Source organism: Malus domestica, chromosome 10, assembly GCF_042453785.1.
Source record: "Malus domestica chromosome 10, GDT2T_hap1".
Lineage (NCBI taxonomy): Eukaryota > Viridiplantae > Streptophyta > Magnoliopsida > Rosales > Rosaceae > Malus > Malus domestica.
In genome coordinates, this window is record NC_091670.1 from 11,037,740 (window position 1) to 11,109,828 (window position 72,089).

At 35.6% G+C, this 72,089-nt stretch overlaps 2 protein-coding genes and 1 pseudogene across 2 annotated transcripts; all 3 read right to left on the reverse strand.

Moving 5' to 3' along the window:
* Positions 1–3,300: 3,300 nt before the first annotated feature.
* On the reverse strand, positions 3,301–5,942 carry LOC114827267 (polyol transporter 5-like). The gene is made up of 3 exons (XM_029108920.2): positions 5,798–5,942; positions 5,256–5,602; positions 3,301–4,386 (listed from the first exon to the last, which is right to left on the reverse strand). Exons 1-3 carry the CDS (start codon positions 5,940–5,942, stop codon positions 3,301–3,303), a joined length of 1,578 nt encoding a protein of 525 aa, XP_028964753.1.
* Positions 5,943–11,514: 5,572 nt separating this feature from the next.
* Positions 11,515–22,267, reverse strand: LOC103413628 (polyol transporter 5-like; annotated as a pseudogene).
* A 25,010-nt stretch (positions 22,268–47,277) lies between these two features.
* LOC103408056 (polyol transporter 5-like) lies at positions 47,278–50,051 on the reverse strand. The gene is made up of 3 exons (XM_008346921.3): positions 49,901–50,051; positions 49,359–49,705; positions 47,278–48,530 (listed from the first exon to the last, which is right to left on the reverse strand). The coding sequence occupies exons 1-3, from the start codon at positions 50,049–50,051 to the stop codon at positions 47,445–47,447; spliced, it is 1,584 nt and encodes a 527-aa protein (XP_008345143.1). The 3' UTR covers positions 47,278–47,444.
* Positions 50,052–72,089: the final 22,038 nt, after the last annotated feature.

Here is a 72,089-nt window from a genome sequence, read left to right on the forward strand (position 1 = left end):
GTGAAATGTTTTTCCCACCAGAAATGAAGCATTCCTGTGAATCCAGTGACCAAAAGGTACACAACTTGGGTTTGGCTGAGATTATGATTGGTAATATAACTATTAGCAACCATAGAGATGTGCTGTAATTTATGTAAAAGTTATTGTTCTGATAACCCATCTATATTTCATTCATAGAGTCTATTAGCGAAAACTAAGAATTGATTTTGGATGTTTCGTTCCTCAAATTGAATATCTGGAGGTGTTGGTCTCGGATACCAAATTTTGGTAAGAGTATTTGGGTTGACTCGTTTATTTGTGATCCTTTTGACTTCAAGGTTTTGAAAAGCTTGTTTTACTTTCCTAATAGAGTCTGTTTCGATTTCGTTTTCTGAATCCCATATTGTAGAAATTGTTTCTATACGAGACTGTTCTAGATATTGTAAAACACTGACTGTTTTTTCTTGCTTTTATTCTTGTAACATTTGGTTTATTTTTTGACTTGTGGAAATGGTTTTCAAAGCAATTGTGTTAGAAGAAGACTTTGGAAAGTTGACTAAAGGTTTTTCCCTATGTGTTGGTTTTGGTTGGGAAAGCTTGTCTATTTTTGTTTCAATTTTGTCTAATTGTTTTCCTATGGTGTGTAAACTCTGGTTTGTGAAATTGTTTTGTTCGATGACTGGCTTGACTCTTGCATCTTCTTTAGGAAGTTTGAAAGGAGTAGCTGGTATTTGGGTGTTTGGAGTGGAAATTAAAATAGTTTCTTGTGGGGGATGACTAGAGGAAACTAAGGTTTTATCTTCTTTGACCCAATTTTCTTTGGTGATGACCTCTAATTTGTTTTCAAATTCATAATACTTTTCAACAAAGTCAAAGAAAAATACTTCAAATTTGTGCTTTTCCATGAAATTGGTCCACTTATTGTAAATGTCCAATTTTTGTTCTTTTCTATACTTATTACAGAAAATGTCCTTGCTGGGAATATTTTCTATAGCTTTGATGTCATCATTGAGTTTCTTCCATCGAATCTTGAACGGTTTATTTAAGACTAGTAATTGATGGTTGACTAGACTTGCTTTAAAGTCTGAAACTGTTGAAGAAGTTTGTTCTCCTTAATTTTGGGTATTGGGTTGATAAACGGGATGAGTAGCTTGAGAGGTTGTTTCTATTGATTTTAGCTTGATATTAATCAAGTCATTGATTAATTCTTGCTGAGTGACAGTCGAACATGTTTCAACTGCCTTTAATTTTTTGTTAATTAATGAATTGATTAAATCTTGGTCTTGACCCATCATACTGGCAGATGTGGATCCAAAAAAAAAATTCCTACTGGGTATTAAAGATTTGTGTGACTGGCGAAATTCTTGTAGATGAGCATTTGATTTTCTGGCTGGTCGGTCAAAGTTGATTTTAACTATTACATCAAAATATTGTTCTATGTTGTCTATGTTGACTAGACTATTTTGAATATTAACTGGTTTGCTTTCGTTAATCAAACACCAATATGAAGGAAGATTGATATCTAACCATCTAATGGTTTTGGGTATTTTGATGTTAGCATATTCTTGGTTTGTTTGGATTAAGAGTGTATGGTTTCTAGGACTTTTGACTAAGGCTTGGAAATTTATGTTTGTTCCTGTAGCCTTGTAATAGACTCTAAAAATTAGAGCTAATGGTTGGATCCCTTCAAGGACTTGGTACCCTAAAGTTTTTATGTTTAACGTGAGTGCTTTCAGCATGTGAGGGTCTGAAAGGCTTATTGTGAGATCTAGAAAACAATCAAAATGAATTGGTCCGTTATAAAAACTTGGCTCAATCATCCCAAGAATACTATCACTAAAATTAGTGAATCTAGCATCTCGGAGACATAGCAAGATAGAGGTATTGAGACATCTCCTTGTTAATGGTTTAACTTCGATTTGGACTAGGTCTATGTGAATGTAATTGTAACCATCTTTTCTATGGGTTCTGATTTGTTCCGGCTTGAATAATTGACAAGTTTCATGTTCTTTGCTAAGAGCATATGCGTTTTCAACTATTTTGACATGGTGTTTAATTCTAAAAGAGGCTACTGACCATTTCTTTTTATAAATGTTTTCACTAGAAACCTTGGGAATATTCCAATCTCCAAAGTCGACAGTGTCATCTGTCTGAAATTCTAGTTTTTGTTCTTCATTTACTACATCTAGAATTGTTCCTATAATGGACTTAGAGCTAGTGCTGGCGATTGAATTAGATCTAAATAATCTACTCATATTGCTCAAAATACAGACTTACAAAACAGAAATGCTATCGGCTTACATTCCTTGAGTATTTGCTACACTCCCTCTCCGCTCAAGCCAATCCTATGGACTTATTGTTTCTAACACGCCTTACTGTTTGGGTTGAGAGTTAAACAAGACAACTTAGAAGGTGAATCAAACAAGATAAAATGAATTGAAAGCTGGAAAATGAACAATAAAGATGATTAAATAAATGAACAATAAAGACGATTATATATATATATATATATGGTTTGACAAAACCCATATGAGACGAATTCCTAAAATAATTACTATAAAAATTTACTTTCTTGCAATTACAGAGAAGATTCTAAATTAACTAAATGTTCTAACAAGAACAAACAATTATATATTAAACACATCTACCAAACATATCGATAGAACATCTTCTTACTTAACAAAGAAAATAAGATGTCTAAGACTCTGAACCTTCCCAAAAGATGAGAGTGAGCACAGAACTTGTGTGCTCGATCGATCTTGATGATGAAGATTTTGTGTCCACTAGAAAATGTTAGAAATGACGCTAGGATCAGAGAGAAGAATAAACGGAGAGTCGATAAGCGAGGGTGAGGGTTTACGGGTAAGTCAATGGATGTCTAGGTAGACTGGGGTTTTCATGTGCTATGTTTAGTGATTTTTTTAGAAGGATAATACTAGGTAGCAACCTTTTAAACCAAATTTTGCAAACCAAATGATGTATCATCAATAGGAGTTAAGCATATTAATCAACACTTAAGTAATAATCCAACCATAAACAACCGTATTATTTGGTTTACAAAATTTGGTTCCTTGTCATTATTCATCTTAAAAGTTCAGAATTTCATATAATGGATGGAGAAATTGCTCGAGATCTATATGTCTCACTAAAGATGAAAACCAAAAGTTTTCAAAATTTTCAACTTCACTAGTTTTTGGGTTTTAATGAAAATTATTCTTATAGATGTAAGTACAGTTGCATATAACTGAAATATATGAGATAAAGGAATTGATCATCATCATAAAGTGCATTAAACATTGATTAAGCTTGGACCTTCTATTCCTAATGGATTTGAGCCTTGTTGTCGTCACCAAAAGCATGATCAGCTTGCTTAGTCTTTTTAAGCATGACATTGGCTTCTCTCCACTTGTGGTATTTACCAAACAAGACCTCCATATCTTCAAGGGATCGACCCTGCGTCTCTGGATACAATGTATAAAAGAAGACCCAACTAAGCGCAGCAATTCCCGCGTAAAGAAAGAAGGCCCCACCAATCGTGATGGCCTTATACAATGAAATAAAAGTCATCGAGATGACCCCGCTCGTCACCCTGTTTACGGCCACCCCCATACTGCACCCTTGCGCGCGCAACTGCAATGGAAAGATCTCAGAGCTGTAAACCCACGTGATGGGTCCCAACCCGATGGAGAAAAAAGCGACGATGAATAGTACCATGGCGATGCACAACCCGACAGCCCACGGAACCTTGCTATGGGATTGATCAACGACCGTAAGACCCACACCGAGCAGCGTAAAAGAAACTACCATTCCACCCACGCTGCTCAAAAGCAAAATACGACGTCCGAACCGATCAACTTGAAATGTTGCCACCAAGATTGCAATGGTCTTGACAAATCCAACAGCCACGGTTGCAAGTAGCTTGTCATTGTAAGAAGTGATTCCCGCCTTCTCGAAGATCCTGGGGCTATACAAAACCACAGAGTCTGTGCCCGACACTTGTTGAAAGAAGTGGATACCAAGGGCTGCTATTAAAATGTGGCGAACGGCCGGCGTGGGGCGGAGGAGCAATTCCTTCCATATACCTTCACCTTGGCTGCGTTTAGAAACCTGAACGACCTCATCCATTGAGTCTTTGGGGATTCCTGCAGCTTCTTTAATCTCGTCTAGTCTGAGCTGCGATTCCTCTTCAGAAGATGATGTTTTATTTAGTACTCGCTTGGCCTCTCCGAGTCTCCCTTGCATGACAAGCCAACGTGGTGACTCGGGCATGGCTAAAACACCGAGGGCAAGAAAAATTGAGGGAATTGCGCCGATGCCGAGCATGATCCTCCAGTTCAAGTGGATTGGGAGCTTGGCTAAGGCAAAGTTGGATACGTACCCCAGCAATATACCAACGTTAACAAACACCTACATATTTTCAAAATGATCAATTCTATTAATATATATACTCCACGTGCATGCATGTGAGAGGTTTACGAAACAATAAATAGGGTGGTGCTATCTACACATCCATTAGTATTTTTCACACACCTCTTGTTAATTTCCGTCATTTGATATTCTTTAGTTCATTTGATCTTGCGGTCGAAAATTAAGAGGGTATATGGAAAGTAAAACATGGTGTGCATAACGCCACCCAGTAGATATTTCAGGAAAATTCTAGTGACCACATTTTTATAAGACATTTGTGCACTATCTAATGTGGCAAGTGATGTGTACATGTCACATTAATTAATGAATTTATCTCATTGAATGTTGGTTGTCTACGTCACTTGCCACATGAGATTATACACTAATATGCTATGAATATTTGGTCTCCCTAGCATTATTTTTTGGGTGGTGCTATTCACACTCTTTTTTACCATCTCACACATTCTCTCAAATTTTGGCCGTCGGATCGAATGAATTGAAGAAGACTAGTGGACAGAAATTAACAAGAGTGTGTGAGAGGTAAAAAGGGGTGTGTGAATAGCACTCCCTTACTTTTTACGAGGAAATTGTTAGAATATCACATTTTTTTACCCATTTTTTATACCATCGGATGTGGCAAGTGATGGTTTAAATGCCACATCAATTAATGAATTTATCTTATTAAATGTTCATTGTATGCACCACGTGTCACATGAGATGATACAGAAATGTGATATAAATATATGGTCTCGAAAGCATAACTTTTTTCAAATACTTAGATGCTTATATTTATGTAAACATATTACCTTGGCTAATAACAAAAATAGTTACTATATTATATGATAATATAACGTGGTAATGAAACAAACCTCGGGGAAAGATGTGAGGAAGCCACGAAACGAGGCCGGAGAGATCTCGGCCGTGTAGACAGGAGCTATCATAAGAGCATAGCCAACTCCAACTCCGGCAATGAATCTACCGAACATGAGGAAGGCGTAGTTCGGGGCAAAACCCATGAGGAGAGCTCCAATAAAGAAGATTGTTCCGGCAAGTACTATGGTGTACCGGCGTCCAATCCAGTCAGAGGTTTTACCGGCCAAGGCGGAGCCAATGAGAGAGTATATGTTCAAGGTACCGTTAAGAACTTCGACTTGAACGTCGCTAATATTGAGGTTTTCTTTGATGAAGAGAGACGCTCCACTCATTACACCAATATCTGTAAATAAATTTGAAATAAGCATGCGTCGCAGGTGGAGAAGTTTCTTCCAAAACAAAAAGAATAGGACGGAGAATGGCGGATTGCAATAGTAAGATAATATTTTTAATCAAATAAGAACAGGAGTGGAGAATGAGTGTATCATTAGAGAACCACAACCACTAACAACATGCATCAGTTTTAAGGAACAATCACCATAACCAAGTAAGATAGACGTCATTGAAGCCAAAACGGCACAGGCAACAGCGAACTTCTTTGTCTTGGGTTTCTTTGGGGGATCAAAGTCTGCAATACTGCCGGAGACGACGTTCTTTTCTGCCCTCTGGTCAGCCATCTCCATCTCTATAGAGCTAGATAAATGAATAGAGAGAGAGAGAGAGAGAGAGAGAGAGAGAGAGAGAGAGAGAGAGAGAGAGAAATAGATAACTTATCAGAGAGAAATGAAGAGATCACTTAACACAGAGAGAGAGAATTAGATATGAGGAATGAGCTATTAATCAAGTACCATTTATACAAATTATATCCATTTGTCCGAAATGTTGTTGTACACGGAAACAAACACCGTCATCCAGTACTGTCATCAATCAATGAACAGATTTGAATTATCTTAATTCTAGAACACAATTTAGTTAATTAGTTCTTATATAACAAAGCAACAAAATAAAAAAACTGAAATATGGTTCCATATTTAGTGTCATTTCAGGCACGCAACTATATATGCGCAAAAACTGTGTGATATTGTTCCATATATGTTACAAGCTCACCCGCCATCAGAAAATTGGGGTTGCCCTACGAAACCTTGCCCTTAGAAAATAACTAGTTCGTAGGGTGAATTTCGTCAAAATTCACTTCTACATTTTACAGTTTTCGCAACGAAGGACAGTTGGTCTCAGAAAGTAATATTTTGTCTCATAAGATATTAGGCGAAGAAATCTTCGTTGCACAAAGGTCCTGAAAAAAAAAAATTGCGAGAGAAAATAATGAAATTTGTCGCACAACAAATGACTGTGTGTTGAAAAAATGATTTGTCGCATTAAATGTAACATAACAAAGAGCTTAATTTTTCGTGTGAAATACAACGAGGCAAAAGTTTGTTGTCATATTCTACTCATGGGGACGAAAAAGCTGCATTAGTAAACAATCGCACGACGAAGCGTTTCGTCTAGTAAACATTCATGCAACAAAATTGGAGTATTTTTAACATTATTTAATTGTCACAAGTTTGTCGTATGCATATTACTGTTACCTGACGAATATGGTTGTGGCATTTACTGTTACGCGACGAAAGGTTTCGTTGCGTAAAGTTTAATATACATATTTTTTTCTTTTGGGTTATGAAAACATTTTTTAAATTAAAACAACAATTTATTTTTTTTTAAATTAAATTGTAACAATAATTTATAAAAAAGTTAATTACATTTTTTTTATAATTAAATTGTAACAATAATTAATAAATTTGTTTTATTTATAATATAATGAAAAATGTACGTACAATTTTAGAAGCTTTAAAAGTAAGGGAAACAAAAAATCTACAATAAAAAGGTTTGACAAGTCTACTGCGTCGATGGTGGCAGGCTGCTGGAAAGGCTTAGAGGTCGACTGATTGAGGTGCTAGCTCTGTTCCTGGTAGAGGGGCTCGAGAGGGACAAGCTTAGGGCTTGTACGATCAGCGACATCTAACTCTAGGTGTACATGAGTTCACTCCTTAGGTTGCCCACTTCTTACTCAATGTTGTGAGTTCGCCCTTTAAACGTGTCGATGAAGAGGCCCAGTGTCTCGCTCTTGGGCATTCCCCATCTCCCGGCTAAACTTCCTCGGTCTTCGATCAAGGGTGTGATCCAAGGTCTCTGTCAGGATTCGAAACCCTGCATCCTCGAGCAGATCCACACCCTCAATCCTGGTGTCCAAGGGAAGTTGGGAGGTTGTCTCCTAAAGAACAGACTAGCTCTTCTCTACCATCGTTGCATGTGACAAAAAGAAAGGAAATATTAAAAATATTAATATTTAATATTTAATTTAGTTTTTAGAATAAACTGTCATTTAACCCCCTAAACTATCACGTGAGTTTCAATTTCCCCCCTGAACTATTTTTTCAGCCAATTGACCCCCTAAACTATGTTAAAGTGGCCAATTAACCCCCTACCGTTAAGTATCTTTAACTCCATCCAATTTTCTGTTAGAAAGTGTCATGTGCTTGGAACATGACCACTTTTTTACATTTTATGTCTAAATCTTTACAAAGAAAACATATAAAACAATATTAAAAAAAAAACATACAAACCCTAAACTTAATCATTCAAAATAATAGAAAAGGTAAGGCTTTTTATATTAACATCCCACAAAATGTTGAATGCACACCATATTAAAATTTAATATTAAATGACTTATTTACTCCACTATGCAATGACAATTTTGACCTTATTAGGTTTTAAAAAAAAAAAATTATAAATACACCCCAAATCACTTTTAGCATATTATTTATCTTCTCAACTATCAAAACCCTCTCATCCTTCATTGTTGAACAAAATCCTAACCAATGAAACTACAAACATGTTGATTGAGAAAAATTGTTTTTGACGAATGAAACACGAAATCGATGTTTCTGAAGCTTTACATGAGGTAAGACTTCACATTTTTCATTGTTTTAGTGATTTCGATGACATCGATAATTATTTAATCTTGCGTTTGCTGCATTATTTAAACTTATATATTCATATTCATATTCATATTCATCTTTTAGGGTTCATATTGAAAAATAATGCAGCAAACGCAAGATTAAATAATTATCGATGTCATCGAAATCACTAAAACAATGAAAAATGTGAAGTCTTACCTCATGTGAAGCTTCAAAAACATCGATTTCGTGTTTCATTCGTCAAAAACAATTTTTCTCAATCAACATGTTTGTAGTTTCATTGGTTAGAGTTTTGTTCAACAATGGAGGATGAGAGGGTTTTGATAGTTGAGAAGATAAATAATACGCTAAAAGTGATTTGGGGTGTATTTATAATTTTTTTTTAAACCTAATATGGTCAAAATTGTCATTGCATAGTGGAGTAAATAAGTCATTTAATATTAAATTTTAATATGGGGTGCATTCAACATTTTATGGGGTGTTAATATAAAAAGCCTTACCTTTTCTATTATTTTGAATGATTAAACCTTTTCTATTATTTTGAATGATTAAGTTTAGGGTTTGTATGTTTTTTTTTTTTAATATTTGTTTTATATGTTTTCTTTGTAAAGATTTAGACATAAAATGTAAAAAGGTGGCCATGTGCCAAGCACATGACACTTTCTAACAGAAAATTGGATGGAGTTAAAGATACTTAACGGTAGGGGGTTAATTGGCCACTTTAACATAGTTTAGGGAGTCAATTGGCTGAAAAAATAGTTCAGGGGGGAAATTGAAACTCACGTGATAGTTTAGGGGGTTAAATGACAGTTTACTCTTAGTTTTTTAAATAGTTGGAAGTGTAAGAGAGTAACAAGAATTTAGCTATACTGACATGTAGTTGCTCGGTTAACTTATCCCCGGGTTGAACATAAATGTCCTTGAAGAGGTTGATCTCGGGGAGTTTTGAATCGTCCTGGAACATAAAAAGTTAAGAAAAATGTTAGTGCGCAAAAAAGAAATAAATATTTGTCACATATAAAAATTGGAATATGAAAAGCTTTATTACTTGCCGTCGAGCCTCCATCCTATTTGAGAAGGGCCTCGATCCCGACTGGTCGAGTCTTCTTGTCTCAGTTGATCTTGTTGGCCTTCGCCTTCTTTTTTTACACACAAAATGAACGTATTAGTTGTAATATTTGAAGAAAATATTAAAAAAAATTAATTAACATAAGAATTTAAAAAAAAACAATTGTTAATTAAGGCGTAATAACAGACGTACCATAGAGGACTCATCCTGAAAATGGTAGCAGTGCCACACCCAGTCCTCTAGGCGTTCCTCCAACTCCAACGGGACACCCTTTAAGGGAGCAACCCCCGGATCATTAAACAGCTTAACTCATTTGTGGAGTTCACTCTTACACTGCTTGTAGAGGTCAGTGAAGAGCTTTTTTAAGTGGCGGCCATGGACTCGTTAATGTTGTCGAAATTGTAGTATGTCTATAATTTAACAAATATAAACATAGTATCAAATATTGCGTAATTTATTAGTATAATATATATATATATATATATATAATATAAAATAGTTGGATACTTACCGATAAACAATCGTGAATCTCTAGCTTTTGACACTTCGGCATGACCCACCAAGATTTCCACCGTATAGGGCAAAAGCTTCAAATGACGTGCCCAATGTCGTGGACCAAAGTGCTATGCCACTAGTCATATCTGATCGTGATACAATCGTTGGTCACCTGGGTGACCTTCGCTGTCTTCAACTATTGGCAAAGACATTAGGTGTTTTTCTTAGCTAGAAAAAAAAAATTTTAACTGTTGTGTGAGGGTACTATCAACTTTGGTGTAATGTGATAAAGATGAGATTACATCCTCGAACATGTGTCCCCAAGTGGGGAGGTTGATGAGGTTTGCTTGGTAGACTGTTTTGATTATTAATAAAGAATAGTTTGGTTCAGATTCATTCACATCATAATTATCTTACGATGACTTTCATCACAAAGTCGTCTTGTGACGTCATCTTATGATCGGTTCATGTGGTCAATTTAGTGGCGGCCAGCATATTACGGCCTTGTAACTTATGTTATTGGGATCAGAGTGTGTCACTGAATTTTCATGTCTAGCACGTGGACAACCCAAAGGGTAATGCTAGGGAGACCAAATTTGGAGACTAATTTTATCAACTAAATGATGTGTCACCAATAAGAATAAGCACGTTTAGCAATGTGTAAGTAATAAACCAATCATCAACTTTCATGTCCTTTAGTTTTCAAAACTCTGTCCATAAATTTAGTTTTCCTGGCCTTACTCCAACACAAATAAGGTGACGTAGAGCACGTCTGGCCATCGAGCTTCATACATGGAGCAACCTGCTTTGATACCTTATAGAAATATGATTCCCTGATTTGTGTGATACAATGTGTATAATATATATATATATATATAGGGTTTGACAAAACCCATATGAGACGAATTCCTTAAATAATTACTATAAAAATTTACCTTCTTGCAATTACGGAAAAGATTCTAAATTAACTAAATGTTCTAACAAGAACAAACAATTATATATTAAACACATCTACCAAACATATCAATAGAACATCTTGTTACTTAACAAAGAAAATAAAATGTCTGAGACTCTGAACCTTCCCAAAAGGTGAGAGTGAGCACAGAACTTGTGTGCTCGATCAATCTTGATGATGAAGATTTTGTGTCCACTAGAAAATGTTAGAAATGACGCTAGGATCAGAGAGAAGAATAAAGGGAGAGTCGATAAGCGAGGGTGAGGGTTTACGGGTAAGTCAATGGATGTCTAGGTAGACTGGGGTTTTCATGAGTTGTGTTTAGTGATTTTTTTAGAAGGATAATGCCAGGTAGCAAACTTTTAGACCAAATTTTGCAAACCAAATGATGTATCATCAATAGGAGTTAAGCATGTTAATCAACACTTAAGTAATAATCCAACCATAAACAACTGTATCATTTGGTTTACAAAATTTGGTTTGAAAATTTGGTTCCTTGGCATTATTCTTCTTAAAAGTTCAGAATTTAATATAATGGCTGGAGCGATTGCTCGAGATCTTTATGTCTCACTAAAGATGAAAGCCAAAAGTTTTCAAAATTTTCAACTTCACTATGAACCAAACAAGTTTTTGGGTTTTAATGAAAATTATTCTTATAGATGTAAGTACAGTTGCATATAACTGAAATATATGAAATAAAGGAATTGATCATCATCATAAAGTGCATGAAACATTGATTAAGCTTGGGCTTTCTATTCCTAATGGATTTGAGCCTAGTTGTCGTCACCAAAACCACGATCAGCTTGCTTAGTCTTGTTAAGCATGGCATTGGCTTCTCTCCACTTGTGGTATTTACTAAACAAGACCTCCATATCTTCAAGGGATCGACCCTACGTTTCTGGATACAACGTATAAAAGAAGACCCAACTAAGCGCAGCAATTCCCGCATAAAGAAAGAAGGCCCCACCAATCGTGATGGCTTCATACAATGAAATAAAAGTCATAGAGATGACCCCGCTCGTCACCCTGTTTACGGCCACCCCTATACTGCACCCTTGCGTGCGCAACTGTAACAGAAAGATCTCAGAGCTGTAAACCCACGTGATGGGTCCCAACGCAATGGAGAAAAAAGCGACGATGAATAGTACCATGATGATGCACAACCCGACGGCCCACAGGACCTTGCTGTGGGATTGATCAACGACCGTAAGACCCACACCGAGCAGCGTAAAAGAAACTACCATTCCACCCACGCTGCTCAAAAGCAAAATACAACGTCCGAACCAATCAACTTGAAATGTTGCCACCAAAATTGCAATGGTTTTAACAAATCCAACAGCCACGGTTGCAAGTAGCTTGTCATTGTAAGAAGTGATTCCTGCCTTCTCGAAGATCCTAGGGCTGTACAAAACCACAGAGTCTGTGCCCGACAATTGTTGAAAGAAGTGGATATCAAAGGCTGCTATTAAAATGTGGCGAACGGCCGGCGTGGGGCGAAGGAGCAATTCCTTCCATATACCTTCACCATGGCTGCGTTTAGAAACCTTAACAACCTCATCCTTTGAGTTTATGGGTATTCCTGCAGCTTCTTTAATCTCGTCTAGTCTGAGCTACGATTCCTCTTCAGAATATGATGTTTTATTTAGTACTCACTTGGCGTCTCCGTGCCTCCCTTGCATGACGAGCTAGCGTGGTGACTCGGGCATGGCTAAAACGCCGAGGGCTAGAAAAGCTGAGGGAATTGCGCCGATGCCGATCATGATCCTCTAGTTCAAGTGGATTGGGAGCTTGGCAAAGGCAAAGTTGGATATGTACCCAGTAATATACCAACGTTAACAAACCCCTACATATTTTCAAAATGATCAATTAATTAATGAATTTATCTCATTGAATGTTGGTTGTACACGTCACTATCTAATGTGGCAAGTGATGTGTACATGTCATATTAATTAATGAATTTCTCTCATTGAATGTTGGTGCTATGAATATCTAGTTTCCCTAGCATTATTTTTTGGGTGGTGCTATTCACACACTTTTTTTACCATCTCATACATTCTCTCAATTTTTGGCCGTCGGATCAAATGAATTGAAGAAGATCAGTAGACAAAAATTAACTAGAGTCTATGGGAGGTAAAAAGGCGTGTGTGAATAGCACTCCCCTACTTTGTACGAGGAAATTGTTAGTATGTCACATTTTTTTTACCATATTTTTATACCTTCGGATGTGGCAAGTGATGGTTTAAATGCCACATCAATTAATGAATTTATCTTATTGAATGTTCATTGTATGCATCACGTGTCACATGAGATGATGCAGAAATGTGATATAAATATATGGTCTCGCAAACATAACTTTTTTCAAATACTTAGATGCTTATATTTACGTAAACATATTGTTGGAAATTTAAGTAGTTTGAGTAGAAATTTCTTTGTCCCACATTGACTATTCCCAAAAGATTTCATCACTTTATATGGCTTTATCCTTTATAGAAAGTGATTGGAGTAATAGGCCTTGGAGAATAAAATTGGGCTTACCCTTGGAGTTGGGCTTTGTTGTGCACTAATTAATTGATAATTAATATATATAATATATATATTATTAAATTATTTAATTAATTATTTTTAATTAATTTTTATTTGAACTGACTTATCTTTTCAGATGAAGTCTGAAGTCAATAAAAATGCAGAGAGCACTGCACCCCATGTGAGGAGATATCTCCCAACAGTCACATCCAATTCTTATACCAGTTGCGAATAGGCATAATCCCTCTATATATACATCCGTCTTCATGGCATTTAGAACACAGAAAACATAAATCTCCTTTTATAATCCATAGCATTCTTACTGAAAGTACCACAAAAAAATTCGCTAGAAGTTAAGTTTTCTGGTGCTGGAATCCTAACTTGATCGTTGAATCCTGGTGAAACAGACGTCTGAAGAACTATAACCATTGAGTAGGGGTGAAATTTTCGTTTCAATGACATTGCGGTACGCAAGCCTCGATCTTCAATATTTCTGTTTAAATTATTTTATTATTCATACATTATTTATTTGTTAGCATATATAAATTTATCATAGATTGTTGACACATATCCAACAATCTTGAAACAGAAAATTTATGGATCAACAATATGTAAATGTGAATGGCGCTGTGCCAAAATACTCTGAAAAGCCTGAGAAGTTCAAAGGGCTGGACTTCAAGAGATGGCAACAGAAGATGTTGTTCTTCCTGACAACAATGAATCTCACTTATGTTGTCAAGGAAGAAGCTCCGAAGTCTAATGAGAATCCAATGACGAAAGAAACTGTCATGGCAATTGAAGCTTGGAATCATTCTGAGTTTTGTTGCATGAATTATATTCTTAATAGTTTGGATGACAATCTCTACGACATTTATTCTCTATGCAAGACAGCAAAGGAGTTGTGGGAATCCTTGGAGAAAAAGTATAAGATTGATGATGCCGGTTCAAAGAAATTTGTTATCGATAAGTTTCTCAAATATACAATGGTGGATTCAAAATCTGTTGTCTCTCAGGTCGAAGAAATCCAGAAATTTATCTATGAACTGCACTCCGAGGGATGTGAGATCAATGAGCATTTCCAAGTTGGGGCGATAATTGAAAAATTGCCAACTTCGTGGACTGACTTCAAAATTTATCTCAAGCACAAGCGTCGTGAGATGAATATGGAGGATTTGATCCTAAGGCTATGAGTGGAAGAATACCACAGAAAGGCAGACCGTTTTGGAGGGTTTTCTGCCATTGAAGCCATGCAAATTATGTTGAGGGAGGAAACTCCAAGGCCAAGCCGAAGAAGAATAAGGCTCCAAAAACCAAGCAGTTTGTACAATCTGCCCTTGCTCCCAAAGGCAAGAATCTGAAGAAGATTAAGGGTGCATGCTATGTGTGTGGCAAATCTGGTCACAAAGCACAAGATTGTTATCATCACAAGGATGGAAATCATGCCAACGGAAACAACAACAACCATGCTAACATGGCAACCACCAATGAAGAATTAGCTGCTATTGTGTCCGAGGTCAACATGGTCTCAAATATGAGTGAATGGCTGTTGGATACTGGTGCTACTAAGCACATCTGTGCTGACAGAAATCTATTCACTGAATACCATTCTGCTGCCCATGGAGAAAAGCTGTATATGGGCAATTCTGCCTCATCTGTGATGGAGGGCAAAGGCAAAGTGGTACTCAAATTCACATTTGGAAAGAGTCTCACCTTGTTGAATGTGATGCATGATCGTGAAATAAGGAGGAACTTGGTTTCTGGACCTATTCTGATTGCTAAAGGCCTTAAACTTGTAATGGAATCCAGCAAATTTGTACTTACCAAGGGTAGGATGTTTGTTGGAAAGGGTTATGTGGCTGATGGCCTTGTAAAACTCAATGTAATTGCCATTGATGATGCTAATAAAATAAATGATTCTACTTATATTATTGAATCTTCTAATATTTGGCATGCTAGATTAGGACATGTTAATTTTTGTTCCATGCAAAGAATGGTTAAATTAGAATTATTACCTAAATTCAAAATTAATTTTAATCATAAGTGTGAAACATTTACTAAATCGAAAGTTGCCAGGCAAACGAGAAAGTCAATTCTGGAAAGATCAAATGAATGACTTGGACGAAGCTTTGAATATGTTTATTTGATGATTGCAGTAAGTATTGCTATGTTTATTTGATTCATAGCAAGGACGAAGCTTTGAATAAGTTTAAGACATATAAAGCCGAAGTAGAAAATCAACTTGAGAGAAAAATCAAAGCACTTAGATCCGATAGAGGAGGAGAGTATGAGTCTACTGCCTTCTTAGATTTTTATGCACAACATGGAATTATACATCAAACAACGGCTCCATACATACCACAACAAAATGGTGTTGCTGAAAGAAAAAAAATAAAACATTCAAAGATATGATTAATTCCATGTTAAATAGTTTAGGGCTTCCACACAGTTTGTGGGGTGAAGCTTTACTTACTGCAAATACCATATTGAATAAGGTTCCTCTAAAGAAGATTGACAAGTCACCTTATGAACTATGGAAAGGACATAAACCCACTTATAAAACCCTCAAAGTGTGGGGTTGCTTAGCAAAGGTGCAAGTTCCATTACCAAAAAGAACGAAACTAGGACCTAAAACTATTGATTGCGTATTCATTGGATATGCAAATAATAGTGCTGCTTATAGGTTCCTTGTTGTAAAATCTTTGATTTCTGACATACAACACTATATTAGAATCAGCGGATGCATAATTCTTTGAGGATATATTTCCTTACAAAGAAAAGGAATCTAGTTCTAATACAAAGAGGGTTCATGATCATAGTCATGATGAAACCTCTTCTTCTGGTGTCCAAGGAAATGATGTGGAACCAAGAAGAGGAAAAAGAATCAAAGTTTCTAAAAACTTTGGACCATATTTCATTGCTTTCTTATCTGACAATGAACCTAGAACTTTTAAAGAAGCAATGTCTTGTTCCGAGGCTCCTTTATGGAAGGAAGCAATTAAAAGTGAAATGGAATCCATTATGAAAAATAACACATGGGAATTGGTTGATTTACCTCCCGGTAGTAAACCAATTGGTCATACATGGATTTTCAAGAAGAAACTTAAGGCGGATGGAACCATTGATAAGTTCAAGAAACGTTTAGTAGCCAAAGGTTATCACCAAAAAGAAGGGTTGGATTATTTCGACACCTATTCTCTAGTTTCTCGCATAACATCAATTAGGACGTTAATAGTAATTGCGGCTGTATACAACTTTGATACACATCAAATGGAAGTAAAAACATCATTTTTTAAATGGAGAACTAGATGAAGAAATATACATGGAACAACCTGAAGGGTTCATGCTTAAAGGACAAGAAAGCAAAGTGTGCAAATTAGTTAAGTCATTATATGGACTTAAACAAGCACCAAAACAATGGCACGAGAAATTTGATCATACTTTGTTGACACATGGGTTCAAAATAAATGAATTTGATAAATGTGTCTACATTAAGAGTAATGATGAAACTTGCGTCATTGTTTGCTTGTATGTGGATGATATGCTCATAATGGGAAGTGATAAAGATGTAATAAACAAAACAAAGAAAATGTTGAATTCAAGTTTTGACATGAAAGACTTAGGTCAAGCCAATGTTATTTTAGGAATTCAAATTAAGAGAAATTGTGAAGGGTATGTCCTTACACAATCCCATTATGCAGAAAAAAATATTGCGAAGGGCTTTTGGGCTTGATCTTGAAGAATGATTGTGCGGATTTGTTGATGTTGTTGATCCAAAGGGCCGTTGAGGCTTGATCTTAGGATGAATGGTTAATGAACAATGAACACTTTCTTTAAGGGCCGTCGAGGCTTGATCTTGAATTGGTGGAAGTTCTTCAAGGGTCGTTGGGGCTTGATCTTAAAGGAGGATTTGACGAAGAATGAAGAGGGCTTTCTTGATCCTTCGGGATTTGTTTGAGAGCTTTAGGGTTTCAAAGCTTCAAGGATTTTGGATGTGTGAGGAGTATTCTCTTCCATTTTTTTTGGGAGTAGAGAAATATATTTGTGAATTTTAGGATGATTGATACCTTGATGGAGAAACCTATTTATAGGCTTTGAGAATGAATTACCACCACAAACTTTTCCCACTTAAACACCATTACCTAATTTTCCCACTTAATGCAATATTCAAAATTGAAATGGTCTAACATATGGCCTAATTTCCCACTTAATACCATTATAAACTTGAAGTGGTCTAACTTATGGCCTACTTTTGCCACATGATACAATTTTAAACTTGAAATGTGCTTGCTTTGTCATTGCCCAAATGAGAAAAACTTGTTTTGATCCGTAATGGATTGAAATGTGCTTACCTTGTCATTGCCCAAAATGAGAAGAAAAACTTGTTTTTATCCATAATGGATTGAAGTGTGCTTGCCTTGTCATTGCCCAAAAATGAGAAGAAAAACTTGTTTAATCCTCTAAGGGTATTTCTTCCAATTTGTTGAGTCACATGCCATGTGTACAATTGTGTGACATGTGGCATATCTCATGTATGCCGTGACACATCAAAACTTTAATGTGTTGGTAAGATTTATTTACTGAAATTTTGTTGTCTACAGTCACCTATATAGGAGTAAATAGGGCCTCATTTATGGGAATTGACATGGCTAAATTCTCTAAAGTTCCTACGAAATCTGGGATCTGTTCAGGGCCGAAATGAACACAAGCGTATGAATTGATGTGTGGCAGACATGATATGTGTGTAGCATATTGTTTTAGTTTACTACTGCGATGAACAGTTCAAGATCTTCTACATCTATTGCGGTACCAAGTGAACCTGATATGTTTTCACTAAGGTAAGTTCAAGTCCAAAAGACACTTCATCCGTTGGTTTGTTACTTTTATTGATGATTGTACTCGGTTAACTTAGGTGTTCTTGATGAAGAATAAGAGTGATGTTCCGTTACTTCTTCAAGAATTTTGTACAATGGTGTCTACTCAGTTTCAGTCCAAAGTTAAGGTCTTCAGGTCTAATAACGGAGGAGAATATGTGAATCACATTTTGGCATGTTTTTTTCGTGATCATGGTATTATTCACAAGACGACTACTCTGTTTACACCACAACAAAATGGTGTGTCTAAACAGAAGAATTGTCAAATAATGGAGGTTCCTCGCTCCTTAATGTTGGATAAATGTGTTCCTAATCATTTGTGGGGTCATGCTATTTTGGTTGCTATGTATTTGATTAATCGTGTTCCAAGTAGGGTTCTTGATTTTCAGACACCGTTTGATGTGCTACAAAAAAAATGTTTCTTTTGTTTTTGTATCAAAGCTTCCTCCGAAAGTGTTTGGGTGTATTGCGTATGTGCACGTTTACTCTCATCAGCGGAGTAAACTTCATGTTTGTGGTCTCGAGTGTGTCTTTATTAGGTATGCTAACAATCAAAAAGGCTATAAGTCCTCCGACTCAAAAAACTTATATTACCATGGATGTCAACTTCCATGAGGAAGCTTCGTATTTTGTGAAGCCTTCTTCCGACTTTCCACTTTAGGGGGAGAAGGGGAGTGAAGTGCAGATTCGAATATATGGTATTGATGATGTGTTACAGGCAGAGTTGGGAACATAACCTATTATGTTGTGTGATACTAATCAGTCGGCTACAGATAGTGATCGGTCACTTGTCATTCCCGGAACTATTTCTACTGACGACAGATCAAATGTGCCCAGTGAGTTGCCTGTTAGTATGTCTGACGAATTACCTTCTGATGATCGGTTATCTACTGCTGATAACGAGTTGCCTCATGATGGGTCGTCTAGTGATGATTCTTCTAACAGTTTGGTACAAGATGGTGGCATACATGAGGTAAATTCTGACCATTCTTCTACTTATCAGTTGCCTCCACGAGCTAATCGTGGAAAACCTAAAGTACAATATGAGCCTAATATGCATGCCAAAGTCAAATATCCTATCAACAATTATGTGTCTACTCATCGTTTGTCCAAACCATATGCATCTTATATATGTCAGCTATCTAGTGTATCAATTCCAACAAAATTGCAGGATGCTTTGTCTGACCCTAAGTGGGTTAATGCCATGAAAGTTGAGATGGAAGCTTTGGAAAAGAATTCTACTTGGGATTTGGTTCTTTTACCAAACGGGAAGAAAACTGTTGGATGTAGATAGGTGTTTACTATTAAGCACAAAGCAGATGGTTCTATTGATTGGTATAAAGCCATATTAGTTGTTAAGGGTTATACTCAAACCTATGGGGTGGACTATCAGGAGACCTTTGCTCCTGTTGCCAAACTTAATACTATGCGTGTTCTTCTGTCCTTAGCAGCAAACCAGGATTGGCCTCTGTTGCAGTTTGATGTCAAGAATGCTTTCCTTCATGGTGATCTTAATGAGGAAGTGTATATGGATCTCCCACCTGGTATTGGAACATCTCCTGGAAAAGGTGTTGTATGTAGGTTATGAAAGGCCTTGTATGGTTTGAAACAATCTCCTAGAGCGTGATTTGGGAGGTTTACAAGTTCAATGAAGAAGTTTGGGTATATCCAGAGTCATTCAGATTATACTTTGTTTTTAAAATGACAAAATGGTAAGCTAACTGCATTGATTACTTATGTTGATGACATGATAGTGACTAGTGATGATTATAAGGAGATACAACACCTTCAAAAGTACCTAGCTACTGAGTTTGAGATGAAAGAATTGGGTGAATTGAAGTATTTTCTTGGAATCGAGGTTGCATGATCCAAGCATGGTATTTTTCAGTCTCAACGGAAGTATGTTCTTGATTTGTTAGCTGAAATAGGTATGTTAGATTGCAAACTTGTTGATACTTCGATTGAGCAGAATCATCGTCTAGGCTTATTTCCAGATCAAGCTCCTACTCATAAGGAACGGTATCAGAGGATTGTGGGGAGATTAATTTATTTGTCTCACACTCGCCCTAACATTGCTTATGCAGTTAGTGTAGTAAGTCAGTTTATTCACTTACCTAGTGAAGCTCATATGGATGCAGTAACCCGTATTTTGAGGTACTTGAAGATGGCTCCTAGCAGAGGCTTGGTTTTATCTAAGAATGGTCATTTGAATGTCGAAGGGTATACAGATGCAGATTGGGCAAGTTCTATCACTGATCGGCGATCTACATCTGGATACTTTACGTTTGTGGATGGTAATTTAGTTACTTGGAGAAGCAAGAAACAAAAAGTGGTGGCTAGGTCAAGTGCAGAAGCTGAGTTTTGTGGTATGTCTCATGGTGTATATGAGTTGTTGTGGTTGAAAAAATAGTTGAGAGATCTTGGGTTTAAACCCAAAGGTGCTATAAAACTTCATTATGATAACAAGGCTGCTATTGAGATTGCTCATAATCCAGTGCAACATGATCGAACAAAACATGTGGAGATTGATCGACATTTCATTAAGGAAAAATTGGATGCTGGAATTATTATGTTTCCGTTTGTGGGATTTGAAGATCAACTTGCTGATGCTCTTACTAAGGCTGTGTCTAATAGTGTGTTTTCCAACTCCCTTGACAAGTTTGGCATGCATGACATCTATGCGCTAACTTGAGGGGGAGTGTTGCGAGTTATATATTTGTTAAAGTGTAAATAGTAGTTTATTGTCCCACATTGGTGAAGTACATATGTAATACCAATTGTAACTCCTATATATACTCCACTTTGGAGATTAATGAATACATAAGAAATTCCCAAATATTGTCATATATATTTTTGGTATTTACCATATTTAGTTTAATATCGGTATTTATCATGCTTAGTTTAATATATCATGCCTATTCTCTCTCAGTTTTAGGCAGCCTAGTCATACATTTGCATTCAAATGTGGGGTCATTGTTGGAAGTTTGCATGAAATTTCAACTCAAATGTGGGGTATTGTTGGAAATTTAAGTAGTTTGAGTAGAAATTTCTTTGTCTCACATTGGCCATTCCCAAAATATTTCATCACTTTATAAGGCTTTGTCCTTTATAGAAAGTGATTGGAGTAAGAGGCATTGGAGAATAAAATTGGGCTCACCCTTGGGGTTGGGCTTTGGGGTACACTAATTAATTGATAATTAATATATATATATATATATATATATATATATAATTATCAAAAGATGGGCCTTGGGCTTTGAAAATTAAATTTTTTAATTAATTATTTTTAATTAATTTTGAATTTAATTAAATTAATTTCTATGTCAGCAGACCCATTTTTTCAGATGAAGTATGAAGTCAATAAAAATGCAGAGAGCACTGCACCCCATCTAAAGAGATGTCTCCCAACAGCCACATCCCATTCTTATACCTGTTGCGAACAGGCATAATCCCTCTATATATACATCATTCTGCATGGCATTTAGAACACAGAAAACATAAATCTCCTTCTATAATCCATAGCATTATTACTGGGGGCGAAATTTCTGTTTCAAGGACATTGCGGTACGCAAGCCTCGATCTTCAATATTTCTGTTTAAATTAGTTTATTGTTCATACACTGTTTACTTGTTAGCATATATAAATTTATCATAGATTGTTGACATATAACCAACACATATTACCTTGGCTAATAACAAAAATAGTTACTGTATTATTGATAATATAATGTGGTAATGAAACAAACCTCGGGGAAAGATGTGAGGAAGCCACGAAACGAGGCCGGAGAGATCTCGACAATGTAGATAGGAGCTATCATAAGAGCATAGCCAACTCCAACTCCGGCAATGAATCTACCGAACATGAGGAAGGTGTAGTTCAGGGCAAAACCCATGAGGAGAGCTCCAATAAAGAAGATTGTTCCGGCAAGTACTATGGTGTACCGGCGTCCAATCCAGTCAGAGGTTTTACCGGCCAAGGTGGAACCAATGAGAGAGTATATGTTGAAGGTACCACTAATAACTTTGACTTGAACATCGCTGATATTGAAGTTTTCTTTGATGAAGAGAGACGCTCCGCTCATTACACCAATATCTGTAAATAAATTTGAAATAAGCATGTGTCGCAGGAGTGGAGAATATTTTTAATCAAATAAGAACAGGAGTGGAGAATGAGTGTATCATTAGAGAACCACAACCACTTAAAACAGAGAGAGAGAATTAGATATGAGGAATGAGCTATTAATCAAGTATCATTTATACAAATTATATCCATTTGTCCGTAATGTTGTTGTTCATGGAAACAAACACCGGCATCTAGTACTGTCATCAATCAATGAACAGATTTGAATTATCTTAATTCTAGAACACAATTTAGTTAATTATCTTAATGTTGTTGTTCCATATATGTTACAAGCTCACCCGCCATCAGAAAATTGGGGTTGCCCTACGAAACCTTGCCCTCCGGAAATTACTAGTTTGTAGCACGAATTTGGTCAACATTCACTTCTACATTTTACAGCTTTCGCGATGAAGGACAGTTGGTCTCAAAAAGTAATATTTTGTCGCATAAGATATTAGGCGAAGAAATCTTCGTCGCACAAAGGTGATGAAAAAAAAAATTACGAGACAAAATGATGAAATTTGTCTCGCAACAAATGACTGTGCGTTGAAAAAATGATTTGTCGCATTAAATGTAACATAGCAAAGAGCTTAATTTGTCGTGTGAAATACGACGAGGCAAAAGTCTGTTGTCATATTGTACTCATGGGGATGAAAAAGTTGCATTAGTAAACAATCGCACGACGAAACGTTTCGTCTAGTAAACATTCATATGCATATTACTGTTACGAAAGGTTTCGTTGCGTAAAGTTTAATATAAATATTTTTTTCTTTTGGGTTATGAAAACATTTTTTAAATTAAAACAACAATTTCACTTTTTTTTAAATTAAATTGTAACAATAATTAATAAAAAAAAATTATTTATAATATAAAGAAAAATGTATGTACAATTTCAAAAGTTTTAAAAGTAAGGGAAACAGAAATTCTATAATAAAAAGGTTTGACAAGTCTACTGCGTTGATGGTGGCAGGCTGCTGAAAAGGCTTAAAGGTCAATTGATCGAGGTGTTAGCTATGTTCCTGGTAGAGGGGCTCGGAGGTGGACGGGGCAACACCTAGTGGGACAAGTTGAGGGCTTGTACGATTAGCGACATCTAACTCTAGGTGTACATGAGTTCACTCCTTAGGTTGCCCACTTCTTAGGTCAATGTTGGGACTTCGACCTTTAAACGTGTCGATGAGAAGGCCCAGTGTCTTGCTTCCGGGCATTCTCCATCTCCCGGCTAAACTTCCTCGATCTCCAATCAAGTGTTTGATCCAAGGTCTTTGTCAGGATCTGAAACCTTGCATCCTCGGGCAGATCTACGCCCTCAATCCTGGTGTCCAGGGGAAGCTGGGGGGCAGTCTCCTGAAGAACAGACTAGCTTTTCTCTACCATCGCTGCCTGTGTCAAAAAGAAAGGAAATATTAAAAATATTTAATTTAGTTTTTAAAATAGTTGGAAGTGTAAGAGAGTAACAAGAATTTAGCTATACTGACATGTAGCTGCTCGGTCAACTCATCCCCAGGTTGAACATAGATGTCCTTGAAGACGTCGATCTCAGGGAGTTTTGAATCATCCTGGAACATAAAAAGTTAAGAAAAATGTTAGTGCGCAAAAAAGAAATAAATATTAGCCACATATAAAAATTGGAATATGAAAAGCTTTATCACCTGCCGTCAAGCTTCCATCCTAGTTAAGAAGGGCCTTGATCTCGACTGGTCGAGTCTTATTGTCTCGGTTGATCCTGTTGGCCTTCGCCTCTTCCTTTCACACACAAAATGAACATATTAGTTGTAATATTTGAAGAGAATATAAAAAAAAATAATTAACATAAGAATTTAGAAAAATAATAGTTAATTAAGAAATAAAAGTTAATTAAGACATAATAAAAGACGTATCATAGAGGACTCATCCTAAAAATGGTAACAGAGTCACGCCCAGTCCTCTAGGCGTTCCTTCAACTCCAACGGGACACCCTTTAGGGGATCGACCTCCGGATCATTAAACAGCTCAAATCATTTCTGGAGTTCACTCTTACACTGCTTGTAGCAGTCAGTGAGGAGCCTCTTTAGGTGGGCGGCCATAGACTCGTTAATGTTGTCGAAATTGTAGTATATCTATAATTTAAGAAATATAAACATAGTATTAAATATTACATAATTTATTAGTATAGTATATGTATATATATAACAAATATAAAATAGTTGGATACTTACCGACAAACAATCTTTAACCCCTACCTTTTGACGCTCCGACATGACCTGCCAAGATTTCCACTATATAGGGCAAAAGGTTCAAACGACGTTACCAATGTCGTGTACCAAAGTGCTATGCCACTAGTTTTATTTGATCATGATACAATCGTTGATTACCTAGGAGACATTCTCTGTCTTCAACTATTGGCAAGGACATTACGTATCTTTCTTAGCTGGAAAAAAAAATGAAAGTTAGTCAAACATACTCCAAAATTTTACCAAAATTTCGGCAAAACCTCCCCTATAATTATAGTGTGTCCTAAACCCTACAAACAATAATAACCAATAGTTCATATCCACATTCCTAAATACACAATAACGTGACATTGTTTACTGCTCCATCATATCCACATTCCTAAATACACAGTAACGTGACATCTTTCTATAGTTCTTCAAGTGCACGACGTAGATATAAAATACATATCAAGCACTCGAAGAATGTAAAAAACTATGATTGAAATTCCCATGACCAAAACTTAATCCGTGAACCGTAAACTACGCCCCATAACTGTGCATTCCAAACTGTCCAAATAATGGGACAATTCAAGAATCAATTGGACCACAGTCATATGCTTTCATAGCCATGTGCGAAATCCAACTAATCCTTGAACGATAAACTAAGTTTATTCTTAAAAAACGCACACGAAGTTAATTACTATTAACTTTGTACAAAACAAAACAATTTTGTTCGTGACGTACACAATAGTTTATATACAAACAATTTAACACACAATAATTTAAAAATAAATTACATAATTTAAAATTTAAAAACCAAAGAACATGCCTCTAATTTCGTTTTTCACCAATTGATAATCGTATACAACAACTCTATAGAAAACAAATTTAATCGCGTTAGTACAAATTCACAATGAAATTTTCAAATACAAAACAAAAACGCATACCTAATAGAGTAGGATAGATCGATTTAGGGAGAGATGATGAAGATTGAGTTGATGGAAGTATTAGAGGATGGATTTGGTAGTAATGGAAGGAGAAAGGCTGAATTTTTGCTGTGGCAGAGGCAGTTGTTGCATAATTTGCAGTTTCTACCTTTACAGCTAAGCAATCTAATTATAAACACGAACTATTTGTGCGACGAAACCTCTGTCGCGCAAAACATATACCATCGAAAATTGCCATGAAATCTACCTGCATTTTTTTGCCACTTTGCACAACAAATATTTCTGTGCAATGATAGGTTCGTTGCCTAAATGCTGAAGTGACAAAGGACATTGAATTTAAATATTTATTTCAAAATTTGAAGCTTATGTAAACAAAGAGTTTATTGTCTAATTGATTTAGTAATAAAAAACTTAAATCAAATTAACCAACTAATCAGTTAAACTGAAAATTTAATTCAAATTCATATTAAATAAATAATTAAAAACATTGTCCTCAAATACATAAATATAAACATATGTTATTCGTCCACAACACTTAATTAACACTTCTACTCCACTAGTCCGTCAGGATTTCACTGTAATTCTACGTGTCACTAGACGTTAGGCCACCACTGCCGGTAATGCATCCTGAACATCTCCTCGATCAACTTCATCAATAGTTGGTCCGTAACATAAATAATATATTTACATTGTGACACAAAAAATAATTACAAACTAATCGTTATAATATACTATTTAACAAAAATAATTATTATTTTACAGATTTACACTTATTGATAATTCATCCAACATAGACTTCTTCAGGTCCTCAGGCAAATTGTTCCAAGATGGCCGCTCTGTAAATCAGTTGATCTGCACTAGTACCGAATGTCGTGCATAAGCTATGCATTCGTCGTCGTATTCAATCCCCTCATAACATCATAAATGATTCGCTTACATTGCGCACTTTCCTCCTTTTGACTCCGCATCGATCTCTGGGTTTGTTTTATCTATAGAATCTGCATAAACAAAACATAAATTTCAAAATCAAAGTAAGTGATTCACCCAAAATTGTTTTTCCAAAAATATAAATATTACATCTACAAAAACTTAATTATTACCTTTCCCTAATCCTTCTCCCTTACATTGCTTAGTTGTGATAGCAGCGGAATTGGCCATCTCTCACCAAAATAAAAACAAGACCTTAGGATATTTTTTTTTGGGGGGGGGGGGGGGGGGGGAGGGGGGGTTGGGGATAAAGAAAATGGGAGGAAATTTAGGGTTGTGGGAAAACCATTGTGAGAAAAAAGTTAAAGTGAAACTGTGCTTTTAAATAACTTGTATGACCTTGCGCGACGAAAATTTGACCTCGCAACACGGTCCTAAAAACCATGCGCGACGAAACCTTTGTCTCATAAATTACATAGTAAATACGACGAGTTCAATGTGCACTGACCATTTTAGAGCCCTTTACCTGATAAAATATCTCACGTAATGTTTACGCGGTAAATTCTTCGTCATACGACTATTTGGTGCTAAGAAACTTCTTCCCGCATTTACTCGAAGGCCTTTGCATGATGAAGGTTTTTATTCGTTGAGAAAAGGTACCTCGTGCGGCAAAATCCTTCGTCGTGTATTTTTTTCCACATTTGACTAATAGATTACTGTTTTCGTCACTCAAATGTACTTTAGGAGACGAAAGTTTCCCACATTTGACTGTCATAGGGCAAGATTTTGGCGCCAACAAAAAATTTGGCGCGCAAGTCATTGTGGCTTGTGGGATGAAACATTGATTAATGGTTTTAGTTAGTTTTAAGAAAGGACCACGCCGATGTGTTAAAAAATGAGCAGAAACACGTTTGCTTGGCGATTGAGTGAAGGTGCCCGTCGAGGATTTTCGTCGGGCAAACACTACTTCACCAATTAGGTTTGTGCATTCTTCTTTATTCCCATTTCCTTTCCCTGCTCCCCTCGGCGGCTGCTATTTCTCCTTGCATCTCTCTCTCTCTCTTATACACAAACACCCTACACTCTCCTCCATCTCTTCCTCTCCCAATTGATTGAAGATTAGTTTATTTCTATTCGTTGATTAATTTTTTTCTTCAAATGTATGATTAATTAATTTAGTAGCTATTAAAAAGGAATCATGCAAGGAGCCTAACGAGGAAGGACGCTCTACTTACCATTTGATGTATATTATAATATAATATAATATAATATTATATTATATTTTGTTCTTGAGTAGTCTTTGAGGAGACTTAAATCTAGTCAAACTTGAATGATATCTTAAGACTATTGGTGATTCATTTTCACCAAATGGTCATCATACATATTGTATTGCTAGCTACAACCGTTGGTTTATTGCAGGTACTGATATTTCCAGTAAAATCTAGATTCATTAATAAATGCTAGTCATCAATCAAGTAAATGCCATTTCACCTGCTTGTTATACACTTGAATTTCTTTGATAGTGTGAATGGAATTTACATTCTTTGATAAGACGAGTGATGTGATATAAACTTGATTAATGTTATGGTAGTGTTATATGTATATAGTTTTTTACTATATATATGATTTCAAAACAAGGGTTATAATATTCAAATGATTTTAACTAGATAAACTTGATCCACTCACACTTTAATTTGTCGACCCCTCAGGACATAGTGAGAACCAGGATGACCCAGGAAGTGAAGAGTAGGATTGGTGGTGAGACCTTCACCTTCATATATTGGTGATGAGTCCCTTACTGCGGTTTATTCTAGTATATAATAATTGCATGATTGTACTCTTGATTATGTATGACACTACATTGTTTGGTATTAACTGTTGTGTGAGGCTACTATCAGCTTTGGTGTAATGCGGCAAGGATGAGATTTCATCCTCGAACATGTGTCCCCAAGTGGGGAGGTTAATGAGGTTTGCTTGGTAGACTGTTTTGATTATTAATAAAGAACAGTTTGGTTCAAATTCATTCACATCATAATTATCTTACGATGGTTTTCTTCACTAAGTCGGCTTGTGATGTCATCTTATGATGGGTTCATGTGGTCAATTTAGTGGCGGTCAGCAGATTACGGCCTTGTAACTTGTGTTATTGGGGTCAAAGTGTGTCACTGAATATTCATGCCTAGCACGTGTCAACACAAGGGTAATGCTAGGGAGACCAAATTTGGAGGCTAAATTTATAAACTAAATGATGTGTCACTAATAAGAATAAGCACGTTTATCAATGTGTAAGTAATAAACCAATCATCAACTTTCATGTCCTTTAATTTTCAAAACTTTGTTCATAAATTTAGTATTCCTGGCCTTACTCCAACACAAATAAGGTGACGTAGAGCAAGTGTGGCTGTCGAGCTTCATACATGGAGCAACCTGCTATGATACCTTATAGAAATATGATTCCCTGATTTGTGTGATATATATATATCCAAATGGGGCGGAAACTAGTGATAATAATAACGATGTGGACAATTATACCAACGGCAATGATGCTTAGGGTTGAATGAACTGTTGAATGAATTGTTAATTGAATTATGTGGAACTTGATGTGGTGAATAACCAGGATTAAAAATGCCATGAAACCAACTGTTATAAACAAATAGAAAGAATTGAATAAATGATTGATCGGTGTTTGCCTTAAACTTGATATACTCGATGAATTGACTGTAAGTAAGAATTTTATGCCATTCAAAATCAGTTGTTATGAAAATATTCTTCATAATGAAAATAATGAATTTAAAATAGTGATGCAGATATAATTTGAAAATAAGTTTTATTGCAAAATTTACACTGGAACTTACAATTGATTTACTGACGATTAGGTCAGCAAATGGGAAAATAACTGATGAAAAGGATATTAGTGCACACAGACATCCTTGACATTTAAAAATTAAAAGTGTTTAAAATTTGTGAACTGGGAAATTACAAGCTGAATATTGCTTTTGTTCTAAGATAAGAATGCGGAAAAGTTTCAGCCTCATCCGAATGAGACTTGAGCTTTCTTTTAATAGACTGGGATGACTGAATGGAATGATTGAGGCCGAGAACCTTGCTGTTGTTTAAGCTGGATGATGATTAAATTTGATGACTGCTGGATCACGCTAGCATAATTGAAAAACAGAATGATGACTTGCTTTTGCTGTTGTTTACTGTTGATGAATAGTGAATTGTCTAGAATCTGAAATGATGGCTACTGCTTTTGGTGCTGGAAATGACATATTTCTTATTGGGGTCACATGCCTAGTTACTGTGTCTTTACATGATTGAATTATTCAGAGATCAAATGGGTCTTGGGAATCCTGATAATATACTACTTGAGATTTTTGACTTGCTGAGTTGGCTATATGCTGTGAGGATGCGTCTGAAGCGTCAGAATCTGAGTCTTCGTCATGGAGCAAAGTTGTTTCTGCCATTAGCTGTTAGGCTAAATCATTGAGCTGAGATGATTTTTCTTTCTTCTTTGAACTTGTTGATTTGGATGTTGGAAGTATGCCCACAAAGTCATTCATTTGATGTAATAACTTTTGGAATACTTATTGTATTAAACTATTATATGTTTAATGAAGGGCAAAGCTTATTGTTAATCACTATTTATTGTATCATGTGTTTAAGCAATAAGGGAATCCAAGGAATGTATTTGATCTAAGAGATAAGTGATTTAAGTAAGTTAGATTAACGAGACTTTTCTCTTATGTTCATTCCTAAAACGTTCCTAGCCATAGGATTGCCAATTGGGCATTGACAATCCGCTAAGGTTAGTATGTGTTATGTCAACTCAAGCGTGAGTATGACTAGTCTCAAGTCATTTAGTGTTGGACACTAGGAAAAACACATAAGTGCTCGAAAGAGTAATCGAGTACACTGAACAACGATCAAAAGAGAGTTCGAACATACATGTCATGTAAGAACTCGATAGTTGCAATATGCAAAGTAGTCCTTTGACCTGAGGCATCATAGATGTCTAATGGTTAGGTCCTTAATCTTTGATCATGTCAAAGGCATTCCATTGAGAGTGTCCACGGCATTGTTGGGGTCAAGCTATATAGTCATGTAGGCATATGAATGCACAACAAGGGATCTCTAACCTTCCATGGTGGAAGGAGAATACTCTAAGATATGATTCGGGAGTCTTTGGCCAAGGCATACGAATATGACTTAGGAAGTATGTTCCAAATCATATTCAATTGAATCTTATAAAGAAGTATCACATTGGATAGTAGACATGAAAACAAACTATCACTCAAACAATGTGATTAAGAGTATTGTATTAGAGAAAGACCGTATTGCGTTGTAGTTGTAACTAGATAGGTTCTCCAACCACTTCTACTTAGCTTGGGTAACCATGACATGCTGCTAGGTGTCACTCATGGTTTGTGGAAGCCCTGAAGATTAGCAAACACTAATCTTAATCAAAGGGAGAATTGAAATGTAGTTTCAATTCATAATCGATCGTTAAGAGTAACAATCGCCCACTGCCTCGCTAATTGGAACTTAATGGATCGTAGACCGAGTAAGGATGAAAGTGAAGAAATATAAATGAAATGGATATGCAATTAAATGGTTTAATTGAAAATGGTCAAGATTAATTAATTTTACGAAAGGTTCGTATTGGGCTTTTAAGTTGGTTTTGGGTTTCGGGGCCCAAAAGTGTTTTGGTCCACAAAGCCCATTATGTTTAAGTTGTATGACAACTAAAACAAAATGGGCAATTAGCCCAATAACAAAGACAAGGCCGGCCATAAGGGAGAGTGGATACAAACTTGAATTAATTACAAGTTTGCCACTCAAATGTGATGTAGTATAAAGTTAACTTTATAGCTATTTTCTCATTAGGGGTTTTTCTTTGAGGCAAAGAGGTGAAACATTATTCTCTCTTTTTCTACAAGGAGGCCGGCCACATAGTGAAGAAGTAGCTAGCAATCTTTTCTTCTCTAAGTCATCCATTTCATCTTCACACCTCATCCTTGGTGTGGAGACTTAGAGACACGAAACCTTTGGTGTCTTTAGAGATCCTTTCCTTACATCCTTAAGGAGCAAAGGAGAACAAAAGGGGAAGGAAATCACAAGGAAGATCCAAGGAACTAGGAGGTGACTTGAAGGCCCTCCACTTGGGTGAATCCCTTGTGTAAACAAGGATGAGCTTCAAGGGTAATGAATCTTTAAATCCTACCTTCTCTTTAATATTGTTAAAGAGTCTCATGGTTCACCATTCACTAGGCTTTGAAAGTCATGGGTTTTAGAATTGTTTTTGAATGCATGCCTACTTTAATGTGTTAATAGTTTGCATATGTGTTCAAATATTCTCACATGTTCTTAGCTAGGACAAAATTTTTCCTTCAAGTGGTATCAGAGCCTAGGTCTAGTTTATGGTGAATCCTTTTGGGTTTTGTGATTTTCATGATTTGTGATTTAAATGTTGTAAATGTTACAAGCTTTATTCTTGATTTTTGAATATAAATTTTGCTTGAAAATTTAGCATCTCAAATGTTGTAGATGTAGTTCATTAAAGCATGAATATTGGAACTAAAATTTGGTGCCATGTATGTTGGGAAATTCGGCCAAATCCAAAGGGTGGATTTTGGGGTTCATGTTTGTCTTGTTAAAAGAGTTTTAAAGTGACTTTTGGAACCCCTAAGTACCCTAGGATATTAACCCTCTTTTGTATTGTGAAAATTTGAGTTTTAATGAGTGAAAACATTCATGGAGCTCTTATGAGTTTTCATGTGTGTTCTTCAATGTTCTTGATTTTCTTACCAAGAACAAAAGGGTTTGGAATTTTGATTCAAAGTGTTTGGTGTTTTTCATAAAGTTTTGGTTTATTATTGATGGGTGATGGATTATTGGTGAGGATGATAAATGCTATTAATGTTTCACAAAACATTTTTCTTACAACCCATCTCATTCACCTTTATCCTCACCCACCTATTCCACTTGCATATTCCACTTGCATGCACCACTTGCACAAAAACCCTTTCACACTCCTTTTTCACTCTAAAACCGGCCAACCCCAAGTGGGGGTGATTTTGGGCCTTTTATGCAATTACATAAAGTTTTGATACTTTTGTGTTTTTGTATTTTGGCCCCAAAGTTTACGTTTTTACGTTAAGGCCCAAAAACTCTAAAGGACAAATTGTTTTGTTCCTTTATCGATGTTTTTATTATTGTTAAAATTTTGGGTTCTAATTGTAATTACATGAAGTTGTGGACTTTTGTGTTTTTACAAAGTGACCCCAAAAGTTTATGTTTATTAAATAATGGCCCAATTGTTGAGGTCATTGTTTTTGGCCCAAATAAGATGAGAACAAAATGGTTTTGTCTCTTTAATGAGAATTGGATTTTCGTTTCAATTAGTTCCATTTAAATCAATTCTATGAATCCAAAAACCAATTGTTTAAGTTGCTTTCTTAGTTAATGTGATTGATTAAGAAAATGGTGATTATGAACCAAAGGCCTCCATAATTGAGCTTTGTGATTGGCCGCTTTACATTATGAATGTTTGGGTTTAGTAGTTTAGATTTGAATGTAATTCGATTAGTTCAAATTTGTTGTAAATGGACATAAGTCCATCAAATGTGTTGTAAAAGGGCATAAGCCCTTATCTTTATTTCATGTATTCTTTTTTGTTTATATGTATGCAAATTGGAATAGTTGGGTCCAACGCCCAATAGGAAATAACGGTTTAATTGGATTAAACGCGTAACTAAAATCAACAACTATCTACCTTAAACCCAAGGTCCAACACAAGGCTCGTGTTGGATCAAATCAAACGGTTCATAATCATCCTAAGACCTAATATGACCATATAGTCTATATGAGGATGTAAAGCATTCGTTAGTAGTTCCATATAGTCTCGCTTGTTTCATCGAAATAGTGGGAGTATTATATACTACTAAATCATATTAACTTGGACCAATGGTTGTGATAGGCCCAAGTTCTTTTAATAAGATTAAAATAAATTTGATGTAGCCCAACACTACTCCCTCAACAAAACGAATATTAAGTTGATAAGCGAGAGATGTTTTGAACATCTCTTCGTAGGCCTTCCACCGTGGTGGGCTCCAATCGTTTGTGACTCATACACCGGCTTCACCCTATAATGGGGAAGTTCAAAGTATGTGCTTACATCCAGGAGGAGTCCATAAACATATATGATGAAGTGAGTGTAGACAATGAGTATGACCAACATGATATAATTCTGAGGTTGTGCTTGAACCCCTACATCAACTAGCATGGTGGGAATGACTTAACTAAGTGCAATGGTGCCAAAATGATATAATTCTGAGGCAATCATTCTCTAGAGACCAAAACAGATGGGTAATTACAAAAGTTGTAAATGACTAAGAGTTATCCTCTCATCATTATTGTTGCTAGCCAAAATGATATAATTCTGAGGTGGGCTTAGTAATGGTGAGCCTCCCATACCCTGCTAAGAGTTCATCACAACTCTCGAATTCCATTGAGGGATGTGGAATTTGCCAAAAATAGTGGGTGGTACTATTTGATTTAAGACCCAATCAAGTAGTTTTAAAATCAACAATCTAATACGACTTATGTTATGTTATGTAGTTAACGACATGCCTAAAATTACACCCACCATTATACTTGACAAAAGGGGCCTTAGGGGCGTTTCCTTGCTTGGTATCGCCACATTGAGAATGTCTTAAAGGTGAAAGACATATTGTATGTGCTTAAGCAATCCCCTCCTCATGTACCTCATACGAAACTAGCTTCAAAGGAGGAGTGTCAAAATTATGATAGACACCATGAGGATGACTTAAAAGCCAAATGCTTAATCCTCACTTCACTTAGTGAGGAGCTTAAGAAGCTACATGAGCACATGGACACTTCTTGTGCCATGGTTGATAGTTTGCATAAGATGCATGACATTGAGACTAGTAATGTACGATTCTCAAATGTTTGTAGTCTATTAAATGCCAAAATGGCAAAAGGGACATTGGTTCATAAACATGGACAAAAGATGGAAAAGATCTTTCAAGATCTTGAAAGTTTAGGAACTTCCATCGATGGGAAAATGGCCCAAGACTTTTTGCTTGCATCTCTCTCGGATAATTTTACCAAGTTTATTGTAAACTATAAAGTGAATAGATTCAATCATACTTTTACCGAGATGATTGACATGTGCTGTAAATTTAAACAAGGTTTCAAAAAGGACAATAGGAGTGAGAATGCAATCACAAGGAAAGGGTTGCATAAGAAGAAGGCAAGAAAATCCAAAGGAACATGCTTTCATTGTAGAAAGGATGAACGTTGGAAGAAGAAATACAGGGTGTGCATTGCGAGCCTTATGACAAGAACTTTTGAAGGGACTATTTCTGTCATAGAGAGTGCTTTTACAATGAGCTCCAATTCCTGGATATTTGATTCAGGCGCTAGTCAACATATCTGCAATTCGTTGTAGGGACTAACAGGGAGCAGGACATTGCGCAATGGGGAGATGATTGTGCAAGTTGGGAACGGCACTAAGATCTCTACAAAAGCAATAGGCACCTACATGCTTAAACTACCCTCTGGGGAAGTCTTGGAACTTAAAAATTGTTTATATTTTCCTTCATGTATAAAGAATTTGATTTCTATCTCTAAGCATTTACGAAATGGGCACTCATTATTGTTTGACAAAATGAGTTGCACTTTATACCTGAATGGTCGTATTATCTCTCATGGTAATATGATAGAGGGACTTTTTCACCTAGAGACAAGTAGTGGGATGCACTGTATTGAAAGCGGGAATACCTCAAAACCCAAAAGGGCTAGAGAAGAAGTTAACCAAGTTAGACTTTGGCATCTTAAACTTGGACATGTAAACCAAGATAAGATTCGCAAGATGTCGAAAGACGGATATCTTAGTCCATTAGGTAATGACCTCATGGGCACTTGTGAACCTTGTCTACTTGGGAAGATGACCAAATCTCCATTCACTGGGAAAGGAGAGCGTGCCACTGAAATTCTTGGGTTAATCCACACTGACGTATGTGGACCTATGTCTACTACGTCGAGATGAGGCTTCTCCTACTATATCATATTCACCGACGATCACTCTCGGTTTGGCTATGTGTATCTTATGAAGTACAAGTCAGAATCCTTTAAAAGGTTCAAAGAATTCAAGAATGAAGTTGAGAAGCAAACTGGGAAATAGATAAACATCCTAAGATCAGATCGAGGGGGAGAGTATCTAAGTAACGAGTTCCTAGATTATCTCAAAGAGTGTGGAATAGTATCACAATGGACTCCACCAGGAACTCCTCAACATAACGGAGTTTCTGAGAGGAGAAACCGAACCTTGATGAACATGGTTCGTTCTATGATGAGTTCCGCTGATCTACCAATATCATTCTGGGGATATGCACTACACACAGCAGCTTATTTGCTGAATGCAGTGCCTTCTAAATCTGTTCCACAAACACCATATGAGATATGGTATGGGAAGAAGCCAAGTCTTAAACACGTTAAGATTTGGGGTTGTCCAGCATACGTTAAGAAACAAGATGCTGGAAAGCTTGAAGCAAGATCTGTTAAATGCTATTTTGTGGGGTATCCTAAACAAACCTATGGATACGAATTCTATCACCCTGACGACCAGAAAGTCTTTGTCGCCAGAACTGCTATATTCATGGAGGATGAATTCGTTCTTAATGGAACTAGCAAAAGAAAGATAGAATTGAAGGAAATTAATGAGATTAATGATGAACCACAAACAAGCACTCGACAAGTTGACAACCTTGTTCCTGAACCCCTAGCTCCATGTAGATCTGAAAGGGTTAGCAAGCCACCTAAGAGGTATGGCTTAGATAATGACTTTGGGGAATCGCACCTTCTAGGTGACAATGACACAAAGGAAGACCCTAGAGACTACACTGAAGCAATGTCCGACATTGATTCAAAGAGATGGCAAGAGGCCATGAAATCCGAGATGGATTCCATGTATCAAAATCAGGTCCGGACTCTTGTAGACCCTCTAGAAGGTATAGTACCTGTTGGAAACAAATGGGTCTTCAAGAGGAAGATAGGGTTGATGGGAACGTGGAGACTTATAAGGCTAGACTAGTAGCCAAGGGTTATAGGCAACGAGAAGGGATTGACTATGAAGAAACCTTCTCTTCTGTAGCCATGATTAAGTCCATTCGGATTTTGCTTGCTATAGCTGCGTAACATGATTATGAGATATGGCAAATGGACGTGAAGACGGCCTTTCTAAATGGCTACCTAGAGGAAGAGCTCTATATGACTCAACCCGAAGGTTTCGTGTCCAAGTCTGAAAAGACTAAGGTATGCAAGCTTTAAAGGTCTATTTATGGACTTAAGCAAGCCTCCAGGAGCTGGAACATTCGTTTCGATACTGAAATCAAAACGTTTGGTTTTACTCAAAACGAAGAAGACAATTGTGTTTATCAAAAAGTCATTGGGGATGCAGTTGTATTCCTAGTGTTATATGTAGATGACATATTACTATTCGGGAATGACACTGCAGTACTTTCTTATGTAAAAGTGTGGTTGTCCAAAACCTTCCACATGAAAGATTTGGGAGATGCATCTTATGTACTTGGGATAAAGCTCTATCGTGATAGATCCAGAAAATTAATTGGATTATCCCAATCTATGTACATAGATAAGGTGCTAAGTAGGTTCCAAATGGAACAATCTAAGAAAAGTCTTCTTCCTGTAAGACATGGAATTCACATTTCTAAGTCCATGGGACCTAAAACTCTTGAAGAGATATGGCAGATGAGTGCTATTCCTTATGCTTCTGCCATAGGAAGTCTCATGTATGCCATGATATGCATAAGGCCTGATATCGCATAAGGCCTGATAACCCAGGATCAGAACACTGGGCAGCTGTCAAGACAGTCCTTAAGTACTTAAGAAGAACTAAGGAGATGTTCCTCGTTTATGGAGGAGCAACAGAGTTGCGAGTGGAAGCCTATACAGACGCAGATTTCCAATCTGACGTCGATGATAGAAGTTCCAACTCCGGATATGTATTTACTCTGAATGGTGGGGCTGCTAGCTGGAAAAGAAAGAAACAAGATGTGATTGCTGATTCCACAACGGAGGCAGAATATGTCGCTGCAGCTGAAGCCGGCAAAGAAGCGTTCTGGATAAAGAAGTTCATTACTGAACTTGGAGTGGTTCCAACCATTACATCACCAGTAACTTTGTACTGTGATAATAGTGGGGCGATAGCTCAAGCCAAGGAACCCAGGGCTCATCAAAAGAACAAGCATTTTGACAGGCACTTTAATATCATTAGAAGATATGCTGCCGAGGGGAAAGTCAACATCCTCAAAGTTGCCTCGGCAGATAACATAGCAGATCCACTGACAAAGCTAATGTCTCAAATCCAACTTGACCGTCATATGGAAAAATGGGTATTAGATACATGGGAAGGTGGCTTTGAGTGCAAGTGAGAGATTGTTGGAAGTATGCCCACAAAGCCACTCATTTGATGTAATAGCTTTTGGAATACTTATTGTATTAAACTATTATATGTTTAATGAAGGGCAAAGCTTATTGTTAATCACTATTTATTGTATCATGTGTTTAAGCAATAAGGGAATCCAAGGAATGTAGTTGATCTAAGAGATAAGTGATTTAAGTAAGTTAGATTAACGAGACCTTTCTCTTATGTTCATTCCTAAAACGTTCCTAGCCATAGGATTGCCAATTGGGCATTGACAATCCGCTAAGGTTAGTATGTGTTATGTCAACTCAAGCGTGAGTATGACTAGTCTCAAGTCATTTAGTGTTGGACACTAAGACAAATACATAGGTGCTCGAAAGAGTAATCGAGTACATTGAACAACGATCAAAAGAGAGTTCGAACATACATGTCATGTAAGAACTCGATAGTTGCAATATGCAAAGTAGTCCTTTGACCTGAGGCATCATAGATGTCTAATGGTTAGGTCCTTAATCTTTGATCATGTCAAAGGCATTCCATTGAGAGTGTCAACGGCATTGTTGGGGTCAAGCTATCTAGTCATGTACGCATATGAATGCACAACAAGGGATCTCTAACCTTCCATGGTGGAAGGAGAATACTCTAAGATATGATTCGGGAGTCTTTGGCCAAAGCATACGAATATGACTTAGGAAGTATGTTCCAAATCATATTCAATTGAATCATATAAAGAAGTATCACATTGGATAGTAGACATGAAACAAACTATCACTCAAACAATGTGATTAAGAGTATTGTATTAGAGAATGACCGTATTGCGTTGTAGTTGTAACTGGATAGGTTCTCCAACCACTTCTACTTAGCTTGGGTAACCATGACATGCTGCTAGGTGTCACTCATGGTTTGTTGAAGCCCTGAAGATTAGCAAACACTAATCTTAATCAAAGGGAGAATTGAAATGTAGTTTCAATTCATAATCGATCGTTAAGAGTAACAATCGCCCACTGCCTCGCTAATTGGAACTTAATGGATAGTACACCGAGTAAGGATGAAAGTGAAGAAATATAAATGAAATGGATATGCAATTAAATGGTTTAATTGAAAATGGTCAAGATTAATTAATTAGTTAATTAATTTTACGAAAGGTTCGTATTGGGCTTTCAAGTTGGTTTTGGGTTTCGGGGCCCAAAAGTGTTTTGGTCCACAAAGCCCATTATGTTTAAGTTGTATGACAACTAAAACAAAATGGGCAATTAGCCCAATAACAAAGACAAGGCCGGCCATAAGGGAGAGTGGATACAAACTTGAATTAATTACAAGTTTGCCACTCAAATGTGATGTAGTATTAAGTTAACTTTATAGCTATTTTCTCATTAGGGGTTTTTCTTTGAGTCAAAGAGGTGAAACATTATTCTCTCTTTTTCTACAAGGAGGCCGGCCACATAGTGAAGAAATAGCTAGCAATCTTTTCTTCTCCAAGTCATCCATTTTATCTTCACACCTCATCCTTGGTGTGGAGACTTAGAGACACCAAACCTTTGGTGTTTTTTGAGATCCTTTCCTTACATCCTTAAGGAGCAAAGGAGCATAAAAGGGGAAGGAAATCACAAGGAAGATCCAAGAAACTAGGAGGTGACTTGAAGGCCCTCCACCTGGGTGAATCCCTTGTGTAAACAAAGATGAGCTTCAACGGTAATGAATCTTTAAATCCTACCTTCTCTTTAATATTGTTAAAGAGTCTCATGGTTCACCATTCACTAGGCTTTGAAAGTCATGGGTTTTAGAATTGTTTTTTAATGCATGCCTACTTTAATGTGTTAATAGTTTGCATATGTGTTCAAATATTCTCACATGTTCTTAGCTAGGACAAAATTTTTCCTTCATTGGATGACTTGGTTGTTCCTTTAATGGATGATGACAGACTAATATCTAATAAAGATTGTTCTAGAATGGTTGGCAACGCCATTGTTGGTTGAGCTGAGATAGCTGGAACTTGAGGGATGGGAAACTCTGAGAGGACCAGGTTGATGATCATCTGATGATTGAATTTATCCCACCACTTGACTGATCTTGATCTGTAGACTTCATCGGTTTCAACTTCATAATTCCACTTTAAAATCCACGGAACTTTGTACTTGGCCATGAATAATGGGAGAAGTGTAATTATGTAGTTAAATCGGCTTCTGTCAAATTTCATCTGGAAACCAGCTGATAGGGCTTGCATGAGTTCTTATGGTAAGAGGCTAGCTGATGGGCCATGAACTGACCACCATTTTGGAAACCATGCTGGGAAATTTAATCTGAAACTTTTGTCAAAATTGTTGAACCATGAATGACTCAAGTCTTCTGTTTGATGGAGTAAAATGTTAGTCCATGCTTGAATATAATCAAAATAATTGTAATGATTATTAGGGATGAGAACATGCTGGGTATGAAGGGGTTTGGTCTGGTAGAGGGGGAGTCCCCATTCTAATTCAGTTAAAAACTTTCCAATATAAAGAAAATGGTAAAGGATTTTGTTTTCATGGGTTTTGCTGTAAAGTGGTTTAATTGAAATGGATTCAGTCTCACTGAGAATGGCTTGGTAATATTTGAGAGTTTTATATGATTCGGTTGGCTGATAATGAAAATTGGGTGGAAAAACTATTTTATCTATTTTTTCTGGTGCTTGTTCTTGGTGAATGTTGAAAAGGATGTTGAAAAGATATTAACTGGGGTTTTTCTTGACATATGGTGATGTTTTAGTATAACTGGCTGATTGGGAAGATGTGGATTGGTAAGTTTAAGTTGAATATGGATTATATTGACTGACTAATGTCGTTTGATAATTTGGATGGGGTGTTTGATAATTTCGTCTAAGGTTTCCTATTGTGGAGCCTAAATGAGTGAATCGGTTGGTAATAGCTAAGGGCGATGAAGAATCTGGGTTTGATTCTTGTTTGACTGGTGGTGGTGGTAGAGTGACTGGAAGCCTCCTCTAATCAGTTTTTTTGTCTGTCATTCTTCCCCTGCAAAAAGTCTCTGGTTAGGAAATCAGGGATGCAATTTTGGCTGCCTTTAATATATTCAATGTTAAAATAAAAAATACTTAATATGACTGCAAAAATCTGTTTTGATGCAATGTTTTGAACATCTTTTTGTAAAACATGTTTTGCAGATTTGCAATCGACTCTGACTAAATAAATTTTATTTAACAAATCATCTTGGAATTTACTAATGCATAATACAATAGATAATATTTCTGTTTTAATAGTACTATAATTACTTTGTGCTGGATTCCATACTCTTGAATGAAAACGAACAATTTGTTCAGGAGATCCAGATGAGACGGACTGCTTGAGAATACTTCCATAACCAATTTCAGAGGCATCAGTTTCAACAATTTTGAATGAATTGGGAGTTGGAATGGCAAGACAGGGCAAAGTCTTAACATGGGATTTGATTTGTTTGAAAATGGAAGTATGAGTATGAAACCAAGGTGAAGGATTTTCTTTGAGACGATCAAATAAAGGTTTGCATTGTTGTCTAAGATAGGGATAAAATTCTGCAATATAATTTAAGGATCCTAGAAATCTCTGTAATTGGGTTTATTAGTGATTTCATCTGGAAACTTATTTGCAAATTGGATGACTTTATTTATTGGCTGAATGGTAAATTGGTAGATATTGTATCCTAAAAATCTAACTTTGGTTTGGAATAGTATAATTTTGGTTCCTGAGACAACTAATCCATTTGACTTAATTATCCTAGCAAACATATTCAGGTGTTTCCAATGCTCATATATCAATTTAGAATAAATGAGAACATCATCAATGTAGACAATTGAGAAATGATTGTATTGATTAAATATTTCATTCATGATATTCTAAAATTCACTGGGTGTATTCTTAAGACCGAAAGGCATTACATTCTATTCATAATTACCAAAAGGAGTGACAAATGTTGTTTTGTATTTATCATCCTCATGAATCTGAATTTGCCAAAATCCAAACTTCATATCAAATTTTGAAAAAATTACTGCTTGACTTAGTCTCTTCATCAAATCTATTTTGTTAGGAATTGGATATCGTATCCATTCTAAGACTTCATTAAGAGGTTTATAATTGATGACCAACCTAGAGGTTCGTCTTTCTAATTTTGCATTCTTTTGGACATAGAAAGCAGGACATGACCAATTTTTCTAATTATTCCTTTATTAAGAAGTTCCTGAATCTCTAGTTTATAGAATTCCATAACTTCTTGACTCATTTGAATTGGCCTAGCTTTGGTCGGTTTTCATCAAAATCCTTATTGTAAGGAAGTTTGACAATGTGTTGTTTTTTGTGTCAAAGGGCGTTAGGAATATCAGAACAATTTCATTTATAAGTTTCTTTTGAAAATTGTCAATGCTTTGTAACAAAGATTTATTTGTTAAGTGTTCTTCGATTCTTTTGTAATTAATTTCTTCCTTAAAGAAATTAATTTGTTGTGTTTTATTGGTAAGTAAATTGATGGTTTTTGAAATGCTATCCTTTTGTAATTGTCTTAATTTTTTTAGGTATGTTTTCATGCAGAACTCAAATGTGATTTTTTGTCCTAACATCCTAGTGGTTATCCGATTATGGTGTACCTTAAAAGGATATAGGAGAGCTATGAAAGGAAGACCTAAAATAATTGGGTCTGAAATGTTTTTTATTAAAACAAATGGAGTTTTCAAACAAGCATTGTTTCGACAAATATGAGCTTTTGGAATTTCATATTTTAATTGCATTGACGTGGCAACACTAAGCATTTCTATTGATTTATGAAAATACTGAGTAGGAATTAGTCCTTTTTTAATACAATTCAAGTCTGCTCCTGAGTCAATCAAAGCAATTGTTTCTAAGTGAAAATCTTCAATTATTATTTTAATTTTAGAATACCATTTCTAGATTCTTATCTTATCTAATAATCCTAATATTAAACCTTTTGTTGATTTTTCTTCAGACTGAGAATCTGAATTGTGACTTGAGGAAGAACTATCGTGTCCTTCATCATTATTGTTGACAAGTGTTTGTGTTTGAATCCTACTGAGATGTGTACGGATTTCTAGGTTTTCTGATTTTAGAAACCTAATTTCATCTTTGATTTTGTTGATTTCTCTTTGTAAATCTTTAACTGTAATTTCTTTCTTGGATTTATTAAATCGCTCCAAGGTTGTGTTAAGGCTTATTTTTTGGGAAACTTGGGGTTAACTGGTATTGGCTTCATTTTGGGAGACTAATTTCTTAAGCTTTTGTAAGTAGAACGATTTCAATTATGGATCATCTACTTTACTGATTAAATCGATAAGAAAATTTTCTGTTCTTCTTGTTTATTAAGGACTGAAATCTTTTTACAACAAGTATCAATGCATCCTATTTTAATGTCGGGGGATGAAAGACTACTTGAGGAATTGTTGGAAGAAGAGGAATTAGTACTTAAATCATTTTCAGATTGACTATGGTCTGTGTCCCTTAATTCTAAGACTTGAATTAGCTGTAGTTTCTCTTCTTCAAAGATTTTCAGCTGGCTGATTATTTTCTTAACACAACATTTATCTGCATAATGACCGAATTTGCCATACTTGTAGCAATTTCTCTTTTGTTCTTGATTTTTGGAGTGAAATTTTCCTGAAGGTTTCCTCTTCCACTTGCTGGACTTGAGTTTGTCATAAAATTTATTTGTTTCAAAATTCTTGTTTTTGAATTTGTTATATTTGGGATGTTTCCTACTAGAATACCTATTTGGGTGTCTATTTGGATACCTATCGTAGGCTTCTGATTTTTTCTTTTTGCTGGATGGAGCAATAGGAGGTAATTCGTATTGTTCACAAAATGTTCCTAATTCATATTTGGCTATTGATTTGTCTTTATTTACTTGTTTTGAAATTTTCATATCAATACACATTTTCAATCCTTCCTTCTGGATAATATTAATAATATTTCCATAAGTAAAGGTATGATATGGTATGATGCCTTCGTCGTTGACTAAAACATTCCTAATTTTATGGGCAAAAAGGTTTGGTAATCCATGGATGAATTTTTCTTTCCAAAATGGTTGATTACTATCTTCTCTAAGGATGACTCTGGACATGAAAACGTCTTTGTACCACCTGAAATCGCTTCAGGTTGGACATCTTAGATTGCTAAGTTGGTCATGAATTCTGGAAGTGACATAATTGGGTGTACCTATGAAATGTTCTGTGATGGTAAAGAGTAAAGTGTTGCTTGCATCTGGGACTCCTTGTCATATATGCTCATCAAAGATGGGCGTTCCATCTTCATCCTTATTAACTGCATGTTTAATTTCATTTCGTGATTGTTCATTGAGATGTTTTTCCCACCATAAATGAAGCATTCCTGTGAATCCAGTGATCAAAAGGTCGACAACTTGGGTTTGGCTAAGATTATGATTGGTAATATAACTATTAGCAACCATAGAGATGTGTTGTAATTTATTTAAAAGTTATTGTTCTGATAACCCATCTATATTCCATTCATATAGTTTATTAGCCAAAACTGAGAATTAATTTTGGATGTTTCGTTCCTCAAATTGAATATCCGGAGGTGTTGGTATCGGATACCAATTTTTGGTAAGAGTTGTTTAGTTGACTCGTTTATTTGTGATCCTTTTGAGTTCAAGGTTTTGAAAAGCATGTTCTACTTTCCTAATGGAGTCTGTTTTGGTTTCATTTTCTAAATCCCATATTGTAGATATTGTTTCTACACGAGATTGTTCTGGATGTTGTAAAACACTGACTATTTTTTCTTGCTTTAATTCTTGTAACATTTGGTCTATTTTTTGACTTGTGGAAATGGTTTTCAAAGCGATTGTGCTAGAAGAAGACTCTGGAAAGTTGACTAAAGGTTTTTCCCTAAGTGTGAGTTTTGGTTGGGAAAGTTTGTCTATTTTTGTTTCGATTTTGTCTAACCGTTTTCCTATGGTGTGTAAACTCTGGTTTGTGAAATTGTTTTGTTCGATGACTGGCTTGACTCCTACATCTTCTTTAGGAAGTTTGAAAGGAGTAGTTGGTATTTGGGTGTTTGCAGTGGAAATTAAAATAGTTTCTCGTGGGGGATGACTAGAGGAAACTAAGGTTTTATCTTCTTTGACCCAATTTCTTTGGTGATGACCTCTAATTTGTTTTCAAATTCATAATACTTTTCAACAAAGTCGAAGAAAAATACTTCAAATTTGTGTTTTTCCATGAAATTGGTCCACTTATTGTAATTGTCCAATTTTTGTTCTTTTGTATACTTATTACGAAAAATGTCCCTACGGGGAATATTTTCTATAGCTTCAATGTCAGCATTGAGTTTCTTCCATCGAATCTTGAATGGTTTATTTAAGACTAGTAATTGATGGTTGACTTGACTTTTTTCAAAGTCTGAAGCTGTTAGAGAAGTTTGTTCTCCTTGATTTTGGGTATTGGGTTGATAAACGAGATGAGTGGCTTGAGAAGTTGTTTCTATTGATTTTAGCTTGATATTAATCAAGTCATTGATTAATTCTTGCTGAGTAACAGTCGAGCTTGTTTCAACTGCCTTTAATTTTTTGTTAATTAATCAATTGATTAAATCTTGGTCTTGACCCATCATAATGGCATATGTGGATCCAGAAAAAGAATTCCTACTGGGTGTTAAGGATTTGTGTGACTGGGGAAATTCTTGTAGTTGAGGCATTTGATTTTCTGGTTGGTCGGTCAAAGTTGATTTTAACTGTTCCATCAAAATATTGTTCTATGTTGTCTAGATTGACTAGACTATTTTGAATATTAACTGGTTTGCTTTCGTTAATCAAATACCAATCTGAAGGTAGACTGATATCTGACCATCTAATGGTTCTGGGTATTTTGATGTTAGCATATTCTTGGTTTGTTTGGATTAAGAGTGTATGGTCTCTAGGACTTTTGACTAAGGCTTGGAAATTCATGTTTGTTAACCTTGTAATAGACTCTAAAAATTAGAGCTAATGGTTGGACCCCTTCAAGGACTTGGTACCTTGAAGTTTTTATGTTTAACGTGAGTGCTTTCAGCATGTGAGGGTCTGAAAGGCTTATTGTGAGATCTGGGAAACAATCAAAATGAATTGGTCCGTTATAAAAACTTGACTCAACCATTCCAAGAATACTATCACTAAAATCAGTGAATCTAGCATCTCAGAGACATAGCAAGATAGAGGTATTTAGACCTCTCCTTGTTAATGGTGTAACTGCAATTTGGACTAGGCCTATGTGAATGTAATTGTAACCATCTTTTCTATGGGTTCTAATTTGTTCCGGCATGAATAATTGACAAGTTTCATGTTCTTTGCTAAGAGCATATGCTTTTTCAAATGTTTTGACATGGTGTTCATTTCTAAAAGAGGCTACTGACCATTTCTTTTTATAGATGTTTTTACTAGAAACCTTGGGAATATTCCAATCTCCAAAGTCGACACTGTCATCTGTCTAAAATTCTAGTTTTTGTTCTTCACTTACTACATCTGGAATTGTTCCTAGATTGGACCTAGAGCTAGCGCTAGCCATTGAATTAGATCTAAATAATCTACTCATATTTCTCAAAATACAGACTTACAAAACAGAAATCCTATCGGCTTACCTTCCTTGAGTATTTGCTAAACTCCCTCTCCGCTCATGCGATCCGCTCATGCCAATCCTATGGACTTATTGTTTGGAACACGCCTTAATGTTTGGGTTGAGAGTTAAATAAGACAGCTTAGAAGGTGAATCAAACAAGATAAACTTAATTGAAAGCTGGAAAATGAACAATAAAGATGATTAAATAAATGAACAAAGAAAGATGATTTTATATATATATATATATAGGGTTTGACAAAACCCATATGAGACGAATTCCTAAAATAATTACCATAAAAATTTACCTTCTTGCAATTACGGAGAAGATTCTAAATTAACTAAATGTTCTAACAAGAACAAATAATTATATATTATACACATCTACCAAACATATCGATGGAACATCTTGTTACTTAACAAAGAAAATAAGATGTCTGAGACTCTGAACCTTCCTAAAAGGTGAGAGTGAGCACAGAACTTGTGTGCTCGATCGATCTTGATGATGAAGATTTTGTGTCCACTAGAAAATGTTAGAAAGGACGCTAGGATCAGAGAGAAGAATAAAGGGAAAGTCGATAAGCGAGGGTGAGGGTTTACGGGTAAGTCAATGGATGTCTAGGTAGAGTGGGGTTTTCATGTGCTGTGTGTAGTGATTTTTTTAGAAGGATAATGCCAAACTTTTAAACCAAATTTTGCAAACCAAATGATGTATCATCAATAGGAGTTAAGCATGTTAATCAACACATAAGTAATAATCCAACCATAAACAACCGTGTCATTTGGTTTATAAAATTTGGTTCCTTGGCATTATTCTTCTCAAAAGTTCAGAATTTAATATAATGGTTGGAGTGATTGCTTGAGATCTATGTCTCACTAAAGATGAAAACCAAAAGTTTTCAAAATTTTCAACTTCACTACATACCAAACAAATTTTTGGGTTTTAATGAAAATTATTCTTATAGATGTAAGTACAGTTGCATATAACTGAAATATATGAGATAAAGGAATTGATCATCATCATAAAGTGCATTAAACATTGATTAAGCATTGCCCTTCTATTCCTAATGGATTTGAGCCTTGTTGTCGTCACCAAAACCATGATCAGCTTGCTTAGTCTTGTTAAGCAGGGCATTGGCTTCTCTCCACTTGTGGTATTTACCAAACAAGACCTCCATATCTTCAAGGGATCGACCCTGCGTTTCTGGATACAACGTATAAAAGAAAACCCAACTAAGCGCAGCAATTCCCGCATAAAGAAAGAAGGCCCCTCCAATCGTGATGGCCTTATACAATGAAATAAAAGTCATCGAGATAACCCCGCTCGTCACCCTGTTTACGGCCACCCCCATACTGCACCCTTGCGCACGCAACTGCAACGGAAAAATCTCAGAACTATAGACCCACGTGATGGGTCCCAACCCAATGGAGAAAAAAGCAACGATGAATAGTACCATGGCGATGCACAACCCGACGGCCCATGGGACCTTGCTGTGGGATTGATCAATGACCGTAAGACCTACACCGAGCAGCGTAAAAGAAACTACCATTCCACCCACGCTGCTCAAAAGCAAAATACGACGTCCAAACCGATCAACTTGAAATGTTGCCACCAAGATTGCAATGGTCTTGACAAATCCAACAGCCACGGTTGCAAGTAACTTGTCATTGTAAGAACTGATTCCCGCCTTCTCGAAGATCCTGGGGCTGTACAAAACCACAGAGTCTGTGCCCGACAATTGTTGAAAGAAGTGGATACCAAGGGCTGCTATTAAAATGTGGCGAACGGCCGGCGTGGGTCGGAGGAGCAATTCCTTCCATATACCTTCACCTTGGCTACGTTTAGAAACCTGAACAACCTCATCCTTTGAGTCTTTGGGGATTCCTGCAACTTCTTTAATCTCGTCTAGTCTGAGCTGCGATTCCTCTTCAGAAGTTGATGTTTTATTTAGTACTCGCTTGGCGTCTCCGAGTCTCCCTTGCATGACGAGCCAGCGTGGTGACTCGGGCATGGCTAAAACGCCGAGGGCAAGAAAAACTGAGGGAATTGCGCCGATACCGAGCATGATCCTCCAGTTCAAGTGGATTGGGAGCTTGGCAAAGGCAAAGTTGGATACGTACCCCAGTAATATACCAACGTTAACAAACACCTACATATTTTCAAAATGATCAATTCTATTAATATAAACTCCACCAGCATGCATGTGAGATACACTAATGTTAATTTCCACACCATTAGTATTTTTCACACACCTCTTGTTAATTTCCATCTTTTGATATTATTTAGTTCATTTGATCTTGTGGTCGAAAATTCAGAGGGTGTATGGAAAGTAAAACATGGTGTGGATAGCGCCACCCAGTTTAATTTTTCAGGAAAATTCTAGGGTGACCGCATTTTATGTGACATTTGTGCACTATCTAATGTGGCAAGTGATGTGTACCTGTCATTGAATGTTGGTTGTCTACGTCACCTGCCACATGAGATGATACACTAATGTGCTATGAATATCTTGGTCACCCTAGCATTATTTTTTGGATGGTGCTATTCACACTCTTTTTTACCATCTCACACATTCTCTCAATTTTTGACCGTCGGATCGAATGAATTGAAGAAGACCAGTGGACAAAAATTAACAAGAGTGCGTGGGAGGTAAAAAAGGTGTGTGAATAGCACTCCCCTACTTTTTACGAGGAAATTGTTAGAATATCACATTTTTTTACCATATTTTTATACCTTCGAACGTGGCAAGTGATGGTTTAAATGCCACATCAATTAATGAATTTATCTTATTGAATGTTCATTGTATGCACTACGTGTCACATGGGATGATACAAAAATGTGATATAAATATATGGTCTCGCAAGCATAACTTTTTTCAAATACTTAGATGCTTAAATTTATGTAAACATATTACCTTGGCTAATAACAAAAATAGTTACTGTATTATATGATAATATAATGTGGTAATGAAACAAACCTCGGGGAAAGATGTGAGGAAGCCACGAAACGAGGCTGGAGAGATCTCGGCGGTGTAGACAGGAGCTATCATAAGAGCATAGCCAACTCCAACTCCGGCAATGAATCTACCGAACATGAGGAAGGCGTAGTTCGGGGCAAAACCCATGAGGAGAGCTCCAATAAAGAAGATTGTTCCGGCAAGTACTATGGTGTACCGGCGTCCAATCCAGTCAGAGGTTTTACCGGCCAAGGCGGAGCCAATGAGAGAGTATATGTTCAAGGTACCATTAAGAACTTCGACTTGAACGTCGCTAATATTGAGGTTTTCTTTGATGAAGAGAGACGCTCCACTCATTACACCAATATCTGTAAATAAATTTGAAATAAGCATGCGTCGCAGGTGGAGAAGTTTCTTCCAAAACAAAAAGAATAGGACGGAGAATGGCGGATTGCAATAGTAAGATAATATTTTTAATCAAATAAGAACAAGAGTGGAGAATGAGTGTATCATTTGAGAACCACAAACACTAACAATATCCATCAGTTTTAAGGAACAATTACCATAACCCAGTAAGATAGACGTCATTGAAGCCAAAACGGCACAGGCAACAGCGAACTTCTTTGTCTTGGGTTTCGTTGGGGGATCAAAGTCTGCAATACTATTCTGGGGTTGGCCGGAGACGACGTTATTGTCTGCCGCCTGGTCAGCCATCTCTATCTCTATAGAGCTAGACAAATGAATAGATAGAGAGGGAGAGAGAAAGAGAGACAAACAGATAACTTATAAGAGAGAAATGAAGAGATCACTTAACACAGAGAGAGAGAATTAGATATGAGGAATGAGCTATTAATCAAGTACCATTTATACAAATTATATCCATTTGTCCGAAATGTTCTTGTTCATGGAAACAAACACCGTCATCCAGTACTGTCATCAATCAGTGAACGGATTTGAATTATCTTAATTCTAGAACACAATTTAGTTAATTTGTTCTTATATACCTAAGCAACAAAATAAAAAAACTGAAATATGATTCCATATTTAGTGTCATTTCAGGCACGCAACTATATATGCGCAAAAACTGTGTGATATTGTTTCATATATGTTACAAACTCACCCGCCATCAGAAAATTGGGGTTGCCCTACGAAACCTTGCTTTTAGGAAATAGCTAGTTCGTACGGCGAATTTGGTCAACATTCACTTCTACATTTTACAGTTTTCGTTACGAAGGACAGTTGGTCGCAGAACGTAATATTTTGTCGCATAGGATATTAAGCGAAGAAATCTTTGTTGCACAAAGGTCATGAAAAAAAAATTGCGAGACTAAATAATGAAATTTGTTGTGCAACAAATGATTGTCCATTGAAAAAAATGATTCGTCACATTAAATGTAACATAACAAAGAGCTTAATTTGTCGTGTGAAATACAACAAGGCAAAAGTCTGTTGTCATATTCTACTCATGGGAACGAAAAAGCTGCATTAGTAAACAATTGCACGACGAAATGTTTTGTCTAGTACACATTCATGCAATAAAATTGGAGTAATTTTAACATTATTTAATTGTCACAAGTTTGTCGTATGCATATTACTGTTACGCGACGAAAGGTTTCGCTGCGTAAAGTTTAATTACATTTTTTTTTAAAACAACAATTTTTTTTTAAATTAAATTGTAACAATAATTTATAACAAAGTTAATTACATTTTTTTTTAATTAAATGGTAACAATAATTAATAAATTTGTTTTATTTATAATATAAAGAAAAATGTACGTACAATTTCAAAAGTTTTAAAAGTAAGGGAAACAGAAAATCAACAATAAAAAGGTTTGACTTGTCTACTGCGTCAATGGTTGCAGGCTGCTGGAAAGGCTTAGAGGTCAATTGATCGAGGTGCTAGCTCCGTTCCTGGTATAGGGGCTCAGAGGTGGACGGGGCAACACCTAGTGGGACAAGCTGAGGGCTTGTATGATCAGCGACATCTAACTCTAGGTGTACATGAGTTCACTCCTTAGGTTGCCCACTTCATATGTTAATGTTGTGACTTTGCCCTTTAAACGTGTTGATGAAGAGGCCTAGTGTCTCGCTCTCGGGCATTCCCTATTTCCCGGCTAAACTTCCTCGGTCTCCGATCAAGGGTTTGATCCAAGGTTTCTGTCAGGATCCGAAACCCTGCATCCTAGGACAGATCCACGCCCTTAATCCTGGTGTCGAGGGGAAGCTGGGAGGCTGTCTCCTGAAGAAAGACTAGCTCTTCTCTACCATTGCTGCCTATGATAAAAAGAAAGGAAATATTAAAAATCTTTAATATTTAATATTTAATTTAGTTTTTAAAGTAGTTGGAAGTGTAAAAGAGTAACAAGAATTTAGCTAAACTGACATGTAGCTGCTCGGTCAACTCATCCCTGGGTTGAAGATAAATGTCCTTAAAGACGTCGATCTCGGGGAGTTTTGAATCGTCCTGGAACTTAAAAAGTTAAGAAAAATGTTAGTGCGCAAAAAAGAAATACAAATTTGTCACATAAAAATTGGAATATGAAAAACTTTATTACCTACCATCAAGCCTCCATCTTATTTGAGAAGGGCCTCGATCCCGATTGGTCGAGTCTTCTTGTCTCGGTTGATCTTATTGGCCTTCGCCTTCTTTTTTTACACACAAAATGAACGTATTAGTTGTAATATTTGAAGAAAATATAAAAAAAATTAATTAACATAAGAATTTAAAAAAACAATAGTTAATTAAGACGTAATAACAGATGTACCATAGATGACTCATCCTCAAAATGGAAGCAGAGCTACACCCAGTCCTCTAAGCGTTCCTCCAACTCCAGTGGGATACCCTTTAGGGTAGCGACCCTCGGATCATTAAACAGCTCAAATCATTTGTGGAGTTAACTCTTACACTGCTTGTAAAGGTCAGTGAAGAGCCTCTTTAGGTGGGCGGCCATGGACTCGTTAATGTTGTTGAGATTGTAGTATATCTATAATTTAACAAATATAAACATAGTATTAAATATTGCGTAATTTATTAGTATAATATATATATATATATAAAATAAATATAAAATAGTTGGATACTTACCAACAAACAATCACGAACCTCTACCTTTTGACACTCCGGCATGACTTGCCAACATTTCCAACGTATAAGGCAAAAGGTTCAAACGACGTGGACCAAAGTGCTATGCCACTAGTCTTATTTGATCGTGATACAATTGTTGATCACCTGGGTGATCACCTGGTTGAACATACTCTTAAATTCTGCTGAAATTTTGGCAAAACCTCCCCTATAATTATAGTGTTTCCCAAACACTGCAAACAATAATAACCAGTATTTCACATCCACATTTTGGAATGCATAGTTACGTGACATTGTTTACTGCTCCATTGGATTAGATTTTGACGTGAGACAATTCTGGTAGCATCTCTCTACAGTTCTTCAAGTGCACGACGTAGATAAAAAATACATATCAGGCACTCGAAGAATGTACAAAACTATGACCGAAATTCCCATGACCAAAACCTAATCCGTGAATCGTAAACTACGCCCCATAACTATGCATTTTCAAACTGTCCAAATAATGGGATAATTCAAGAATCAATTGGACCACAGTCATATGCTTTCATAGCCATGTGCCAAATCCAACTAATCCTCGAATGGTAAACTAAGTTTATTTTGAAAAAACGCGCATGAAGTTAGTTATTATTCACTTTGTACAACACAAAATAATTTTGTTCGTGACGTACACAATAGTTTATATACAAACAATTTGACACACCATATTTTAAAAATAAATTAAATAATTTAAAATTTAAAAACCAAAGAACTTGCCTCCAATTTCGTTTTTAACCAATCGATAATCGTATACAACAACTCTATAGAAAACAAATGTAATGGCGTCAGTACGAATTCAAAAGGAAATTTTCAAATACAAAACGAAAATGGTAACTTTTCAATCGAAAGGCTTTCAGTTTCAGAGATCACTTTTCTCAGGCCAAGACCGTAGGAATTAAAAAAACAATTTCTCATTCAGGAGCGGGAAAGGAAAGATTAATTAAGCGGTCAGCGAGATCTTTACAAAAAAGAAAAGCATTACAATAAATTCAAAGCCATGAACAAAGGGGATTGACTGAGAAGTCACATACCGAATAGAGTAGGATAGAACGATTTAGGGAGAGATGATGGGAGTATTAGAGGATGGATTTGATAGTAATGGAAGGAGGAAGGCTGAATTTTTGTTGTGGCAGAGGCAGTTGCTGCAAAATTTGCAATTTCTACCTTTACAGCTAAGCAATCTGATTATAAACACAAACTCTTTGTGCGACGAAATCTCAGTCGTGCAAAATATATACCGTCGAAAATTGGCGTGAAATCTACTTGCACTTTTTTGCCACTTTGCGCGACAAATAGGCCTGGCAAACGGGTCGTGTCAGTCGTGTTCGTGTCGTTTTCGTGTAACACCTGTTATCTTGACAGGTCGTGTCGTGTCACACCCGTTATCTTAATGGGTCCTTAACAGGTCGTGTCACTTTACCCAACGGGTAAAGTGACCCGACCCGTTATGACCCGTTAAGAAAAATATTTTTTTTTTCTTAAATTTGCACATACCACACATTGCCACATAAATATTACTTCAAAACATTAAAACACATTTATCGTTTAAGTACTACATCTACACTCGAAAATAAGAGCCTAAAAAAATAATAATACATACACTACTAATCTATTACAAATTTTAAATGTACAAGGATATGCAAAATGAAACAGTTTTTGTTTTCAAGGTTGTGAAATCTTTCTCAAAAGTTTAAACCTCAATTTACAAAATCCTCGATTTATATCGATCATCATGAAATTGCATTGGAACTTTGGCTTGATATATTGCCTTCAAGAGTTATGTTGATGATGTTTTCAGTAAGGTTTTCCACGTCATAACAATCTTCTGCATAAACTAAGCATAGAAAACCCAAATATTAAAAATCATTCAAATTATGAGAAGTTTACCAAAATAATTATGAAAAAAAATAAAACAATAGTACTATACCATACTTTTATTAAGTATAAACATAAGATTTTGTGGTATCCACTAGTGTAAATATTTTAAATTGAAGATCGAATTCAATCATTGTATTCATATAAGGCCAAGGAGTGTAGTTGTAAAAAATCATCAAAATCGGAGTTAAATTAACCGTTAAATCGTGATTTTTCGTTTATAACCGTCGAAAAGTTTTCTCCCGTTACGTGCTCTTTGAATGTTTGTTTTTTGCAATTTTTGGCGTATGCGATCTCAAAATATATACAAACATGTTTGACGGTTGGATCATTGAAACTAGTTTCGTAGAATGAGTATCCCATCAAAACAATAGATTCACTAATACTTAAGAGTTTATTCATACTTTTATTAAGTATAACATAAGATTTTGTGGTTTCCACTAGTGTAAATATTTTAAATTGAAGATCGAATTCAATCATTGTATTCATATAGGGTCAAGGAGTGTACTTGTAAAAAATCATCAAAATCAGAGTTAAAATGACCGTTAAATCGTGATTTTTCGGTTATAACCGTCGAAAAGTTTTGTCCCGTTACTTGATCTCTGAATGTTTGTTTTTTGCAATTTTTGGCGTATGCAATCTCGAAGTATATATAAACATGTTTGACGGTTGGATCATTGAAACTAGTTTCGTAGAATGAGTATCCCATCAAAACAATAGATTCACTAATACTTAATAGTTTATTCATACTTTTATTAAGTATAGTATAAGATTTTGCGGTATCCACTAGTGTAAATATTTTAAATTGAAGATCGAATTCAATCATTGTATTCATATAGGGTCAAGGAGTGTGGTTGTAAAAAAACATCAAAATCGAAGTTAAAATGACCGTTAAATCGTGATTTTTCGTTTATAACCGTCGAAAAGTTTTGTCCCGTTACTTGATCTCTGAATGTTTTTTTTTTGTAATTTTTGACGTATGTGATCTTGAAGTATATACAAACATGTTTGACGGTTGGATCTTTGAAACTAGTTTCGTAGAATGAGTATCCCATCAAAACAATAGATTCACTAATACGTAATAGTTTATTCATACTTTTATTAAGTATAATATAAGATTTTGTGGTTTCCACTAGTGTAAATATTTTAAATTGAAGATCAAATTCAATCATTGTATTCATATAAGGTCAAGGAGTGTAGCTGCAAAAAATCATTAAAATCAGAGTTAAAATGACCGTTAAATCGTGATTTTTCTTTTTATAACCGTCGAAAAGTTTTATCCCTTTAATTGATCTCTGAATGTTTGTTTTTTGTAATTTTTGACGTATGCGATCTCGAAGTATAGACAAACATGTTTGACGGTTGGATCTTTGAAACTAGTTTCGTAGAATGAGTATCCCATCAAAACAATAAATTCACTAATACTTAATAGTTTATTCATACTTTTATTAAGTATAACATAAGATTTTGTGGTATCTAGTGTAAATATTTTAAATTGAAGATCGAATTAAATCATTGTATTCATATAAGGTCAAGGAGTGTAGTTGTAAAAAATCATCAAATTCGGAGTTAAATTAACCGTTAAATCGTGATTTTTCGTTTATAACCGTCGAAAAGTTTTGTCCCGTTACTTCCTCTCTGAATGTTTTGTTTTTGCAATTTTTGGCGTATGCGATCTCGAAATATATACAAACATGTTTGACGGTTGGATCATTGAAACTAGTTTCGTAGAATGAGTATCCCATTAAAACAATAGATTCACTAATACTTAAGAGTTTATTCATACTTTTATTAAGTATAACATAAGATTTTGTGGTATCCACTAGTGTAAATATTTTAAATTGAAGATCGAATTCAATCATTGTATTCATATAAGGTCAAGGAGTGTAGTTGTAAAAAATCATCAAAATCGGAGTTAAAATGACCGTTAAATCATGATTTTTTGTTTATAACCGTCGAAATGTTTTGTCCCGTTACTTGATATCTGAATGTTTGTTTTTTGCAATTTTTGGCGTATACGATCTCGAAGTATATATAAACATGTTTGACGGTTGGATCATTGAAACTAGTTTCGTAGAATGAGTATCCCATCAAAACAATAGATTCACTAATACTTAAGAGTTTATTCATACTTTTATTAAGTATAATATAAGATTTTGTGGTATCCACTAGTGTAAATATTTTAAATTGAAGATCGAATTCAATCATTGTATTTATATAAGGTCAAGGAGTGTAGCTGCAAAAATCATCGAAATCAGAGTTAAAATGACCGTTAAATCGTGATTTTTCTTTTTATAACCGTCGAAAAGTTTTGTCTCGTTAATTGATCTCTGAATGTTTGTTTTTTGTAATTTTTGACGTATGCGATCTCGAAGTATATACAAACATGTTTGACGGTTGGATCTTTGAAACTAGTTTCGTAGAATGAGTATCCCATCAAAACAATAGATTTACTAATACTTAATAGTTTATTCATACTTTTATTAAGTATAACATAAGATTTTGTGGTATCCACTAGTGTAAATATTTTAAATTGAAGATCGAATTCATTACTTGTGTTCATATAGGGTCAAGGAGTGTAGTTGTAAAAAATCATCAAAATCGGAGTTAAAATAACCGTTAAATCGTGATTTTTCGTTTATAACCGTCGAAAACTTTTGTCCCATTACTTGATCTTTGAATGTTTGTTTTTTTGCAATTTTTGGCGTATGCGATCTCGAAGTATATACAAACATGTTTGACGGTTGGATCATTGAAACTAGTTTTGTAGAATGAGTATCCCATCAAAACAATAGATTCACTAATACTTAAGAGTTTATTCATACTTTTATTAAGTTTAACATAAGATTTTGTGGTATCCACTAGTGTAAATATTTTAAATTGAAGATCGAATTCAGTCATTGTATTCATATAGGGTCAAGGAGTGTGGTTGTAAAAAATCATCAAAATTTGAGTTAAAATGACCGTTAAATCGTGATTTTTCGTTTATAACCGTAAAAAAGTTTTGTCCCATTACTTGCTCTCTGAATGTTTGTTTTTTGCAATTTTTGGCGGATGTGATCTCGAAGTATATACAAACATGTTTGACGGCTGGATCGTTGAAATTAGTTTCGTATAATTTGTATCCCATGAAGTTCAATGGTGTGTGTGTGTATATATATATTTATTTATTAAGTAAATTTAAATCTATTTATTTTGTATGTATAATTATTATAGTTTTTAGGGGTATAAAATTTAATATATATAATTATTATAGTTAATATTTTGGGTATAATTATTATAGTATATATAATATTATAATTATTATAGTTAATTTAATATATATACATATATATATATAATTATTATAGTTTTTAGGGGTATAAAATTGTTAAATTAATATATATATATAATTATTATAGTATTTTTTTAGGGTTATAAATTATTAAATTAATATTCTGCTTATCGTGTATCGTGTTACCCACGTGTATACCCGAACAAACCCGTTATCTTAACAGGTGCTTATCGGGTTACCCGATAACGACCCGTTTCGTTATCGTGTCGACCCGAACACCTGTTAATTTCGTGTCGTGTCGTGTCGGGTTATCGGGTCGTGTCAGGAATTGCCAGGTCTAGCGACAAATATTTCCGTGCGATGACAGGTTTGTCGCCTAAATGCTGAACCGTCAAAGGACATTGAATTTAAATATTTATTTGAAAATTTGAAGCTTATGTAAGCAAAGAGTTTATTGTCTAATTGATTTAGTAATAAAAAAAATTAAATCAAATTAAGTAAACCAAATAAATCAAATTAACCAACTAATCAGTTAAACTGAAAATTTAATTCAAATACATATTAAAGAAATAATTAAAAACATCGTCCTTAAATACATAAATATAAACATATGTTATTCGTCCACAACACTTAATTAACACTTTTGCTCCACTAGTCCGTCAGGATTTCACTGTAATTCTACATGTCGCTAGATGTTAGGCCATCACTGTCGGTAATGCGTCCTGAACATCTCATCGATCAACTTCATCAAGCGTTGGTCCGTAACATAAATAATATAGTTACATTGTGACACAAAAAGTAATTACAAATTAATCGTTATAATATACTATTTAACAAAAATAATTATTATTATACAAATTCACACTTACTGATAATTCATCCAACATAGACTTCTTTAGGTCTTTGGGCAAATTGTTCCAAGATGCCCGCTATGTAAAACAGTTGATCTGCACTAGTACCCCGAATGTCTTCCATAAGCTCCGCATTCGTCGTCGTATTCAATCCCCTCATATCATCATAAATGATTCGCTTATGTTGCGCACTTTCCTCCTTTTGAGACCACACCGATCTCTGGGTTTTTTTTTTTATCTACAGTATCTGCAGAAACAAAACATAAATTTCAAATCAAAGTAAGTGATTCACCAAAAATTGTTTTTCCAAAAATATAAATATTACATCCACAGAAACTTAATTATTACCTTTCCTTAATCCTTCTCCCTTACATTGCTTAGTTGTGAGAGCGGAGGAATCGGCCATCTCACCAAAATAAAAACAAGACCTTAGGATATTTTTTTTGGGGGCAGGGGGGTTGGGGATAAAGAAAATGGGAGGAAATTTAGGGTTCAAATTCATTCACATCATAATTATCTTACGATGGCTTTCATCACAAAGTCGGTTTGTGACGTCATCTTATGATGGGTTCATGTGGTCAATTTAGTGGCGGCCAGCATATTACGTCCTTGTAACTTGTGTTATTGGGGTCAAAGTGTGTCACTGAATTTTCATGCCTAGCACGTGGACAACATAAAGGGTAATGCTAGGAAGACCAAATTTGGAGACTAATTTTATAAACTAAATGATGTGTCACCAATAAGAATAAGCACGTTAATCAATGTATAAGTAATAAACCAATCATCAACTTTCATGTCCTTTAGTTTTCAAAACTTTGTCCATAAATTTAGTCTTCCTAGCTTTACTCCAACACAAATAAGGTGACATAGAGCACGTGTGGCCGTCGAGCTTCATACATGGAGCAACATGCTTGGATACCTTATAGAAATATGATTCCCTAATTTGTGTGATACAATGTGCATAATATATATATATATATACACACACACACACACTAAATGGGTGCGAAGCGACTATCTACTGATGACGGTATAAATTATAAGGACAACAGTCAAGACTACAGTCATTATGATGATATGGAATGCAGATATCATACCAAATGTTACAAATTGATAAGAAGAAGATGATGAATGATTGGTCGGTATTTACCTTGAATTTGAGATACTCAATTAACTGAATGGGAGTAAGACATTTATGCCATTGAAAATCAGTCGTGATAAAAATATTCTTCATAATGAAAATAGTGAATTAAAATTAATGATGCAGATATGTTATGAACATAAGTTTATTAAACTTTGAAATGAAGACTTACAATTTGCCTACTAGCAATTACAGTTGATGAAAAATAAGGATGGAGCTCGCAGGCATCCATGGCATGATAATTAAAAGTATTTAAGTGTTTACAAATTTGAACTGGGATAATGTGGACTGAATATTGTCTTCTGTTCTGTTGTATGAGAATATGCAGAAGTTTCAGCCTGCTTTGAATGAATTTTGAGTTGTGTTGATATAGGCTGGAGATGGATGGATTAAAATGATTGAACCCGAGAATATCGTTGTCTTGAAGATGATTGAAGCTAAAGCAGGAATCCCAGCTTGCATGTGCTGTAAGCTGTAAAAGCTGGAGAAATGATTTTCTTTTCATTGTGGACTCACGCGGCTGCTTCTGAAATGATGGATGAATAGTAAAAGTGGTTTTACTATTCATGAATAGTAACTTGTCTGAATAATTGCTGCTACTACAGATGATGTCTCATGTGAAGGGATTACATGGCTGATACTGTAGAATTTACTTAGGTAAAATACTTGAGATGATTACACATTTGAATTCTACAATTCGAACGGTCTTGGGAATCCTGATAATAGGCCCACTTTTTCTGACTTGCTGAAATGGTCGGAGGTTGTGACGAAGCGTTTGATGAGTTGGAGTCGAAACCTGGTTCTTCTTTGTGCAGCAAAGTTGCTTCTGCCATAAGCTGTTGGGCTAAATCCTTGAGTTGTGAGGATTTCTAATTTTTCTTCAAACTGGTTGACTTGGATGATTTGGACATTCCTTTGAGAAATGATGAAGGACTAATGTCTGATAAGGATTGTTCTAGAATTTCTGGCAACGCCTTTGTTGGTGTAGTTTGAACTGCTATTGGGGTTGAAATTGGATCAGTGGGAAATTCAGAGAGGACTAAGTCAATGATCTTCTGATGGTTGAACTTATCCCACCACTTGACGACTCGTTATCTATAGACTTCTCCTGTTTCAACTTCATAATTCCACTTCATTATCCATGGGACTTTGTATTTGGCCATGAACAATGGTAGAAGTGTAATCCTGTCATTGAATCGGCTACGGTCGAATTTTTTCTGGAAACTAGCTGAAAGAACTTGCATTAGGTCTTCTGTTAGTAAACTAGCTGTTGGACCATGAGTAGACCACCATTTTGGAAACCATGCTGGAAAATTTAATCTGAAATTTCTATCAAAAGTAATAAACCATGAGTGACTAAAGTCGTCAGTTTGATGAAGAAAAATGTTTGTCCAAGCTTGAATGTAATCAAAATAATTATATTTGTTGTTGGGGATGAGAACATGTTAGGTATGAAGAGGTTTGGTGTGGTACAAAGGGATTCCCCATTCTGTTTTGATAAGGAATTTTCCTACGTGAAGGGAATGATAAAGAATTTTGTTTTTATGGGTTCTACTGAAGATTGGTTTTATGGCAATGGATTCTATTTCCATTAGAATGGCTTGGTAGTATTTGATGGTTTTGTATGACTCTGTGGGTTGATAATGAAAATTGGGTGGAAATATAGTTTTGGCAATTTTTTCTGGTGCTTGTTCTTGGTTGATGTTGAAAAGGATACTGAAGAGGTAATCCTTTGGATTTTTCAGGACGTAAGAGGATGTTTTAGCATAGCTAGCTAATTGGGATTATGATGGATAAGGCATGGATGAATATGGATCATAAGAGTTGACTAATGCCGTTTGGTAATTTGGTCATTGTTAATGATAATTTGGCCTGAAGTTACCTACTGTGGAACCTAAGGGAGTAAAACGGTTGGTAATGGCTAGAGCCGATGAGGAATCGAGAATAGATTCTTGTTTTACTGGTGGTGGTAGAGTGGCTGGAAACCTCATTTGGCTATTGCTCTTGTTTGTCATTCTTCCCCTGCAAAAATTCTCTTTTTAGGAAATCGGGATTGCTATTGTGGCTCCCTTTAATGTATTCAATATCAAAATAAAAAATGCTTAATATGGATTGCCACCGTGGAAAAATCTGTTTTGATGCAATGCTTTGAACATCCTTTTGTAAAACATGTTTTGCAGATTTGCAATCGAATCTGATTAAACATTTTTTGTTCAATAAATCATCTTGAAATTTGCTAATGCATAATATAATAGATAATATTTCTTTCTTAATAGTACTATAATTACTTTGTATTGGATTTCATACTCCTGAATGGAAGCGAACAATTTGTGTAGGAGATTCGGAAGAAATTGACTGCTTGAGGATACCTCTATAACCTATATCAGATGCATCGGTTTCAACTATTTTAAATCATTTGGGAGTTGGAATGCCTAGACAGGGCAATGTCTTAACATGTGATTTGATCTGTTTAACAATGGAAGTATGAACAGGAGACCATGATGGAGGATTATCTTTGAGATGATCAAATAAAGGTTTGCATTGTTGTCGGAGTTGAGGATAGAATTCTGAAACATAATTTAATGATCCAAGGAATCTCTGTAATTGAGTGTTTTCAATAATTTGATTTGAGAATTTATCGGCAAATTGAATAACTTTATCAATGGGTTGAATGGTAGACCGATAAATATTATATCCTAAGAACCTAATCTTAGTCTGAAATAACTTAATTTTTGATGCAGAAACAACTAATCCATTGGACTTGATTATTCTAGTAAACATATGCAAGTGTTTCCAATGTTCGTCCATTGACTTTGAATAAATAAGAACATCATCAATATAAACAATCAAAAAATGGTTGTATTGATTAAAAATTTCATTCATGATATTTTGGAATTCACTAGGTGCATTCTTGAGGTCGAAAGACATTACATTCCAATCATAATGACCAAAAGGTGTTACAAAAGCCCTCTTGTATTTATCAGATTCATGTATTTGAATTTGCCAAAAACCTGATTTCATGTCAAATTTTGAAAAGATAACTACTTGAGAAAGCTTTTTTTATCAAATCTCTTTTGTTGGGAATTGGATACCGAATCCATTCCAAAACTTCCTTCAAAGGTTTATAGTAAATAACTAATCTGGGAGTCCTTTTTTCTAATTTTGTGTTTTTCTTAACATAAAATGCAGGATATGACCATGGTGATTTACTTTTTCTAATAATTCCTTTATTAAGAAGTTCTTGGATCTCTGTTTTGCAGAATTCCATGACTTCTTGACTCATTTGGATGGGTCTGGCTTTAGTTGGAATTTTTGATTCATTAAACTCCTTTATGTAATGAAGTTTAACAATGTGTTGTTTGCAGTTCCAAAAGGCGTTGGGAATATCATAACAGATATTATTAATAAGTTTCCTTTGAAAATTATTAATAGTTTATAGTAAAGATTTATTTGTTAGCTGTTCTTCAATTCGTTTGTGATTAATTTCTTCTTTTAAGAAATTAATGTGTTGTGATTTATTAGTAATTATACTAATGGTTTTTGAAATATTATTTTTCTGTACGTGTCTTAATTTTTTGAGGTCTGTTTCCAAGCAGAACTCAAATGTGATCTTTTGTCCTAAAACTCTGGTGGTAATCCGATTGTGATGAACCTTAAAAGGATATATAAGTGCTATGAAAGGGAGACCTAATATGACTGGATTTGAAATGTTTTTGATTAAAACAAATGGGGTTTTAAAACAAATATTGTTTTGACAGACATGTGCTTTAGGTATTTCATATTTTAATTGCATTGGTAATTGATTAGCAGCACTAAGTATTTATGTTGACTTATGAAAATACTTAGTAGGAATTAATCATTCTTGAATACAATTCAAGTCTGCACTGGAATCAATCAAAGCAATTCCAATTCCAATTCTCATTTCAACTAATAGGTTGTTACCTTCGTTGGTTTAGGTGCCAAATCGAATTCAAGTTGGTGGGAGAGTTTGCATTGACTCTAGGAAGCTCAACGCCACAATCAGAAAGGATTACTATCCCATTCCGTTCATAGATCCAATGCATGGAAGTTTCAAGGAGCATGTCGTGGAGGAAATACCGCTTTATGTCGTTGGCCCTAATGGAGATTAAAAGGAGGTATCGTCCGGCTGGAAGACGTTAAAGCAAGTGCTTCTTGGGAGGCAACCCATGCGTTCAAATAAAGAAGACCTAGGAACCTCCGGCTCTACAACCAAATTTGCATTCCTAAACTCTACTCTTTATTGCTTTTACTTTGCCATGATTGTCATGATTGTTAGTTGTGTTGTTTGCTTGCTTGCGTGTGAGTCTTTGTTTGAAACATTGAGGACAATGTTTGGTTTAAGTGTTGGGGGGGGGGGTAAACAAAGTGTTTTTCATTCATTTTCGTGGGATTTTACCACCTAGCACCTCTAGAGTTGTTTTCATTGTTTTGAAGTGTTTTTAGTGTGTTTTGAAGTGTTTAAATGTGTTTTGAAAGAAAAATACGAAAATTAGAAAGAAAAAAAATTAGAAAAAGTTTTGAAAAAACCAAAAAAGAGTCGTTTTAGAGTCGTTTTGTGTGTGTTTGTTTCTTAGGGTACCTTCCAACACAATGATGAGGATTTGGTTTTTAATTGCATGACTGTTAAAGAAAGTTACAAACATGGATGGAAGTTTGATATGCTCTTTGGTTAATACTTGGTTGTAGTTGCCATTAACGAATTCACATGTAATCACAAAGAAAAAATATCAGTTTTTGTAACATGCTTGAAGGAAGGAACTCAAACGAACGCTACAACCTTGAGAGACTTGAGCCTATACTTTATTTGGAGAGTTATTAATCTATGATTTCTTGTTTTCTAAAGTCGTTGCATGATCTCATTATTTCTTTGCTTGGTTGCTACTTAGAATGCGTTTTCATCACTATAGTTCCAAATACTAGAACTCATGCCCGTTTCATTCAAAGCTTAAAATTGAGCGCATAACATATAACAAGATGAAGTTACTTAGTAGTTACCACCATACCCAAAAAGCCTTAATCCCTTGCATATGTTTTGTAGGTTTAAGCCCTTTGAGCCTTAATTAGCCTATTTTCTTTGTTAGCCACATTATCCTTACCTAGCCTAGAATAGAACTATCCATACCCTTGTTCTTAAAGTGTAGTGGAGCATGACTTAGAAGGAATTCCTTTTGATCAACATTTTGCAGAAAACAAGTGTGGGGGAAGGTTATTTCCAACGAAAAAAAAAAGAAAAAAATCGTGAAAAGAAAGAAAAAAATTGTGGAAAAGAAAAGAAGAAAAAGAGAAAAAGTTCAAAATAAGTGATAATGAACTTACAAGTATTGGTTGTTGAAGAAAGGGTCCAAAAGTTTGAATCCGGCCCTAAGTGTTAAATGAATCTTCCCTTTGTGTTTAAAGTTAGTTGCTGCATTGAAAAGTGAATTCTAAGTGTTGATTCCATTACTTTGCTTACTATTTCTTTAAGAACCTTTGTTTATCCTTAGCCTTTCTTTGTTAGCCAATACCTTAGCCCCATTACAACCCGTTGACTTGTATCTTGGACGTTATGTGTTTCAATTTGTTGAGTTTGAAATTGGTAAGAGCATATGGAATCCCTGGTTCTTGCTTCTAAGTAGTGGCATTCCAATAATGAGATTATATATATACATGTTGGAAGTATGCCCACAAAGCCACTCATTTGATGTAATAGCTTTTGGAATACTTATTGTATTAAACTATTATATGTTTAATGAAGGCCAAAGCTTATTGTTAATCACTATTTATTGTATCATGTGTTTAAGCAATAAGGGAATCCAAGGAATGTATTTGATCTAAGAGATAAGTGATTTAAGTGAGTTAGATTAACGAGACCTTTCTCTTATGTTCATTCCTAAAACGTTCCTAGCCATAGGATTGCCAATTGGGCATTGACAATCCGCTAAGGTTAGTATGTGTTATGTCAACTCAAGCGTGAGTATGACTAGTCTCAAGTCATTTAGTGTTGGACACTAAGACAAACACATAGGTGCTCGAAAGAGTAATCGAGTACACTGAACAACGATCAAAAGAGAGTTCGAACATACATGTCATGTAAGAACTCGATAGTTGCAATATGCAAAGTAGTCCTTTGACCTGAGACATCATAGATGTCTAATGGTTAGGTCCTTGATCTTTGATCATGTCAAAGGCATTCCATTGAGAGTGTCCACGACATTGTTGGGGTCAAGCTATCTAGTCATGTAGGCATATGAATGCACAACAAGGGATCTCTAACCTTCCATGGTGGAAGGAGAATACTCTAAGATATGATTCGGGAGTCTTTGGCCAAAGCATACGAATATGACTTAGGAAGTATGTTCCAAATCATATTCAATTGAATCATATAAAGAAGTATCACATTGGAAAGTAGACATGAAACAAACTATCACTCAAACAATGTGATTAAGAGTATTGTATTAGAGAAGGACCGTATTGCGTTGTAGTTGTGATCGGATCATATTTATATATATTTTTACTTCGAATTCACTCGTCTTTTCTTAGTTAGTTCCTTATATTTTTGAGCTATTTGCGTTATTTTTGTGTTTATAGGATTTGTTATGCAAAGAAAATAAAAATAGAACAAGTGAAATTTTATGTAATAAATTCGTCAAGCCTGTCTGTGTAGATCGGCTTTTAAATAAAATCAATAAAAGAAATAATAATGATAAATCATGATGATGTTTGAAACATCATCATGATTCATGTTTTGTGGCATAACAGAAAAGAAGAAGAGACGGGGAGAGAGGGGACGCGAAAAGGAGAGCAGAAGAAGAATCCAAGGAGACAGCGGGGGGGAACGAAGAAAAGAAATAAGCAGCACTTGCTGCTGTGGAGGAGAGAAAACGGAGAGGAGGCATTAGCCTCGAGGACAGAGAGCAAAAATCTGCCTCTTGGCAGCAAGGTCAGAGACCACGGGGCAGCAACTCGGAGGAATAAAACAGCACCGAGTGGAGGGCTGTTGTCTTGGCGGTGCCGAGGTGACCAGAAACCAAGGCTGCCCTTGGCAGCGCAGAAATATAGGAGAAGGGAACCTCGGTGCAGGTGCCTTGCGGTGCGTGGCAGTTGGTGGGAGCAAAACAGAAGCTCCAAAGCAAGGAAAGGAAAACAGAAGCCACGGACAGAAGCAAAAACTCCTTTATCTTCCGGTTAAAACTTTCCAACTTATATTTTATTTCTGTTTTAATAATGTGTAACTAAATTTATTTTGGCTAGAGGTTAATTCAAAGCCATGAATATATTTGTAATATGAATTGATTACCTTCAGTTGTGATTTCTGAGTTGTGATTTAATTTGCTTAACTGTTTGATTGATAACTTATTTTTGTATGTCGATTAAGAATGCATACTTAATTTACATGCATGAATTTGATGCTAGAATATAAGTGAATTTCACCTAATCGTTATGAACTTATATTCACAAGTAGTGAAGGTTGCTAGTCACAATCACGTTAAGTAAATTCTTGGCAAGAGTATCATGCTTTTCATAGTTACGAATGCCTCGTCAATGCTTATAGTTTTCACAGAGTTTAATGATCTTTGATTGTATCTCTATTGTGCTTTTCACGTAGAGGACTTTTGAAGAATGTTTTGAATTGTTGTATGCGTTTTTCCGTCCAATTCAATAACTTAGGGAAAACTTGAAGATTAAAAAAGTGCTGTTCACGGTTAATCTGAAGTATTGAGATTCACAATTTATTGAAAGAACAACTGAAAATCAATTTAGGTTGCATATGTGTCATGTGTGGAGAAAAACCCTCTAGCTAATCCGTCACCTATCCTTTCACCTTAATTTCATGCTTTTGTCAATTCTGTAATTTATTTAAGTTTAATTTACTTCTCGTCAAAACCAAACCCCTCCCATTATTAAATTATATTATTTAGTTAGTTTTCATTGTTGTTAGTCTTTTAATTCAGTTTCCGTCCATTTCAGTTCCTAGTGTCTAATTTGATTATTTTCATTATTTTGAGTCATTCTAAGTGTGTTTCGAGTTATTAGAGTTTTTAGCCTAGTTTTGTGTCCTTGAGTCTTGTTTAATATTTTTAAATTAATTTAGAATAGATTAGCAATCCCTCCTAATCCCCGGCCTAGAACGATACCCTACTTACATCTATACTACAATTGTCAAAAAGAGGGTTTAATTTTGTGTGTTAACTTATTTTACGCATCAAGTTGTAATTGGATAGGTTCTCCAACCACTTCTACTTAGCTTGGGTAACCATGACATGCTGCTAGGTGTCACTCATGGTTTGTGGAAGCCGTGAAGATTAGCAAACACTAATCTTAATCAAAGGGAGAATTGAAATGTAGTTTCAATTCATAATCCATCGTTAAGAGTAACAATCGCCCCCTGCCTCGCTAATTGGAACCTAATGGATCGTACACCGAGTAAGGATGAAAGTGAAGAAATATAAATGAAATGGATATGCAATTAAATGGTTTAATTGAAAATGGTCAAGATTAATTAATTAGTTAATTAATTTTACAAAAGGTTCGTATTGGGCTTTTAAGTTGGTTTTGGGTTTCGGGGCCCAAAAGTGTTTTGGTCCACAAAGCCCATTATGTTTAAGTTGTATGACAACTAAAACAAAATGGGCAATTAGCCCAATAATAAAGACAAGGCCGGCCATAAGGGAGAGTGGATGCAAACTTGAATTAATTACGAGTTTGCCACTCAAATGTGATGTAGTATAAAGTTAACTTTATAGCTATTTTCTCATAAGGGTTTTTTATTTGAGGCAAAGAGGTGAAACTTTATTCTCTCTTTTTCTACAAGGAGGCCGCCCACATAGTGAAGAAATAGCTAGCAATCTTTTCTTCTCTAAGTCATCCATTTCATCTTCACACCTCATCCTTGGTGTGGAGACTTAGAGACACCAAACCTTTGGTGTTTTGGAGATCCTTTCCTTACATCCTCAAGGAGCAAAGGAGCACAAAAAGGGAAGGAAATCACAAGGAAGATCCAAGGTACTAGGAGGTGACTTGAAGGCCCTCCACTTGGGTGAATCCCTTGTGTAAACAAGGATGAGCTTCAAGGGTAATAAATCTCTAAATCTTACCTTCTCTTTAATGTTGTTAAAGAGTCTTATGGTTCACCATTCACTAGGCTTTGAAAGTCATGGGTTTTAGAGTTGTTTTTGAATGCATGCCTACTTTAATGTGTTAATAGTTTGCTTATGTGTTCAAATATTCTCACATGTTCTTAGCTAGGATAAAATTTTTCCTTCAATACATGCATTAATAATTCCACACCAGTGCCTTCTTTGATTATGACATATGTGAGTGCTAGTCTACATGTTTACATGAATGTTCTCACATATACCTAGTATAGGGAGTGTAGTCAGAAAATCTGTATGAAAATAGAGAGTATAACTAGTGAGGAATTGAAGGAATTCTCTAAGGCATGTTACTACATTCAAAACATTGTTTAATTGATTAAATGTGAGCTAGTGAGTGGTGACTGCGATTAAGTATGAGCTCAAGGGTAAGGATGGCTAAAATCTATGTGAGTAGTGATTTTTAACATGTCATGTTTCATTGGAAATCCTGATGTATTATAAACTAACACACAAATTAAACCCTCTTATTGATGATTGTAGTAAAGATGCAAGTAGGGATCGTTCTAGGTGGGGGATTAGGAGGGATTGCTAATCTACTCTAAACTGACTTAAAAACACTTAACAAGACTCACAAGACTCAAACTAGACACTAGGAATGACTTTTGACGAAAATTAACTTTTACTTGACTCAAAACACTTAAAAACACAAACGAAAACAGATTCTAACTAATTAGACACACTAAAGTAAAGGGGGATTGGGTTTTGGACGAAAATAAAGTAAAAATAAAACAGAAACTAGAACTAGACAGATTTGCACGAAAATTGGGGGAAAATATGGGTGATGGGCTAGCTAGAGGGTCCTTCTCCACACATGATACACTTGTACATGAATCGATTTCCAATTGCTTTTCAATAAATTATGAAGCTCAACACCCCAGATTAACTGTGATGCACTAATTAACCCTTAGATTTTCCTTTACTCATTGAATTGGATGAATGCATGTGACAACCCAAATCATTCTCCAAAGGTCCCCTACATGAATGCATAATATAGATACAATCAGAGATCATTATGTTGAATGAAAATCATAAGTGTTGAAGAGACATTTGTAACTATGAATGCATGATACATTTGCCAAGAATTCAATTAACGCGATTGTGACTAGCAACCTTCACTACTCATGACTATAAATTTGTAACGATTAGGTGAAATTCATTTATATTCTAGCATCAAATTCATGCATGCAAACTAAGTGTCGACCCTCAATCAACATACAAGAATAAGTTTTGAATCAAACAGTTAAGTAAATTGCATTCATAATTTATCAAATCACAACTAGAAGTAATCAATTCATATTGCAATATGTTCATGGCTTTGAAATTCCCCCTAGCCAAAAGGGCTTTAGTTCCTCATACTTGCAATTAAACAGAAACAATTGAAATTAAACATTGAAAACCAAAGTAGAATACACCTCGAATGCTCCAGCAATCCAAATTGAATGGCCAGCACAACTCCAAGCAATCCTCCTTCCTTGCAAATATGTGGCACAAGGATGTGAGTGGTGAATGGATGGTCTAAGGGTTACGGCAGGTTATGTAGAGAGGGTTAGGGGTGTGTAGAGAATCTGTGGTGATGGGTGATAGAGGATGGATAGGTAGATAGGTGGAATGGCTGAGGAGAAGAGAAGAGAGACCTAAAGGGTGCGGCAATATGTTATTTATAGGGCTAGGGTACTTAGAAAATAATAGGAAAAGTTTTGAACTTAGCTAATTTGTCCTACAAGAATTAAAAGTCAGAAATTAAAGAGAAAAGGAAAGGGATATGTGGCAAAAAAAGGGAAAGGAATTTAATTGTCAGAATTTAAGAGAGAAAAGGGAAGAAGGTGCGGCTGGGTTTAGGAAAGAAAAGGAATGTGTTTTTAAGACATAAAATAGGAAAGGGGAGAGTCCCCTTATGCGTCAAGGATGAAAAGGAAAGGGAAAGATGTAATTAAGTGTCCTAACATATTTAGGACACTCCTTTGTAGCTGGAACCTTGATAAATTAGGATTAGGAAAGGTCAAAACCAAAGTAGGAAACCTTGGCTAACAGTCATTCTTTGAGTAGGAATCCTTCTTCAACTAGGAATCCTTCTTTAATTAGGAATCCTTATTCAATTAGGAATCCTAGCATCTTTAGGTCTTCAATTTCATCCATACCCTTTGCTCCAAGCTTATGCTATCCATTCCATGCCCAAAACTGCTCCAAAATGCATTTCTTTGCCACATTAACCTTTTGGACCTACAAACATAGGAAAATAGCTTAAAATACTAAAATAACTAAGAACGAACAACATAAATGCAAGAAAACAAGCTAACTAAGTAGCATAAATATGCTCCTATCAAATCCCTGAGGCGAATGTTGGAAGGTTTAGGTTATGTTTTGTTTGTTTCATTTTGCTCGAGGACTAGCAAAAGCTAAGTGTGGGGGAATTTGATAGGAGCATATTTATGCGACTTAGTTAACTTGTTTTCTTGCATTTTCATAGCTAGTTTCTGTTTATTATAATGATTTAAACTATTTTCGTGTGTTTGTAGGTCCAAATGACAAAGTTGGCAAGAAAGTGCAATTTGGAGTAATTTGGAGCAGTTGTGGGCCAAGAATGGATAGCATATGAATGGAGTAAGGTGGATGGACGTTTTTGAAGTTCAAGAGGCTAGGAATATGCTGAAGAGATGAAGAAAATAAATTCAAGACAAAGAAGATAAGGAATCAGCTAAAAAGAAGGAACATTATCCAAAACCTTATCCAACCTTATCTTATCCAAACTAACCTTATCTTATCTTATCTTAATCTTATCTTACCTTAATTCTAGCTGCAAGGGGGACATATTTTCAGATTAGGATACCTACAAAACAGGTTTCTAGGAGCCAAACCCTATCCCTAAATTGGTGTTGCACCTAGCCCTTCTAGAAGCTGTATTTCCTGATGCAAAGACTACTCCTTTTCCTCCCTGGAATTTGATGAGAAGTGTCCCTTTTCCTTGCCAATTTGGAGTCATAATCCCCTTCTTTCACACACTTGCCGTGCCTTCCCTCTCCCTATAAATACATTGTGCTGCAACAATTGAAAATTGACCGATCTTTCACCACAAAATCGCATCACACATCCATCACCACAGAAATCACTCTTGTGCCGCAGCTTTGCAAGGAGAAAGGAAAGGAGACCTTTTACAGTGCCCTACCATTCAAGATTGGATTGCTGGAGCGTTCCTAGGTGTTTTCTATCCTTTATTTTCATTGTTTAATTTAAGTTATCTTTGTTTAATTGCAAACATGAGGAACTAAACTCGTTTTGGCTAGAGGCGAATTCAAAGCCATGAACATATATTGCTTATGAATTGATTACTTTCAGTTATTA

What these genes read in the sequence shown, in the direction of transcription:
- LOC114827267 (XM_029108920.2), bottom strand. Translation starts at nt 5,942, where the DNA reads ATGGAGATGGCTGACCAGAGGGCAGAAAAGAACGTCGTCTCCGGCAGT. An exon ending in GTCTATCTTACTTGGTTATG is followed by an intron (nt 5,603 to 5,797) that starts GTGATTGTTCCT and finishes ATTTATTTACAG; the next exon opens with ATATTGGTGTAATGAGTGGA. An exon ending in TCCTCACATCTTTCCCCGAG is followed by an intron (nt 4,387 to 5,255) that starts GTTTGTTTCATT and finishes GAAAATATGTAG; the next exon opens with GTGTTTGTTAACGTTGGTAT.
- LOC103408056 (XM_008346921.3), bottom strand. Translation starts at nt 50,051, where the DNA reads ATGGCTGACCAGGCGGCAGACAATAACGTCGTCTCCGGCCAACCCCAG. An exon ending in GTCTATCTTACTGGGTTATG is followed by an intron (nt 49,706 to 49,900) that starts GTAATTGTTCCT and finishes ATTTATTTACAG; the next exon opens with ATATTGGTGTAATGAGTGGA. An exon ending in TCCTCACATCTTTCCCCGAG is followed by an intron (nt 48,531 to 49,358) that starts GTTTGTTTCATT and finishes GAAAATATGTAG; the next exon opens with GTGTTTGTTAACGTTGGTAT.